Source organism: Gasterosteus aculeatus, chromosome 8 (assembly GCF_964276395.1).
Source record: "Gasterosteus aculeatus chromosome 8, fGasAcu3.hap1.1, whole genome shotgun sequence".
In the NCBI taxonomy this organism is placed as follows: Eukaryota; Metazoa; Chordata; class Actinopteri; order Perciformes; family Gasterosteidae; genus Gasterosteus; species Gasterosteus aculeatus.
Window position 1 is genome coordinate 19,854,960 of NC_135695.1, and position 70,544 is coordinate 19,925,503.

General features: G+C 50.9%; 2 protein-coding genes and 1 long non-coding RNA gene across 4 annotated transcripts; all 3 read left to right on the forward strand.

Moving 5' to 3' along the window:
- The first annotated feature begins 8,407 nt into the window (after window positions 1-8,407).
- On the forward strand, window positions 8,408-29,112 carry midn (midnolin). 2 transcript variants are annotated; one of them, XM_040184848.2, is made up of 8 exons: window positions 8,408-8,660; window positions 10,461-10,689; window positions 12,087-12,174; window positions 12,291-12,353; window positions 18,525-19,076; window positions 20,094-20,229; window positions 20,364-20,687; window positions 25,544-29,112. In XM_040184848.2, the coding sequence occupies exons 1-8, from the start codon at window positions 8,585-8,587 to the stop codon at window positions 25,804-25,806; spliced, it is 1,731 nt and encodes a 576-aa protein (XP_040040782.2). In that variant the 5' UTR covers window positions 8,408-8,584; the 3' UTR covers window positions 25,807-29,112. The 2 variants fall into 2 exon arrangements, with proteins under 2 accessions (XP_040040782.2, XP_077964763.1); XM_078108637.1 differs by lacking the exon at window positions 8,408-8,660 and adding an exon at window positions 9,724-10,343.
- A 373-nt stretch (window positions 29,113-29,485) lies between these two features.
- Window positions 29,486-31,651, forward strand: LOC144411487 (uncharacterized). The gene is made up of 2 exons (XR_013468667.1): window positions 29,486-29,663; window positions 31,099-31,651. It is a non-coding gene; the product is annotated as an uncharacterized LOC144411487 (long non-coding RNA).
- A 34,600-nt stretch (window positions 31,652-66,251) lies between these two features.
- LOC144411486 (uncharacterized) lies at window positions 66,252-68,730 on the forward strand. Its single transcript, XM_078108638.1, has 7 exons — window positions 66,252-66,391; window positions 66,549-66,682; window positions 66,814-66,907; window positions 67,136-67,465; window positions 67,671-67,830; window positions 67,904-68,031; window positions 68,160-68,730. The coding sequence occupies exons 1-7, from the start codon at window positions 66,368-66,370 to the stop codon at window positions 68,313-68,315; spliced, it is 1,026 nt and encodes a 341-aa protein (XP_077964764.1). The 5' UTR covers window positions 66,252-66,367; the 3' UTR covers window positions 68,316-68,730.
- The last annotated feature ends 1,814 nt before the right edge of the window (window positions 68,731-70,544 follow it).

A 70,544-nucleotide genomic window follows, 5' to 3' on the forward strand; every position in this document is an offset into this window, starting at 1 on the left:
GTATCGAGTAACATCAAACGGAAAGAAAAGAACATGACTAAACATAGACGAGGCCAGTCCCCGCTGGAGTGCGCGGATTGAAGTTAGTTAACATCTGTTTTTTCTTCAGAGCTTCAGGTGCGTTGATGAAGGTTGAGACCTAGCGGCCCGATGACGGACCGGAAAGGAGATGACAAATAACTGGAGTCAGTTGAATGTGAGCTGATGAGATCTGTCTGTTGTGGTGATTCTCTCTTGTGCTGAGCGGCTATTTTTAAACGCCCCTGGTTCCCGACATCAGTGTCAGAGGACCAAAAAAGAAATAAGTGACTAAAGATTACAGGCTCTCAATGGCAATGTCGATTGGAGATTATAAACCAAATTAATTGCATGTTAGCGTATTAGCATGCTAACATTTCCCACTTGGGATTAAAAGGTCCAGGTGGGCCTGACGGGAATGTCGTTAGTGAATTTGTACATCGCTTTACACGTCTTTAAAATGTTTATGTTCACATAGAACAACAAATATTATGGCAAAAAAGCACATAACAGCCTGGCTGTCGTTTTACACACATGAACCGCATAACTCGAGTGCTGCGCAAGAAGGTAATTCAATAAACTAGCTTGCAGTAGCTTAAGCTATACAACAATTTATCTTAAGTAGACGCTGCTCTGGATCAATAGGACCCCGGGAGTTGGTCCCTCTGCCTGCATTAATCCATCCAAACACCTTATTGAAAAGTGTTCCATTGAAATGATGGCAGCAAAGTATTTCACATTTAAATGCCATTTATTCGTCACGCCCTGGTGTGCGAAGGCCTTCAGAGTAACAAAGATGTCACTGCTTGTTAACATGTCAATGGAGTTTGGAATGAAGGATCGTAAAATCATAGTCATAGATCACAGTCTCACCTTCCTGGTTTGAAATATTCATGATTACGACAGATTCTGACTGACTGACTGAGAGCAACAGGATGTCGCTGGTGCCGGCAGAACAAACAAAACCTTTTAGGTTGGGTTGAAAATGAGGCCTCTCTTTTTATCATTAGTTATATAGATACAAAGGGTCAGCGTGGCCCGTGTGTGACGCACTTTGGCTTCAATTTATTCCGCCCAGACACGGTAAATATTTAACCACACGTAATTGGTGGCATTCTGTTTTTTTGGTATCCAAATGCACCTCTTCTCGAAAATGACTTAATGACATTTGAGTATTTTTTTTGTGCTGGGCAAGAGGGCGATTGCGCGGAAGGCCGCAGTCATTTGCATGTTATTGTTATCATTTTTCAGAAGAAGTCGCGAGTGGAGGTTTCCCTCGCTTGTTACGGGACGCGCTTTAAATTTCAGCCTTACGGTCACAGTGTAGTCGCCCGCCGGAGAGCAATCAGCATAAAGTACAACGAACTCTCTTTTATGGGACTGCTGCTGTTATCAAGAAACACAAACAGTGGGATGGCGAAGAGGAAGGAGAGGAAGAGGGTGGGCAGGAGGGAGTGGGAGGGGGGGGGGTTGGGACGATGCCTGGAAAGTTAAGAGGAGGAGGGGGGGGGGGGGCAGTGGTGGAAAAAAAAAACGAGAGTTAAAGGGTAGGGAGAGTAGCGGGAAGGAGACGCAGAGGAAGAGTGAGATAGCGATGGAGGGAAGGGTGGGGGAGGGGAGGGGGGAGGGTGGGGTTGGATGACGTTGTCGGCGGGGACGGAGGGCTATTTTAAGAACGTGATAGGGAGAAGGCCGCTGCGCCCTCCTCCGGGCCCACGTCACGGATCAGATCAACTCTGCGACCTGCCGGCCCCCGATCACGTGACCCGAAGTGACCTTGGATATCAGGGCGAACTTTGTGTCACGAGCAAAAAAAACAAAGGGAGGAAGGTGTAAAAGCAGAAACAGAGAGTAAAAAAAATAATTAAGCGGGAGTGTGGACGCAAGGACCAAGCCTGGAGAACGGAAGGACGATGGGAGAGCGATGTAAACTCAGCCAAGAATGAATTAGCCCGCAGCCTCGGCTGCCCCTAAGCCCAGGATGGAGGAGGATTAGTGGGCAGGGATTCTGGAGTGTGTGTGTGTGTGTGGAAGTATTCAACCGAGTGGGAGGAGAGCAGGGCGATTTGGCAAGTTTAAAAAAAAAAAAAAAAAGCTTTCTCCAACAAAGGAAATTCCTGCATCTGGCATTCATCGCTGCGTGCTGAACGCGCAGGTTCCCCCCGCCGCTATCTCCTATCGGCTCCGCTTCGGTGCAAAAGTGCCCGGGAGTACTGGCGCACATCGCAACGCGTTGCTCTGAAATTGATTTGGTGGTCCCCTCCACGAATCGCTGACCTCAAAGAACACCGATGCGGCTCAGTGAACGGGCGGTGCCCATATATATTCCTCTATTCTCTATTTCACCAGAAGTAATTTGCGAGAAGTCCATTCTGCATTGCCAAAAACACCTACCCAGCCACCCACACTCACTGCCCTCCGTCCTTTTTTTCTCCCTCTCTCTGGCTCTGTCACTAGCTCTGCTATTTCATACACTTCTGGCTGACACCCAACCTTTGTCGGACCACCAGTGTGCCTGTGGCACCGCACCGTACAGACGAATAAACAAACGGATAGAGCTGACACCCGCCTGGCTTGGCCGAGTTTCGCGGCTATAAAGGTTCGTATCGTGCCCGGCTTGTGTCTCGTGGGTGGATTTCATTAGCTTATTTAGCACATTCAGCCCAGTTCCAGGCCGAGTCCTATTGTGGGCCCCTGTAGTGTGAGCAGACCGGCTCCGTAAAAAGGCGGCAGTTATCAGGTCCGCTTTGTGGGGGTGTCGATTTTTTTTTTTTTTTTGTTGCACCATTTGGATTGAGCCGTGCAGTGAGCGGCTGACGGGGCCAGGATGGTGCGCCGCCACCACGAGCCGCGTGTGGCGTCACAACACAAGGGAGGCCCGCGAACGGGCCGAGCGGCTCGCCACACGCGGCGGACAGGGCGCCAGGCATCGCGTTACAACCGTGACAGGCGAAGCTGCAACGGTACATCGTATTCTCGCAGGAGTCCGCGTGGAGGCTACTACGGGCCGCACTACAAATGTTGCTTTAGAAGGGGATTCAGACCACATCTGTTGCCCCTCGGCGGCTTTTTAGACGTGGCCGATGCTGAGCCGGCAGCTAGCGGCTAACGTAGCGATTCTGCGAACACGTAAACAATAAACTGCAGCCATGCAGAAAAAGGCCGACCCCTGTTACTTAATTCAGTGGTTTTCTATGACCTGTGGTGACGTTTGTTGATCAACACACTGCTCGTGTCATACCATTCACATGAGGAGATAATTGCACAGCGATTACACACACAGACTCATCAACATTACTTGACACTTGGGAATGTGTTTGGCGAAGGCCGGAGTGACTAATGTGTTCTAAATGTTATATCGAAAACACACACAGCGCACCACGCTACTCATGACAATGGGTCCGCGCGCACACAATAACGCAGCCATACAATGATGTTCCGTCTGCAGAATGAGAGATGGATTGTGAAGCGGTTTGGACGCCATCCAGCTGGCCTCCTGAGCGCCCGCCGCTCCATCTACAGAGGCTGCAGCGTTGAGTCATCGCTCGCGGAAAGAACACAAACCTTACAGAACGTACCCGAGCTGATGTTGTGATTCACAAATCAGTCATTGACCGCCACGTATGGAATTTGGGAAACGTACGCGCCTTCTGAGAGTTTCAATATAAACTTTTTTGGGGGGGGGAAGAATGAAAGTCAGCGGGGGAGGTCATGACTCGCGTTACTGGAAATAATGTCCCTGTCGTGGATGTTCAGACGTTACTGTAAACTGTGACTGTGACACTTTTCTTTTCTTGTCCTCTTGTCCCGGCACGTTTGTGCACATTCTCTCCCACCCGGGCCGGCGCTCTGACACTCTCCCTCCCTCTCTCTCTGTCTCTGTCTCTTTCTCCGGCACGTCGTCTGCTTCGGTGTGTCGAGCCGCGGAGCTCGAGATGTGTCATCAATCATTGGAATCCTTCTGCAGTCGTGGTGACCAGAGGCCCTTCCCACCCCCACCCGACGACTCGCCCTAGAACTCTTCACCAGAACGCAACGTTGGTCCCACTGCACGGCCGGAACATGTAGCACGGCGCGGGGACGGAGGACATTAGAGGGTTTTTTTAAAAACACGGAAGCTCCTTGTAGCAAAGTCTGCGATTTTATTCACGTCATCGCGCGCGCTCTCACGCTGTCCCAACCACGTCCTGTCTGACGCGTCTTCTTTTTTTACAAATCAGTCTAATCCGTCGACATGCAGCGGCTCCCGCCAAGACGAGCGAATGTGGATTCCATCGAGTGTGCGATGTGTCATCACGTGTGCCGGTAGAAGTATGATTACATCATAGGCGTGATATGTAGTATGGGAGTTTCCAGTTTCAACTGTCTCTGCCCAACCGGCTAAGACTTTGTGGGAATGTAAAATAAAACCGTTGGAAATACAAACGTTACAAAAAAAACTGTTGCTGTGAAACAGTCAGTGGGATCAAATCTGTGTGACAGTTTCATTGTTGTATATTTTAAATGTATTTATTCAGTTATTTATTAGCTCATTATATATATATATAGTAAGAATTGTGTGTGACTTTCAGACAAAAGAAAAAGGTACATTCAAATATTGCAAGATTCATAGAAGTAACAAGACAAGACAGTTCTAAAAAATAGAAATGTACAATTAACATTTATGTTCACAGGTTGAGATGCACATTAAAATGAAATGATATCTTTTGAAAAAGGGTCTTTTCAGAGAGACGGTCCGCTGCGTTTCAGTGAATGGAGAAAATTCAATCTTGTCGAATACGAGCGAATGTTCCACTTAAAAAGACTTTGAAAAGTTTATGTTTAAGAAACTACTCACAAAAAAAGATTTCTCAGTGAGGAAAATACTACTGTTGTATTTATTTAAATATTTATTTCCAGATCTGGTTCAGCATCTTTCAGTTTGAAATGGACTCACAATTCAATCTCCTTCTCCAGTCTGCGGCTCGTTGGAAAAGGGCCGAACGTCCAACCTAATTCAGAAACTTTATCCACTTACACTAACGGGCACTTTAGGCTGCAGTCAATACCTGCTCACATGCAACTCTGCAATCAAATCAGAGACACGTAAAGATCCCGGGCCCAGTTTTAGTCAAAGATCAAGGGGCGAAGGCCGGGACAGGAGCCGGTCCGGCCGCATCGAGGTGTCAGACGGTGACGAGGCGCTGCAAAGGCCGGACTTGTGACCCCCCACTGTGTGTGTCGGCGCGCGTGCGGGGGTATGCGTGGGCTTCTCGTGGCGCGCGGTGTGGTGCTGCGAAGGCGGCGAGGTGTGTCCGTCCCACTCACAGCCGCTCGGCGTGAATCAGGGAGGAAACGGCGGCGGGCTGAGAACGTCGGGGCACGGTTCATTTCTCCTCCCCAGGCAGAGGGCGGCCCACTGGTGACTTTGATGGATAGGAATGCTGCTCACCCACCCACACACACACACACACACACACACGCGCCCACGCATGTCCCACACACCATGTCTCGCACACGGCACACAGGAATCACACGCAGGCTGCTCTGTCCCACCAGATCTGATATCCGATGAGAGATGTTTACGACCCGCCCCCACACGGCCTTCCTCCCCTGTCAATAAACTCTTCCCAGAAGTATGATGATGCATTATCCCGTAGCCGCTTATGGGCTTCGCTCTTGCATCCTCCATCACCGGCTCACCCATGTGCATCCTGCTGCAGCATGCAGCACACAAAGGGGTGGAGGGGGGGGGGGGGGGGTCATTTGCGTCCCGGCCTTCGCCCCTTGATCTTTGGTGATAAATCTGAGCATTAACGCCTTGGTTATTTGTCCCATTAGCGCGGACAGAATAAGGGGAGATGTTGTAAGAGCTGCTGTGGATTAAAACTAATGACGCGGTGAAATCAGGTCTGCATGAAACCGTTTGCCGGCCTGCTCTTTTCTAGAGATCTTTTTAAGGACTTTGTGGTGACGATTGGACAGCGATCGCACCAAACATGTTCCTTCCCGAGGAAGTCTGGTTGACACACATTTATGGAGTTTGATGGGTTTATTAACTGCCAATGACTCTTATCGGTGTGTGGGGGTTGTCAGCCTTCTGTAATTTAGGAGCCACCGGTATTAAAGTTCCTGAGAGCAGCTCACTAAAAAGAGATTCAACATGCGTGATAAGATGTAAATTTGTGTTCGGCCTCCGTGAGCCGTAATAACACAAATAAAGTCTCTACTAGCTCTCATCCATCATTGCCTGCGGTTATGAATCCAAAATGAAAATATAATCACTGTCAAATACAGAATATTCCATTTTGAACAATGCACTGTTTGCGTTCTTTTATGTAGGTGGATTCTCGAGCACATTTAGATAAGAAACACCCTTTGCTGGATGTTTCTTCACTTTAATGAAGCCGTCTTTAACCAGTTTGATAACACCCTGCGTGACCTCCCGCTGCAAAAGAAAAGCCTTTGAAGAGATGATGCTACCTAAGTATAAAATGCATCAATATCCAGCTCTCAACGCGCATTTAAAAACATTGCCTTTAGTTGAAGTTGAATTACAAACCTTGAGCGTTTGCAGCCAAAAGGAGTTAAACGTCATCCAACTGTTTAAAAACAGGTCGGCGTCCATGAGACGTGACGCATTTTCTCAATACTCTTTTTAATTCTAACGTAAAGATGGCCGCAACTGAGCCTTTTTACATATTTAGCCTGCTAGTTCATTCTGTGTTTAAGGGAGAATGTTGCAATCATTTCTTTTCTCCGGGAGGGAAACAGAGTTTTCAGGAAGTGAGAGTCGCCCCGACCGCACGGCCTCAGCTCAGCCAAACCAGGTCAGAGAGTTCTGAGCCCCGAAAGAAGAACCCGACTCTCTCACGGCCCGAGCGACAAACATCAGGGCGCATTAGCTTCCGCTCTGCTCTGCTCTGAAACCTCCATCAAACACACAACACACACACACACAGACAAAGCCGCTGCCAGTGCGACAAGCCTCAAAACAAGCTGCACGGAGCGAGATAATTCAAAAGCGGAGCGTTTTGACTCCTAACAAAGGGTCGTGTTGCAAGGAGGGAGTTTAACCGACTGCTTTCACTTTGTTCATCTGAGTCAGCATCTCCCCCCGAGAGAGACAGAGAGAGACAGATACGACTGTTGGTGGTGGGCAAAGATGGGAACCTTTGTCCGCTCGCTCGTGGAGTCTCTGGGAGATGTTTCTTTTCGAACACACTCTGCTTTCTGTCACGTACACACACACACACACACACACACACACACACACACACACACACAAGGAGGATTCAGTTCTCAGGCAGCCTGATAACACGCGTCCACTGCACATTGTGTGTCTCTGTAATCAAGACAGAGAGTGCTGGTCCTGGAGGTGGGAGGACGTTGGGGGGGGGGGGGAGTTCTCGCCCGGTGCCTGGTGACATGCGTTGCACAACATCCCTCTTGTCCTTGAGGTGAACCACACGGTGATGATTATCACACATCAGAGTTACATGGACGCGATGGCAACGCTGCCGGTGTGATGTCGGCGGCGTCAGCGACGCGCTCTGAAACGCGCAAGTAAAGCCGCATGACGGGCCAATGGCACTGATCGTAACGCCAAAATGAAATGATAATGAACTGCGCCAATAGTCATAACACATTGTATAATTACTTTTTAAGTCAAGTGTCACTTGTAACTCACTGACATTGCTGTTCGACATTTATGGGATAATTGCAACATTGTACTTTTTATTTTAATGCATCATGTTACAATGCAATATGTGATTATGCAGTTAGAGTGAATAAAACTAATTTAAATATTATGGATTATTTTCTTTATAAGTCATTATAACATGTTTTATAATTTACTGCAATAATAATAATTTTTGGTCATAATTAATAATAATAATAATAATAATAAAAAAATAATAATCTCTATAAACATTCCCGTTTGTTGTCAGAGGCGTTTTCAGAGTTTCCCCGAAAACACAAACTGCAACCAAACGTTTTGTTTACCGATCGGACGTTTCCGTCTCCATGGAGCCTGTTTACCTGCGCTGTTGCTCGGTGACGTTTCCCCCCCCCCCCCCCCCCCCCCCCTTTATGTCGTCAGGGATGGCCACGCCCCTCACACCGCACACCGTCTGTTAAGGTAGTAGAAAACAACACCGGCGGGTGCAGGGGGAGGGAGGGGGGGGGGTCGCCTTTTAGATTCCCCCCCCCCCCCCCCCTCCAACACCATCAGCAGGGCCCCCGCGCGGAGAGCCGGGGGCGCATTGGCACAGTTTCGGGAGTTCATCTGTATCTATTGCTTCTCGGAGGTGTCACCACCCCCCCCCCACCGTGATAGAAGCGTGGCCACCTTAAATGGAATGCTGACATAACGAGAGGCATTAGTCCCCGCCCCCATCCGAGAGGACTACATGAAAGAAGTGTCTCACCTTCCCGTGCGCAGCTCACAACCGAGACGCACACCGGCGCGCACACAGCGCACAGGACCGTAACCGCACGGTGGATATTCGAGTGTTTGGATTTATCGCAGAGATCTTTCTTCGGTTTTTTTGGTTTGTTTCTGTCACCGCTGGTTGTTTATGTTTACATGCCAAAGCTGGGGAAACACACCGCAACACGACACACTTTCGCGCGGAGCTTTAAAGTTATCGCCACGATAATTGGTAAGTGCGTTTAAATATGAAATCCAGTTCATTTTGTTTCATTTTGCTGTCATCGCGTGTGCGTGTGTGTATGTGTTCATTTGAACCGGTTAACCGCGTTACCCGTCCGCGGTATCGTGTCAGTGGGTTAGGAAATTGATTAGGAGACCAGCAGTCAATCGCGGATCGATAAAAGCGCGTTGTCGAGTGATTGGATGAGCCACCTTCCATGTAAATGTCGTGGACATGATTAGCTTAATAAGGCCCGGTATCGACGACGGGAGAATGTCACCGTTACTGTAAATTATCTTTAGTGTGTGTGACAGTAAGTCGTTGCTGATGTCCGCTGTTTTTAGCAGCGCAATAACGACCTTTATTACATGGAACCGCAGCGGGGACAACATGCCCAGAGTATAATATGCTCATTTTATGGCTTTGCTCGGAAGAAAAAATGAGTCATATTTCTGACGGGTGAAATGTTTGCTGTAATGTCCGAATTGCATTGTGCAAAAGTTGCAAAAACTTGCAAGTTGTTTTATTGTCGAAGTTCCTCATTTGGCCGCTGGGTGGCGACCGAGTATCTCCTTTACCACGTTAGAGCCCCTAGCACTCTTTTTAGACACAATTTGGGAACGATCACCAATCCGTCCCTTTGTACACGTCTATGTTCCTGTACAACGTTTTTATCCAGGATCAAGAGAAAAACATCTACGGTGCGTGTTTCATATGCACGCATATTATTTCCCCTTTTAAATGCCAACCTCTGTGTGTGCTTCTGGCCTGCTGTGCAGCCTACTATCAGTTTACAGGCATCCTGGTAATATATGGCATATAACCATAACCATAGCATTCACTGGTTAGTCATTACGCCGGACCTAATGGATCGACTTCCTTAGAAATAATAATTAACAGCGAGCGAGTTTTTTAAAGGACCGCGGGCCTCAGTTTAGGCGCCGCTGCTGCGCGCGGCTCATATTTTCGTCCTCCGCCGTAATTTATTATGAATGGCCTAAACTCGCCTGCCCTCCACGTGGGTGTGGATACCTCCTCGCCATTGGCTGAACCCGGCAGCGTTCTCACGGAGCTGTGCCGTGATTGGCCCGGGGGGGGCGCGGCCGTCGGCGCTGTGGGCGTGTTTCTATCGCCGGTGCGAGTGTGATACTTTGTGGACAACGTTCATCGTCGATATTTCACTGGAGCCGCCGCGGGGACGAGTGCGCAGTGGAGAGCCTCTCTCTCCCCCTATCTCTCTCTCTCTCTTTCTCTCCCCCCCCCTCTCTCTCCACTGACCGTATGAGGCGTCGCAGCTCGCGGACCGTCGAAAATAAAAGCTCACTAAACACCGAGAGGAATTTATATTCTTTTTTTTTTTCTTACATTTTTACGTGCCCGTTTTTTGGAAAGGAACCCGTGTGCGTAAATGAGCGTCCGTGGCGTGTTTGCTGACAACATACTCGCGTCTCCGCCGGGCATTTACCCGTTTATGTAGCATTCAGGAAGACTCTCGCTTGCAACAAAGAAGCAGCAGCAGCAGAAGAAGAAGAAGACGCAACCAAAGGGCCGAGCAGAGCGAGAAAGGGAGCCGCGTTTAGTCGAACCTTCCTGGGGGAATATTCTCATGGTATCGAGCGGACAGAAGACGGACCGGGTGTTATTCAGACTCTCGGAGACGGCTCTCTGAATGCTGCCTTTGAGCAACGACCGGTAGCCAGCCGTCCACCTCCCCAACCCCCCTCCTCCTCCTCCTCCTCCCCCAACACCCCAGCTCCATCTCCGGCTCTGCTCGTCTCCCCCCACCCACAACTTCCCTCTGAACCACAGGTTATCGGATGGACCAGCACCCCAGCGCCCGGAGCTGCACCAGTCGCGGGGCTTCGTCCTGTGAGGCCGTCCCGACGGAGCCCTCCATGAATCTGTACATCCACTCCACCACCGGCACACGCTTCGAGCTCTCCCTCCCCCAGGAGGAGACCGTGGACGGACTGAAGAGGAGGCTGTCGCAGAGGCTCAAAGTGCCGAGAGAGAGACTCGCGCTGCTGCACAAAGAGACGTGAGTTATTTGTTCCGCACATTTACCGTAATAACGAGACTGTTCCGCAGTAGGAAATAATAGATGCGCATAGATCCGCGTTGATGTGCGTATCCCCCCCCCCCCCCGGGCCTGCAGCGAGGTTCTTTAATCTGTGCTTTCGGATTCATGCGAGGCCGATCTCTCTCTCTCTCGGGGGGCTTCAGAGGGAACCTCGGCCGAACCGCTGGTCGATACGTTCAAGGAAAACTACCGAGCACCGGGAAGCGAGCGCGTGCGCGCGCGCGCTATTGGAATTACGCGCCGGTCACCGGCACCGCATCGACGAGGCGCATCGATTCACGTCCCCCATCCATCGTTATGAATACTGGAGCCTGACTGAATTAACTGATGCGGCGCGGACTCGGGTCGCCTACTGCCGTTTAATCCCCCGTGTTTCTGCAGCGCAGGCGTCCACGTTTCCCTTAACTTGTGCCTCGGGTGGTGGAAGGTGGAGGAGTCCTGCGGGTGGTGCAGATGGAAGTGTTGCACTCCTTCTCGCATAAAGACAGCGCGGCTTGGACAACTTCCCAAAAGCTTTTAATGACCCAACAACAGTGCAAGTGTTGTTATGCAAAAAAGAGAAAAACCGAAGTGGCTTTTAGCATATGCAAACAGTCAGTATTGTGCCCCCTCCCAAGCATTGTAATCACCCACTAAATCACATCATCCCTTAAAATCTGCCCCCCCTCCTCTCTTTAAAAAAAAGAAAAATCCCCTCCTGCTCCTCAAACAGGAGACCTGCAGAAGGTCGAGGGGCCTTTGTTTTCGGCTGCAGGGGAGTGTGTGTGTGTGTGTGTGTGTGTGGGGGGGGGGGGGGGGGGGTTGAGATTTGGGTCATGCCTGTGCAGGAACGCCCTCCACGGGGAGTCGGTGCATCGTGACCAGAGAGTAGAGAGAGAGAGAGAGAGAGAGACCTCCTCCTCCTCCTCCTGGAGCGGACGCTGCTGCTCTGCACCAAACGTTTCCTCCACCATCACAGTTGGGTTCTTGAGCGACCGGCGCGCCGTTCTCTCCACACTCGCAAAGGGGACTGTGGGACTTCTGCTCCTCGCTTTGTTGCGACTCCAAACAGGGAAAGAAGAAGACAAAAAAAAAAAACCCCGCTCTGCTCCACTTAGGCGAGTGGCAACGGCGGCAGATATATGCACCGCGAGCGCTCGTCAAGCTCCACTCCGCTCGGAATTGAAACGTGACAAGCCGATCAATACTTCTCTTTCATGGTGCTTTTCAGACGCGGCTCTTTTCCAAACTAGTTTTCAATTCTGTCTAGCCCCCCCCACCCCCCCCCCCTCCCTGGCTGCAGGCTGTTTGTGTGACTGAAGAGAGAAGCCGTTGTCAGCACAGTCTAATTATCTCCTTCTCTTCTAACCCTTCAGGCGACTAAGTTCAGGCAAACTCCAGGACCTCGGCATCTCCGATGGGAGCAAGTTAACGCTTGTACCAACAGTCGAAGCAGGTTTAATGGTAAGGCCCACCTGGCTGGGACAAAGTCCTGATCATGCACGCATTCATGTTTTTGCATGTTTAGAATATCACCATTTCTGCATATTATTTAATACGTTCTTTTCCCCTCCGTGCAGTCTCAAGCATCAAGACCCGAGCAGTCAGTGATGCAAGCCCTGGAGAGTCTCACGGAAACTCAGGTGAGCGGCCGTTTATGCAGCGGTGCAACGTGGTTGCAATGCAAACCGAGCGTATGGTCTGCGTGTTGCGTGGGCACATGGGAGGCCGTGGCGGCGTCGGCGTGGAGCAACAGCCACATGGAAACGGAAACGGAGGGGAAAGCGATTATCTGAGCCGGCGGGCAACACGCCTCTCTGTGCTGGTCTAACATGCGCCTCTCAAAGCAGCCGAGCCAGACATTGGGACATAATAAGCAGCAACACCCCTTGTATCCTAGTAACATCTGTGATGGTGCGTGTGCGAGAAACCAGGAGCTTAATAAGATTTGACGACCAGCAGCGCACATGACAGCCACTGCCACCTTCTGCTGATGCCTTTACTGTAACCTCCCCCCCCTCCTGCTCCCTTTAAAAATAATTCATGCTCTAACACACACACACACACACACACACACACGCACACAGGCACGCACAGGCAAGTTTCCAGGAAGTGTGCTGTGCCCGCAGTGTAGTCTCACTCACTCAGACAGATAGTGCCGGATCATCGGATGACAGCCGCCTCGCTCGCTATTAGCCCCGAGGTTCCTGGAAGCGGGGCCCTCTTGCGTCCCCCCCCCCCCCTCACAGGCCCGCTGAAGTAAAGGACGCGTTTGAGTCAGCGTGACGCGATTCGACCGAAAAATGATGATGAATAGCGAGAGTAAAGTATAGAGAAGCAAAGCGTTCACACAAGAGAACGCAGGCGTGACGTACGCCGCACGCTGCAGCTGATTGACTGACTCACAGCTACTTCCTTTTTGCGGCGTCGGGCCGACGCTGAGATGTGCGTTAGTGCGCCGCAGAGCCATGACAAAACCGGGGGGGGGGGGGGCGAGTCGGCCCGGAGAACGGCGGCGTGCTCCAAGGGTTAGATTAAGGGGTTATCAGGTGACTTGGTCGCTCGCCGCCGCAGCGGAGTTCGGTCCGCTCCTTCCTGGTGGGAATCCTGGCCTTGTGGAGTGAGTGTGTGTGTGTGTGAACTCAGCAGGCGCCTCGTGGCGCCGATGACTGCGTGTGTGTGTGTGTGTGTGTCCATCATGTGTTTTGCTGCGTCAGCCAATGAGCGAGGGACATTTGAATCCACCTCCTGACGTAGTTTGCTTTGGTGTGTTTTCATCTCGAGGAATTCATTCCTCTTCTTAATTGATGACGGGGGGAGGATATAGATCGCATAGAGATTAAGGATCTGAGTAAGATTAGAAAAATAGGAACCCGACCCCCCCGACCCCCCACCTTCCTCCTGCCTCTGGATCAAAAATCAATCAATGCACTTAGCTCTTAAAAGTCTCCGACATGATAACTGATACGCCGAAAAATAGCCTGGGGGGGAAGAGGGCGCGCTGCTCGCTGTGCTGGGCGTAGAAGGAGCGGGTGTCAACCCCTGGTTGTTTAACACCCCCCCCCCCACACACACACACACACACACACATACGTATTATTTTGGTCATGTGAAGTCTCATTTTCCAGATCGGGTGTTTTGCCAGGAAGCGTGTGTGTGTTCATGGAAGGAGGGGGGGGGGTAAACGGATCACCCTATGGCGTATATGTTTCAGCGGGAGCATGGGTGACCTTTAGCAGCTAGCAGCTAGCCGGCCGGCTGAGCAGAACACGTCTCTGGACGCGTTAGATTAAGAAAAAGGAGCCGTCATGTGTGTGACTGTTTTTCTCTTTTCTTTGCTCTCTCCTGCTCTCTTGTTCCTGCCGAGCAGCCCTCACAAGGGTTTGCGTGTCTCTCGTTTTTGACCGCCATGTCTGGCTTCGTCAGCGGGCACCACCCCGGGTCCTCCCATGGCACCACCCCGCCCTCCCGGGACCTTTTTCTTTTTCTTTAGCTCAACATCTAAGCTGCGTCGAGCCGCCGCCTCGCGACGGCCCGTCACAAATACAGTTGCCCGTCTCCTCCTGTCTGCTAAATAGAGGTTGTGTGTTACGCACGCACACACACACACACACACTCTCACCACACCAGAATTGTTAGGATATATTTAAGAGGATTGAGTTGAGAGAGTGTCTCGTACACTTGCAAGACAAGCGGCGAAGGGGAAATGAAAGCCCCCCCCCCCCGAGCGTGTGCAGACTGTGACATGTGACCATTGATCTCGCTGTTTGACAGAAAGGGAAGGATTATGTGTCCCTCCCAGCACACGGGGACTATTTGCTCATTGATGCACATTGATGTTAGAATAAAAGCCAACCAGGCATCGCGCACCCCCCCCCCCCCCCTCCTCCCCCCCACACCGATTTCCCCCCCCCCCTGAAGCAACCACTTCTTTGTTCCTGTCTTAAAGCATGAGCACCAAACCTGCCCTCAAAACACACAACAATGATGGCGGGTCCCTCTTTAAGGCCCCCCCACACACACACACGGCCATAACCGGTCACCACAGAGTGTGTGTGTGTGTGTGTGTGTGTGTGTGTGTTAAACAGCTCAATGCAGACGGTCAATACATTTTTTCTAACGCCTCATCTAGATTGTAGTTAATCAGCAGGATTGACACTACTGGAAATCATTGGAGAGTAATTGTACGCCGGCTTTGGGAGTGCGAGGAATAGAAAAATGACCCCGACTCAATCAATTGTTGCTCCATGTGAGAGGAAGCTCCTCCTCCTTTTTTTTTTCTTTTTTTTACAGCTCCTTGTGTCCTTCTCTGAAATGAAGGCTTTTTATATGCCGGCGGTGTAAGAGCGGGTCCGTGCTCTTTGGAATGCTAATTTGTTTTGTTTCCGGACACAAATGAACGCGAGAGAAATTCGTTTTGTTGCAGGACGTGTAAATCAAACGGAACAGAAGACAACGGCGGTCTGACGGCCTCTTTAGTCCGCGCTAATCCGGCGCCTTAAATTGCTTTAATAAGCTGATCACGCGGTATTCCTGCACCTGGATCACTGATGCTTAAAAGCACAGGCGGGGGGGGGGGGGGGGGAATCAAGGTGTAATGTGGGGCAATAAAGAGATGGCTGGATTTGCGGGGGATCACTATGGTCATCCCGTTGCCCCCCTCCCTCCCGTACCCAATCTACCCGGAACACGAGATGCTTCCTGAGTCGGTTGGCTTGGGGGGGGGGGGGGGCTTCATCATAGGAATCGTCCTGAAGTCTGAGATTCTGATCTCTCTCTTTTTCCCTCCCCCGGATCCAGGAGACTGGGCCATGGCCAGCTGGTCATCTGCCCCCCCACTCTGTTTCTTATCAGGTGGTATTACGAGAGCGGTATTTTTCTAATGGGGCCTTTGAAGAGCGCCCCGTGGCTTTTTTTCTTAGGGGGGGGGGGGGTTTAAATGCCCCAGGCTTTCTCTTTTGGGTCTCTTATTACATCTTTAGCCTGTGTTTGTTTGATTAACTATCAATAGTATCAAGTTGGTTAACTATCAAACTTCAAACCTGCGAGTCAACAGGTGAGCCGCCACGTTGCCCCCCCCCCCCCCCCCCCCCCCCCGACCCCTCCATCCTCTTTACTCCGGCACAAAGCTGCTCAGTTGCTCATGAATGTTGGCTCGGTGCTGCCGGCGCCCTCCGTCCCCTCCCTCTCCCCTCGCTTCCTGCCTCGCTCCTTATCTCCCTCCCTTAGTTCGCTTAGTGTGCAAAAGACGAGCGACTGCAAATGAGTTCCTTGAACCGCGGGGACCCCAATAAACAAAACTGTCAGCCAGAGACGTCGAAGGAGGAGGGGAAAAAAACGAGGCAGAGGCAAAGAGCCAGAGGCAACGCTCTCACTGAATATTTCATCACCCCACCACCACGCTGACACCCTGCCCCCATCGCCCGAGTCCTCCCCCATCTCCATCCCTTGCTCTCTCATGCCACCCCCCCCATCACCGCATAGCTACCAAAGCCGCCCGCTAGACACAAAACACCGCCTCCCGGGCCCCCGCGAACTGAAACAAAATGGCCGACGGCTGCAGGGTCACCGGCTTAAAGAGGAGACAATAAGTGGAGCGGCGCTTTATCAAGAGGCTCCGCCCCTCCAGCTTCTGATGAGCACACCTTGTTCTTCAGGCATGAGCTCCTCTGCTCCCTGCATGCCACCTCTGCTGCGTCAGAAAGGGAACAATGAACGGCCGCCGCCCCCCCCCCACCCTACCGGGTCGGCCTTAACACAACAAAAGCGGGGGGCCCTCCACACCCCCGTCTCCTGTAACAAACCGCCACGGACAGCCCGCTCCTCTCGAGTGGCTAATTTGTAGCCCGCCATGTGGTGTTTGGTGCATTTCATCTGGGCGGTTTTGAATAATCCACGGTGGTCATTATGAGGGTAATCAAGCCGTCCCTGTTTGTCCTGCTGCCACTCGCGCGCACACACAAAGGCCGAGTAAACAGCGGCGCCCTGTTTGGACTTGGCCCGGGATGCCATCTCGAATGATGTGGTCGTGTTTAGCCACCCGATTATCACACACATCATCTCCTGCCCGCGGCTAGCAGCTAACGGCGCTGAACAGCTGAAACCGCGCAAAAGGACGGCAACCGCGCTGAAAGAGCCGCAGGTTTTTAACACCGTGGCGTTCCTTGACGGCCGTCAGTCACAGATGCATTAGTCGTCTCTTTCTCCACCTACCCCGACGTCTCACACACACACACACCTGGTCCCTCAGGTGACCTTTTGTACACGGGAGTTTCCTCGGGTGATCTCAGGTAGCACCCTGCCCTCCTCCCCAGCTCGCACCGCGCCCTGCGGGGCTCATTGTCTGAGCATGGCGGTGTGATCACGGGGGTGTGGACCAGACTGTCAGCAGGAGGGGCGGAGCTTCTGTTAATCCGGCAGCAGCCTTTTTATTTTAATGCTGATTTCTGTTGATTTATTTAAGTGTTGAAATGCAGCCATGAGATAGTCGTCTCCCCCCCCCCCCCCTCACCCTTTCCCCTGCCTCTCATCCCCCCTCAATGTCAACACCAATGTGCAAAGGTCACCTTAGCAACAGAGGCAGCGGTCGATAGAGAAATAAATACGCAGAAGAAAGGAGGGCGGAGCCTTGGTGAACTACGGGGGCCCCCCATCTCACGAGCACACTCCAAAAAGGCTGCGGGGTCTTTGTGCGGGGGCCTGGGGGGGGGGGGGGCGTCTTTGTTTGTATCCCTCTATTACTAGTTTTCTCTGCTTTGTCGCCATCGCTCTTTCTCTCGTCCTCTTTCTGCCCCCTCCTCCCCTTGAGAAGCTTTTTTGGGTGTCGCTTGTGTCTTCCTGCCCTCCCCCCCCCCCCCCTCCCTTCCCTCCGGGCCTCTCTGGGGACCGAAAGCACACAGGGCGGTCCGGGTTGGCTGAAACCTCTCTTTTGGACGGCGGTGTCACTTCCTGTTTGCTTCTATCGGAGGTCGACTCGAGGTGTCAGGTTTGCGTGGGTTCTTTCTGACCGGTGAATGACCCCCCCCCCCCAAAAATCTCGCTGCAACGGAGCCGCAGGCATGTGGGGGGGGGGGGGGGGGGGGGCGGCGGCGGCGGCGGCGGCAAGTGGACTTTTGTTGTCGAGTGTGAATCCGCCGGCCTAGTCGACACTACTCGTCCGTCCGGGGCGGCGGGGGCCTCCGCACTCGGTCACTGCCAGAGCTCCAAAAAAGGGCAGCCCTTCCAGATCCGCCGCGGACAATCGGCCATTCTGTGGCGGCGAGGCGGGCGGGCGGGCTGCGTTTCCTGGGACGTGGGACTGATTTTTTCAGGCCCCGGGCCAGGCAGAGGGGCGGCCTCTGTCTCCGGGCGGAACGACACTGCTGACTAAGAACGTGTGTGTGTGTGTGTGTGTGTGTGTGTGTGTGTGTGTGTTCCAATAGGTCTCCCCATCCGCCGCTCCCCAGCAGATGTAAAGAGGCCAGTGTTACAGAAGGGTGATTGATTGCGCAATGGACTAATGTGCTGTGTGTCTGTGAGACGGGGAGCTCAAAGCTCTGTTGTGCGCATTTCAACCGCCATCCACGGTGCAGGCTGTTCATTTACAAAGGAGGAAGTCAATATGCGTGGGGGGGGAGTTTTTTTTTTTTTTTCCCTGTCTCTGAAAGGCTTTGGCAGTCTGTACGTAACGTGGATGCAGAGTTTCTAACACCTCTGTGCCAATAAATCATGCGAGATTTGCTCTTTTTTTTTGTTGTTAATGTGGCAAAGCTGCTGCCCTGGTGACGTTTTTTTGTGTTTCTCAAATGCTCCTTTTCGTCTGCCCCCCCTTTCAGGTCAGTGACTTCCTGTCCGGCCGCTCCCCCCTCACCCTGGCCCTGCGCGTTGGCGATCACATGATGTTCGTCCAGCTCCAGTTGGCGGCGCAGCAGTCCAGCGGCCCGCAGCTCCAGCACAGGCACCTCGTCACCCGGGGCAACGCGGAGCCCGCCGCCGGGCAGCCCGCCGCCGGGCAGCCCCGCGTTCCCCACCCTCACCCGCACTCCCACCGCCCCCATCACCCGCAGAGCCACCCCGCGCCCCACCTGCCCCAGCCCCACCTGGTCCCGGCCTCCCCGTCCTCCCCGGGCTCCCCTTCCTTCCCGCTGCCCTCCGCGCACCACCAGCCGCTCCCCCCCATGTACCACCAGTCGCCCTCCCCCGCGCACTGTAGCCCCCCGCCGCCGCCGCCGCACTCCCCTCGCCCGTCCAACGTCCCCGCAGGACTTTTCCGCTCTCCGGCCGCTCACCACCACCACCACCACCATCACTACCACCAGCCTTCCTCAAGCCAGCCGGGCCAGGACGGCGGCCAGGCCAGCCCCGTAGCCCCGGTCCTCTGCCCCGAGGTGAGTCTGCAAAAGGCCGTCAGCGATCCGCGGGGTTCCGTCGTATCTAACGTGCTGGACACTAGCGCTTAGCACTTAGCGCTCTCGCGAACGCACAATGGAGGCCGTTGTCACCATTAACGTGACTAAATTGATTAGTGGGATATCCCGGCAGCGTGAGGGCGATCCCGTGGTTCACTCGGGTCCGAAGAAGTTCTGTGTGTGTGTGTGTGTGTGTGCGCTTCCAGACTACAGTGCACGCACTTAGTCATCACTGCTTTCCAAACAAGTGCAAACAAGCCAACACACACATTAAAACCGGGCGTGCACGGCATCCCCATAACCTCATCCTTCTGAATGGGACGCGCTGGGGGAAAAGGAGACGAGGGGGACTTAAAGCGAGGCAGGTTTTATGAATCAGACTTTGTTTTTCTCGTCACGTGGAGACTTATCGTTAACTGCGGGGTTCTCGGGCATCCGCCATAAAGCTTTCACAGACGTTTGCTCTTGAGATCGCCACAGGGAACACATCCACCCGTCCCCGCCGACCCGAGAGACTTTCACTACCTCCTTGAGCGTGCGGCCCGTGGAAAGCGAACGAGAAGCAGATGTCAGTGGACCAATGAGGGGGGGGGGGGGGAGGGGGGATGGTTCATAACTACAATAACAGAAAGACGGGCCCGTTTGCTAGTGAGGAGGGAAAAAAACGGCCCTTCGTCATTAGGCTTCGACGCACACAAGCACGCTGGCCTTTGCCCGGGTTTTCGGTTTCACTTTCGGGTTTCAGCTGAGTGATCCGAGTTAAGCTGAGGTCAGGAAACGGGGGGGGGGGCGCCATGTTTGATCTCTCTCGGGTTTGAGGTAACAAGATGTAGGACGGCACAAAGCTCTGTTTCCCTCCTCCACTTAGTTCATACACTGCGTGTGCTTGTATAGGAACGTATATGTTAGCACTATGCTAACACAAAATGTGATGTGTTCTTTGCCCCAAAGACTCAATTCTAAGCCGTTCCATGCTTTTTTTTTTTCTTTCTCCAGGCCAGCTGCAGCCCCGGCAGCCCCAGCAGCCCCGGCGGCGGCAGCGGCAGTCCCTCATCACGCTCCCGTAAACCCGGCGCAATCATTGAGAGCTTCGTCAACCACGCTCCCGGAGTCTTCTCAGGGACCTTTTCAGGTGAGAGGACACTTAAATGTCCACTCGCAAAAGAACTGGGACATCCGACACGTCGTCCCGGCGCGGGTCCGTGTTGGAGCGGGCAGCTCGTGGACATCCGGCGTAACGCTTCCTCCGTCTTTCCTTCCCCGCAGGCACTTTGCACCCTAACTGCCAGGACAGCACCGGGCGTCCCAGACGCGACATCGGCACCATCCTGCAGATCCTCAACGACCTCCTGAGCGCCACGCGCCACTACCAGGGCATGCCGCCCTCCCTCACCCAGCTGCGCTACCAGACCCAGTGCGGCTCGCCCGCCTCCCCGTCCCCCTCGCCGCCGCCCTCGCCCCAGGTCGCTGGCGTGGCGGGCCTCTCCGCCAAAGCTACCTCCGCGCCCGCCGGCAGCCCGAGCGTCGCTGCGCCGACTCTCCACCCGCTGGTGCAGTGCCAGAGTCAGATCCGCATGTGCAAACCCCCCGGTGAGTGACCTCGAGCTGTGTGTGTGTGTGTGTGTGTGTGTGTGTGTGTGTGTGTGTGTGTGTGTGTGTGTGTGTGTGTGTGTGTGTGTGTGTGTGTGTGTGTGTGTGTGTGTGTGTGTGTGTGTGTGTGTGTGTGTGTGTGTGTGTGTGTGTGTGTGTGTGTGTGTACTGAAATCCACTCCTATAACTTGAATGAATGAATTGTCTTCTGTCTCTTGCACGTCCCGGTTCTGTTGGGATTATTTTGCACCATTTCCTTGTTCGAAAGTACGGTTGAAGTGAGATTAAGTTGTCAAGTTGTCTACATCTCCTGGGTTTTGATGGGCGGGGGGGGGTGTTGATAGAAGTTGCGTTACAAGATACAACCTGCTCAGTCAGGCGGAGGTGGCTTTGTGTTTACTCCCCCCTCCCTCCCCCCCAAGCCTGGGCCGGGTCATGTTTAGATTAGATGGTGCTTCGGGTGATTAAACCTTAAAGAAGAGTAGGGGGCATGTAGGCATGCACGGGCCGGACTTAAACCCCGACGGGCCCCTGATGCCCCTCGTGGGGGGGGGGACGGGCGTGCTGGAGTTCTGACGATCGCGTTAAAGAGTCTGGAGTTTTGAAACCTGGAGTTTTTAGGGCCCCGCGGAGACACAGGAAGTCGCGTGTCAGGCAGATGTCCAGAGGCGAGAACGCTCGGTCGGTGCTGTGAGGTCAGAAACTACATTGTCCTCCTGGATGTGTTTTGAAAAGTCCGCCGGTTTGTGTTTTAATATTGTCCTTTTTGGTTTGGTAAAGCGCACGAGCGCACCGTTGTCCCGCTCCGGCGCTGTCCCTTGTTTTCTGGCCCTCGGTGGCGAACAGAATGGAGATTTTCTTGGTCCCGGCGTGCCGTGGGAAGGTCCACCGTGCCTGTGCGTCACCCCGGGGGCCCTTGCTAGTGTCCGGTGAACAGTTGGAATAACACCGGCTTAATTTTCTTAACTCACCCCCGCTGTCCTCACCCCTCTCTCTTCGTCTCTGCCCTCTTTCCACTGGTCAATGCCTTCTAATAGATTTATTACAGCATTCGGCTCTGTAAAGAATTTGCTTTGTGAAGTAGAGGGCAGTTAAAAGAGGTGGGAGGAGGAGGTGAGGGGGGGGGGACGGGGGTGTAAACCACAACTCTAAGCCTCCATTCATCATACGGGTGTTTTGTATCCTGTCCATCGGCCCCACTGATTAACCAACGGCAAAGTCGCCTGCACGCGGTGCGCGGAGGGAAGCTGCTGACTGAGCGCCCTCAGGCGCCTCCTTATCAGCCCCAGACGTACTGGACTTACTGGCCGCGGCTTAACGCCGCCTTCAGAGGCGGGAACAACCGGCGCTTCTCACCTGCCCGAACGTGTGTGTGTGTGTGATGTTTTTAAACTGCATTAAAACAGCGTCTTGGAAGTGAAGTGAGGAGGTAGAACGCCGCTCTCGTGCGTCCTCCGGCTTTCCTCGCAGTTTTGCTGATTTTGGGGTTTGTCCCAACGCTGTGACTCGTTCAGGAGTTTCAGCAGGAGGTGGGAGTTTGGGGGGGGGGTGTTTAGCGTGGCCTGCCAGGCTGATTGTTAGCTAAATTCCTTCACTGAGTAGGTTGGACCTCCCCTCCCCCCTTTCTTTCCCTCTCGAGCCCCTTCAGCCCCCTGCCCGGCCAAGCCCATTGTGCAGGGGCCTGAGACGGCGGGCGGGGGGGGGCTGCATACAGGGCACCGGGCCGAGCCATTGTGGGGCACGAGGAGGGGAGGGCTACGGGATTATAAGGCGGCCTTTTAGTCCCACTCCCAATGCAGCTGCCTTAAACACGGGCCCGCAGGGAGATGTGTGGCTGGGGGGTGGGGGTGGAGGGGGGGGGGGTGTTAGTCTTCCCCTCTTTATTACATTACAGGTCATTAAGCTGACGCCTTTTCATCCAAAGCGACTTGCATTGCATTTTTGACCTGGGACATGGAGCAGCCGGGACTCGAACCGCCAACCTTGCGGTTCCCAGTACGGGCTAAAACCAGCCGAGCACATCAGGTGCCCTTTCATTGTCGACGGGGGGGGCATGCAGATGAAGTGGGCCGCCGGTGCCCTTTGCACCGACTGTCAGGCTGCTCAAACTCACTTGATTGGCTTTCTGCACTTTTCTCTGCGATTACTTGGTTGAATTCTTTATTTTCTTGATTGCCCTTTCTTTCTTTTCCCTGTCTCTCTTTAAAATACATAGGTCAGGTCTCTGAGTGCACCTGTCGACATTGAGCTACCGGCCCCGGCGCGCTTGACATTTGACCCCCCCCCCTCCCGGTTTTGAATACGATCCCGCGCTAACTACGCCGTTGTGATGTTTGAGCCCTTCAGCACGAACCCGTAGGATGGAGAGAGACGGCGATTCCCGGGGAGATTACGGGCCGACTTTACTGCAATGGGATTTTCGATTCCCCCCCCCCTCGTTCCCTTGATGCTGAGCAAACACAATGTTCTCTCAGCGAGACCACCGGACTCATCAAGGCAAACAAACAAACAACAGCACTAAGACGCCTGCAAATGAAGGCTGGTCTTTGTACAATCGATAAAAGGAGAAGCTACTTTAATCCCCCCTCCCTCTTCCATCCTCCGTCCTCCTGCCCCCACCCGTGTGGTAGTGGGGGCAGGGAGTGATAGGTGCTCCCTATCTCAACCCTTCACTGTGTTGCTGGGCTCAAAGGCAAGGAAGACCGACTGGCGCATCGATTATTCATAGATCGCCCCCTTCTTCCTCCGTCTGCTTTCCCTCTGCAGTATTTACCGCTTCAGGCGCTGCAGGGGCAGCTCGTTCCCTCTCTGGGTCCTTCAAGGTTCGGCTGCTCGCATCAGACCTCTGCACGCAGGCTTTGGGCCAGCCTGTGTGTGTGTGTGTGTGTGTGTGTGTGTGTGTGTGTATAGTCGGTCCTAATAATAGCCCTTCTGTCATAAACATAGTCTGGAGATCCTCGCGGCCAGCTGTGTCCGGCCCGGGCTCCGGTAATGACGCTGATGAGCGGCCACACACACACACACACACACACACAGACAGTTCGGTGTAGCTCCACATTCTTGGAGCTCTTGCCAGGACAAAGGCCAAAACCCACAGCCCCACCAAACGGCCCGTGTGTGTGTGTGTGTGTGTGTTTCCCTGTTCTTGAATATGTAGATTGAACTCTTGAGATAATTGCGTTTCGAGTGGACCACCGAGGTGAAACACAGAGATCATTTAGACTGAAACCTGCGTTTTGTGCATGTGGGCATTTGTTGGCGCCGCGCCTCGATGCATCGAGGGGTGTTGAGGCGGTGGGGAGGTGGGGGGGGGGGGGCAGAGAGGGAACAAAAGCCTCGGGCGGCCTATGTGGTTGTCACATGGAGCTGAGGCATCGGAACAATGGCTCTAATGTAGGAGAACCCCCCCCCCCCCCGTTCACTGGAGATGACGCGCTGCCCTCGCGCACAACGCACATGACACGTTTTGTACCGGGTGGGGGGGGCGGGGGCATCGCACACCAGCAGGAAGTGAAGAGAACAAACTGAATGACGTATTCTTCTTCTCCTTGTTGTGTCTCTGCATCGAGGCCGTCGGGTTCTCCGCTTTTCCGCGGCGAATATGCGTCTGTGGCGCCCGACGCGATGAGGGGAAGAAGGAGACGAAGCCCACACAGAGGCCGCCATTCATTCCGATGGAGCAGAGGAGGGAGGGGGGGGGGGCGCGATCGATTCGGGGGGGGGGTGGGGGGGGGGGGGCTGCTGCCACCGACGGCCGATCCTTTCACCCTCTGCCTCCATCACGTTTCGGTTTTTCTTCTGCTATCCCCCTCGCCCCTGGGGGGGAGGAATTCCGTAACCCATCACGCCAACCCAACCCCCCTCCCCCCCTCTCCCCCCCCCTCGCCTTCTCCTCTCTCGCATCCTGCTTTCTTCACGCTGCCCCACTCTCTGTCCCCGGGGAGACATGGGGGCAAGAACGGCGGGGTGGAAGTGTGTGTGTGTGTGTGTGTGTGTGTGTGTGTGTGTGTGTGTTGGGGGGGTTGGGGGATTAGAGGGAAGGGGTTGTTGGGTCAATGAGCTGAGAGAGGGGAGGGGGGGGGGGACGGACGCCGCAGCCATAATAAAGAATAGAAATAGCAAAGGAAAACCCAATCTCTCCCTCGCTCCCTCAGCTCACAATTTCCATTCGCTTGCATTTTCTATTGAAAGCCAATAGCGTCGTCCGGGGTCCCCGAGATGGATGGCTGCACTAGAGCTAAGGTTTAATCAATAGGTCTTTTTAATTTGCCATCGATCCGCGTTAAAAGCTACTGCGGTTGTTGCTGCCGGTGCTGTGTGTGTGTGTGTGTGTGTGTGTGTGTGCGTGTGCGCTCGATGTGTTCTGGTCGTGCATCAGAGGCAGAGACGGCTGCCGAGCTTTCGGGTTTATTGACGCGCTCGCCCATTATTTAATTATTTAATCCCCAGACAGATACTGATGGAGCCGGCTAATAGATTGCGGTTGCTTTCCAAGTCCTGCACCCGCTCCCCCACTCCCTCCCACCCCTTCCCCCCTCGAAATATGCGCATAAATGGAATTAGGGCCCGCTGTTGGGGAAAGCATCCGCGGCGGCGACGCCATCGGAGGGCCGGATGCCGCTATGAGCGCACTTAGTGTCGCCGAACCCTCCGGCTTGTTGACTCGCTCACGGGCCTCGCTGGTCGGTTCTCAAGGAGGTTGGGGTCCACGAAGGGGTTCGGCGTTTGTGTGTGTGTGTGTGTGTGTGTGTGTGTGTGTGTGTGTGCGCGTCGAGGTCGAGGCTCCGTTGCTTCACCACAACCTTCCAAACGAAATGTCGCTGAACGCCCGTCTCCCGCCCGTCTCTTTTCTGCAGGCGACCGCGTCCGGCAGACGGAGAACCGCGCCACCCGCTGCAAGGTGGAGCGCCTGCAGCTGCTGATGCAGCAGAAGCGCCTGCGCCGGAAGGCCCGGCGGGACCAGCGCGCGCCGTACCAGTGGCTGCCCAACCGCAAGGCCGGGCGCAGCAACAGCAACAGCAGCATGTCCAGCGACGGCTCCCTGGACCTGGACTTTGACGACTCGGTGTGGAAGCCCGACGTCAAGGCCGACTTGAAGTCCGAGTTCGTCATGGCCTGAGGAGAAGAAAAAAATAAAGGAGTGGAAGGAGCGAAAGCGTCCGACCCTGTGGGGGGGGAGGGAGGGAGAGAGAGAGAGGGGGCGGAGTCGACAGCGTGCGAAGCATCGCCGGGGGAAACTACTTAAAGAGATCTATTTGGAAGGAAACGGTAAATCAAAGCTGTCCATCGTGGCTCCGTCCCGGCAGACTTTATCCCCGTCCCTTCACACTCTCCGGCTTGGGGGGGGGAAAAGCGGCATCAGCCGACGCTCGGATTTGGACGGGCAACAACCGGACTCGACAGTGTACGCGACTTTTTAACGCTCGCAGAGACGACGCCTGAGCTCGAGCGGAGCAGGATTCAGTGGGCGGCGGCGGCGGCGGCGGTGGAGGTAGTTTTCTTTTCTAAGATACGTTTTTGTTTTTCCAAAGCGCACTCTGGACAGCAATGAAGAGACTCACACTGGACTTTTCACCGGAGGCCTCGGTGTTTCCTCTGGAAGGGAACCGCCGGACGATGGATTACTCCAGCGGGCGTTCTCATCGATCTCAAAGCTCACCGACCAGAGTCCAGTTTTTACGGGGTGGTTAAACTTTTCCTTTTTTTTTTTGTTTTCATTTTGAAACATATTATATTTTATAAACAAAAAAAAAAGAATATGTAGCATTGTTCACAAAGCATTCAGGTTTTCATATAACAGTTCAAAGTAGTTGATTTGCACATTTCCTTGATTTATAACAGCTGGTCAGAGTGCGAGGACGAGGAGGTGGGGCCTAAAACCGCATAAGAAATGAATATGGAACTATTGATATCAACCTCAGTGACATAGGGTATCGATAGGAATGATTAATAAGTAAACTAAATGAATTAATATTAACAGAAAGTGCTTTAGAGGATTTTTAAATCTTTAAAAATGTATATGGAAAAAAAAATAATCTATTTTTTATTTCTCTTCCTATCTGTTGTTTTCAAAAAACAACAAATACATCCATTCAATCATCGATTCATTCATCGGCTCATCCACGGATTAAACTGTAGTTGTTCCGCCCCAACGAGCGATACGGAAAGTCAAATTTCATCCAGCCCGCCTCATGTCTTACAGGCCTGAATGGATTCGAGTAGTTTGTGTACATACATGTGACAATTGGCAAAGGTTTATGAGGGTGTGTGTATGTTTGACTTTAAGTGTAAATTGATTTATAGACGGCCCCGCGTTTATGTCTCACGCCCCATCGTTTCTCAAATCATGCAGTGAATGCATGGGTCTCTACGTAATATCCCAACAGGATAAAGTTGCTTTATCACAAGTCCTCATAGTAACCATTGTTGTTTTTATCGGCAAGAGGTGGAGAAGAAGTGGGATCTGTATCCAGCATCATTATCTAGTGCCTCCATCTGTTGACATATCAGGTCAGGCCTTCCACAGTTCTGCTGCTGCACCCGGGGACTGGCAGTAAAAAAATAATATCAAACGAGAAATGGGGAGAGTGACTTTTTTTCTTTGCATGCAGAAGTGATAATTACACTGATCTTTTTTTCTATTGATGGAAGCAAAAAAAAGAACATGGTGCTGTGGAAATGAAGGTTAACAACATGCATGAATTTGAAGAAAATTAACAATGCTGCTTTTGTTTACTTTCTTTTTTCTTTTTTTTGTAATTTTGATTTCCTCCAAAAACGGTGTCCCGCTAAAAGTATTACAACGCAAAAAGAAACCAAAACAGATGAAGTTAAGTGTGGACACGCGTCTTGCTCAGCACTGGACATTCCTGTTGTGTGTCAACGAAGACGATGACGAGCAAAGACTCGCTCTCTTCCTCCACTCCCCCCCCTCTCCTCCCCCCCCTCTCCCCAAAGCGCTGGTTCCACCCCCACCGGGACCCTCAAAGGACCCAGAAGGCGTACAAACTTCCCCCCTTTTCTTCCTCCATCCGAGGCTCGCTGTACTGATGTACGGCGGAGGGGCGGCGGACCCTCGGTTCTGCCGTTGGACCTCAAGAGAAGCGCCTGGTTCCGTCTCTTCGTCCGTCTGTCCGTCCCGCCACAATCACACTCCCAGAGATTGCAGTGAGAGATTACCTTTTTTTTGGGGGGTGAACCTCATCTTTTTTTTTCTTCTTTTTTTTTTTTTAAGTGGCCTTACCTTTCACTATAAAAAAAAATGAGACAATGGGGGCGGGAATGTTTATTTTTTTTATTTTAAATTTTTTTTAAAACCTTCTGTGTGCATCGTTGTCATCAAGGCGCCATCTCCTGTCACTGAGGACACTGGGCATCTGTCGTTTAGTGCTTTTAGCTGGTGGAGTCTCTATTATGTCAAGGCTTCTGTGCCTTAAAAATGTCGCCCTCGCCGTGTCGGTGTCAGATTTAAGCTTGTTTTCATTGGTCGATACGCAGGACTGCGGCATTCGCAGCCACGAAAGTTTTTTTTTTTTTTAAAGGGGTGAAGCTTGTTCGAGCCTCTTGTCCCGTTTCTTCATTGTGTTGCCATGCTTGTTGGGTCTCCGTCGTCCGAAAAAGAAACCCCATCACGTCCCCCTTGACTCAAGTGCTCCCACCAACAAGCTGCAAGCGGCTACGAATCTGCGTGACGCATGTTAACTGGGGGGGGGGGTCACGCCGCAGTACTTAGACAGCGTCCTCTGAGGACTCCAGACTACACGCACTTCCTTTTTCCTTGGCTACAACATTATTAATGGACAATTTATCCCCCTGCCGCTCCCAAATTTTTATTTAATTTTGTTTTGTATATGTATGAACTATACTCTGTGTGTGCCTCACTTCTGTGTGAAACTCAAAAAGATGAAACTAAACAAAAAAGATGACAAAAGCATTACAGAGAGGATAAAAAAAAAAATAACAGTATGTTGGTGGAATTCTGATCACGTCATTTAAGTTGCCTGTTCTTTCTTGTAGCCAACTGTTGAAAATAACAGGATTCAAGAATACAATTTACAATGTTCTAGCTCTAGACCGGTGTAGCACATGTGTGACTGTATTAATTTATGAAACCAAAATGGTAACTGTGAATTATGTATTTCTTTGTACATTTTCTTTTTTAAAGCGGGGGAGAAGGACATAGCTGAGGCTCGTGTCTGGAAAAACCTTTCTTTTTATTTGTTTTTTATTTGGTGGAATATAACCGGAACAAAAACATGTTTCCGATAAAAAGGAGGAAAACAAATAAAAAAAAAAATGAGAAAATTGACACAAAAATGAAAAAATGTATGAATATATTTTTTTCTTAAGCAATACATTTCAGTGTGACTTGTGATAGAACATTTTTCTTTTTTAGGTAATAAATAAATAAAACAAAATGAATACATCCGGTCGTCTCCATGTTCATTACTGTTCAGTATATTTCATCTTGTATATTATTTCAACTTCATTATATACAGGAACGTAGCGGCGAGAAGATTGAGCGCAACTATGTGGGGGGGGGGGGACAACAGATTCACTTCACCGTCGCTATTGGCGGACGTGCTACGCGTGTATTTTGCGAAATGAAAGCGAGAACTGCTCGGGTTGATCTTTTTTTTTTTTTTTTAGACTCGCGTGACTGGAAACGCCTCTTTTGGCCTTTTCTCGTGCCCCCCCCCCCCCCCCCCCCCCTCTTTGTGCAGCCGTGGTTCTGGTAATGAAAGCCTCCCACACAGCGGCCTTCTGCACAGATGCAAACACGCCTCCTCCCGCGCGTCAGTGGCCTGTGGTGAACTCAGGGCGGGTAAAGTTTGATTAGGTTAGCCCGATCTTAGAGGACAAGAGCCCATTGATTAGCTCATGAATAGCCAACCGTTGCATTTCTCTGAAGCCACGCAGGTAGAGAGAGGACCCCACCAAATGTGGAGCGAAGATTTCGTCAGTTTCCCCGTCGTGGTGAGTCAAAGCCAAACCCGGCAGTCGCTTCGCTTCGCAGTCGACCACAATCACTGAAAGCTTTTTTTTGGGGCATTCGGCTCCCCACACGCACCTCTGGGAGCGGAATCTCAACACAGATATGCGAAGGTCAAACGTTAATAATGAAAAGAGGCAAACGCAGATTGGGACCTAGAAGGAAGCAGGACTTCAGATATTTGTGTCATGCAAAGAGAACCGTGCTCACGGTGATTTTTGTAATCGCCCAACAACAAAAAGTGGCTCGACTTGACATTTGTCAGTTGGCCGCGACTCAAACAAAACCAACCACAAGCATTCAGAGGCACTATCGCAGGTGCACCTAACCGACTTCTCTCAAACTGATTCCGCTTGCGGGAACGGCCTCGCGCGTCACTGGATGCGACGTGAGCAAGAGGCGCAGCCGGTGAGTTGCCTCGGCTCTCCAGTCATACTGCGACTACCGGGAGCCTCTTCTGAGAAGTCGCTGCCTATTTCTGACTGCAGCCTCAGCCTCCGCGCGGCCTTCTGCCGCGTTCTGCAAGCTCGCCGTCTGTGGATGTGACTGCCTGTAGAGACAGAAAAGTACTGAGAGTGAGAAGGGGGTGAGGCGGGGAGGATAGAGAGAGGGGGGGGGAGAGGGAGGCTCAGCTGCCACCGCAAACTGAAACCCTGCGGCTCTGGGATTGAGAGGAGTTCCGCAGAGTTGGGGTTTCACACGTCGTTGTGTGATCTAAGATAAGTCACACTCAGCTGTATCCTTCCTTCACTTAAAAATACTCACTCTCTCTCTAACACACACACACACGCACACACACATGCACACACACACACACGCGCGCACAAGCGTAACGGAAAATATTCCAGGATGCCGCGTAGCACGAAAGTAAGTATCATGTAGCCTTGTGCAGTTTGGAAAGTTCTCAGTATTCTGTGTGTGTGTGTGTGTGTGTGTGTTTGTGTGTGTTTGCCCTTTTCATACGTTGGTTCACGAGAAGGAATTTGCTGAAAGAAGCAGAGAAGAATATAAAGATGCAAACATCCCGCCGCACGCTGCAGGGATGGATGTGGGATTCCTAACCAATCTATTCACAATCAGACACACGTCAAAGGGAGATAGTTTGGCAAAATATTTGAGCACCCTTTGTATACAAATCACACACGAGTCGAGTGGCGACATAAACGTGAAGCTACTAGCGGTTAGCGCAGCGTAGCACACAGAATGGTAACTACTGGAAAACGGCTATACAGGATATTATTAAACTCTCAAAGTATCTGGGTTCCATCTCTGGGATCATCACAAAACGTATTTTGATTGGTTTTGGGATAATTTGTGTATTTCATACAAAGGCGGAGGAGTCTAAGGATGAAGCTAACCATCTTAAAAGCATCTTTCTCCTCAATCTTCTTATGGAACTCGTGTTTTCCTAAATTTCAGACTTTAACATCTTCTGCACCGTGTTGTCATCCGGGGAGAAACGTCGTTTGTCGCCGTAGCCGCTCACGCAATCGATCCCTTTGACATGAGGACAGCGGCTATCGTCTTTGCTCTGACGGAAAGCCCCGTCTGCCCCAGAGGGTCCTGCAGCGGAGAAGGTCGGGGCAGAACCTCGGCCTGCGCCGCCCCGCAGGGACCTTGTTGTCTTTGGTCCACTTTCTGTTCATTCCCCGCACAGCTGAAAGGGAAGAACGGATCTCTGTTTGAGACGCTACCTGCTGGATATTTAGGCAGCTGTGAGGCTGAAGAGGACCTTTGATATCTTATTCAGGCTTCACACACAAACACACTGAGTCCTCTGTGGAACCAGAACCATCAGCGAAAAACACACACACACTGCTCGCCGGTCCGTCCACCATCGGCGTGGGGACCTCGGAGCTCGACCCCGAGGCCCCGAGGGTGGAAGTGGTCTCGAGGTCACAGTAAGATAAATCCATGAAAACGGGTGAACAGGATGTGTGAACCCACCCAGACGAGTTCAACAATGAAACGAGAGAGAAGGAACGCACACTATTAGAACTGTAATGTATAAATGGATCAAGCTGCTTAGCAACAAGACAGCGTTCTCTCCTCACATGTACGGACATTTATTTAAAGACGCTTTTCAGACGGATTTGTATTCGTCTCACAGGCACAAGCACATCGTGCAGTGACCGTGAAACCCACTGTACATTGTGCGTGTTTGCAACTATTGTTAAACCTGTAAGGGTTTATAGCAAGGGGCTACTTGGTAACAGCTACTATCCAATGGAACTGGCCCAGCTGTTATGGTATTGCCAGTTTAAGCATCTAATAAAAGAAATGCATTGATTTTTATTACTCTACTGGACCGTACTGTGATGACGACGCCTCTTTGCACTTTGAGTGTTGCTGACACTCACAGATTTAGCACTTGGGTGGTTTCTGGCAACTGTCATATGTCAAATGATATTTTTCTTGGTCTCTCTCTCTCTCTCTCTCCTCTGAGAAGAAGATCAGGTACCTTTCCACTGTTGCTCCAGTGACCTTTAGCAGCTGTGTGGGGGGGTGAAATTGGCTGAGCTTCCTTTTACCTCACCCGAGTTCTCTTTGTCTCCCGCACTTTCTGCATCTCTCTCATCCGTCGCACATAGGAAGACGCCGCCCTCCCTCCCCTCGACGTGCAGAGCTGCCATGTTGCAAACTTCGCCGGCGACCGAGCTCGTCGCACAAACGGCGGGACTCCTTTCGCTCGCTAAAGACTCAGAGTGCAGCGGTTTGGTCGCCCTGTAACAGGTACGCAGCCACAGAACGAAGGGCGCCAGGGCCGCAGATAAGTGCACGTCTCTTTCTCCCCTCCACCCCACCCCCCCCCCCCCCCCCCCCAGGGCCCCACTTATTCAGCGACCCGACCATCCATCCCTCCACCCTCACCCGCCCCCACCTAAGTGAATGTGGCGCTGTGACTTATGGAGAGGCTTAACGGTGTGCTGAAACAGCTGAGGTCATGGATACAGGCGGAGCGCACGAATGCGCTGAATGTAAATGAGTTGGCCTTTCTCCAGCCTGGAGCGACCCCCCCTCACCCCCCCGCCTCCTCCCTCCCAGCTCCCCCAAGACCCCGGGCAGGGCAGGGATCCTACTTATCACCCCAAAGTATGTGGCACATAGGGACAGAGACTTATGGCTCCTCAACACAAAATAGAAAACGTGTTTCTCTCGTCAGTGCCGGGCCTCTCACCCCCTCCCTCCCTCCCTCCCCCCCCGCCCCTTCTTGTTTTAGCGCACGGCGAGGAAACACCCGTTGAACGCGTGGGTTCAACATAGTTTCCACTGAGCAAAGGTGAAATTCAAACCTCCTGCAAAAGGGAGTCAAAGTGAGCTGCGAGAGGGACGGAGCCGATTGGGTGTTGGTGGATCGCAGAGGAACCAGGCGTTCTCAGGGCGGCGTGTAAAAAAAGATTCACGTTAAGATCAACTAACAGACTCCAACCAAACCCGCTTCATCCTTTTTGTGCAAAAATCCCGCGTCACGCAGCATCGCACCACATTTACATCCCATTCAACAGTAAGCGGAGGTAATTGTGGGCCAACGGGTGGAGTTACGAGTGCCTGGCGGGAGTGTCGGTGTGTGAACGCCGCTGATGGTGTCTGTTTGACGTTGGGGGAAGCCCTGCGCCCATTGTTCACGAAACCCCATATATGGTAATGTAAACACGCCGCGTGACTCCTCTGGAGGGAGAATGAATGAACACAGGAAGAGCCGCTCCGGCAGGAAGTGGCAGCTGCTGCCATGGTAACAAACTGAAACCTGAAGCAGCTACGGGAGAAAGAGACGCACTGGCGTGACGTCATTTCTAGCACGCCGGGGCTAAAAAGGCAGCGGCGGCAGCAGCAGCAGCTGGGGAGCACACGCAGAGCAAACAAAAGATACAGGGGAGTTTCGAGTGCTTGCAGAAAAAAAAGAAAAATGGAGGGAGATAAGTCAATTTGTCCTTTCAAGGAAATCATTGCACTGGAAAATCCCCACATGTTCGACCACCGTCAAAGCAGCGACTACAACAATAGCGTATTGTGGAAAAGTGTGACTGATGAACGTGCAAACGTCCTCGCCGGTGGAGCGAAGCTGCGGCCCCGCGGTTCTGGCTTTTTTTTTGGGACGCCAAACCGAATACGGGAAGCAATCAGATCATTCCGCGAAAATTACGCTTCGGCTTCGGAGGGCAAAATGCGAACGGAACAAAAGCAATTATCACCACCAGCTGGAAGATGGCGCAAAACGGGGGGGGGGGGGGAAACAAACAAGGGCTTGCCGGCGTGCACGCACGCACGCACGCATTAGGGATGGAGCAAGAGATGCGAAGCCAGAAGCCAGAAGCCCGCATCTCATGCTGTCAATTTTTTTTTAGGTCATGGCTCATGTCGTAGCTCTCGCTGCCTGGAGCGCTGAAGCAGTCAAACTTGTTCCTTTATCTCTGCAGCGAAGACTTGATTAGAAAGTTGCTCTGCTTCCCTCGACTCAATATGTTCTGCTTCTATTAGTCACTCCGCTGACCCATTTAGTGCAAACAGTCCTTGTTGTCATTTCCGTGTACAAAACGGGGGGTGGGGGGGGGGGGGGGGGCATCAGCGACTCCCTCAGCTGCTGATTTGTTGTCAGGCAAAGAGCAAAGTGTCCTGGGCCGAGGAAAGGACTCCCCCCCCTGGACTCCCCCCCCGTGGCCTCCCGCCCCTCGCCTTTCACCCCCCCCCTCGCCGCCTAATTAAAAACCCTGCATGCATACAGATTTCTCCAGCCCCGTCTCCTCAGCGCCCCCCCCCCCCCTCCTCATTAGCCTCATCCTTTGCAATTAGACGTTGTTGCTTCACGCTGCTGCTGAAAAACCCAGAATGGTGGTTTTAAGAAAAGGGGGTCAGGTTTCTTTTTGGCCCTCGAGGCTTAAATCCATAGACAACAAACCTCTTAGAAACTGGGGAAGGAAAAGGGGGAATAATACAAGTGTGCGTCTACGGGGAGGGTGTTCGGGGGAGGGGGGGGGGGGGTAGCTTTTAGGGAATGAGGCACGTGCAAGGGGATGGGGGGGCTTAAGAGGAGGCGTGTTTGCATGCAGATGGGGAAGGCTGGGCAAATCCACTACTCCCCCCCCCCCCACCCCCCCACCCCCCCGCCCTCGATGGGATTCCGATCGCCGGCCCTATAACCATCCAGACAGCCCCCCATCTTGCGACAATTCTCCAAAAAGGTGCTTGTGCCTCGTGGGGTTTAAGCTCCTCAGAAATGTTCTTCCAGTAATTGTTCCCCCCCCCCCCCCCCCCACACACACACACACACACGCACACGCACACGCACACGCGGGGATGGAAGCGTGAGATTGTTCCATGTCTGTCAGCGGTTATGATTTATGAAGCCGAGTCTCTCAGAAGAGCCACACGTTGAAACATCTGCGTCGGTGTCACTGAGCGGCGTTCTGGGCCGTCAGCAGTTGCCGCGCGCAGAAGAATTTTTGCTTTTGTTGAAATCGTTTCGTTCCGATTTGTCGGGTCAGTGGCAGATGAAGCGAGCGCACGGCTGTGCGTGTGTGTCGTCGTCCTCGCTGATGCTCCTGGATTTTAACAGGTTGCCTTACACTCTAACTAGAGGATTAGAGGTTCTTTAGGTCTGTAAAGGTGCTCAATGCAAAATCGAGACACGGATCTTAATATGGAAACGACTGAGCTAGAGGCTCGCAGCTAACAGCGCTAACAGCGCTAATCGGGTTTTCCACAGGGGTATTCATATATATTGGCTGCTATATTTAATGCTATAAACTATTCATAGATAGAACAGAACTGTGATTCATTGTATGAGATGTTATCTCTCAGGAGACAGACTATAAATGAACAGCAACAACCATGAATCTGGGCCTGGATATCAACACTGAGAGCAAAGGAGCACACTGAACAGCGACGCACAACGACAAATCTAAATAATACAATGTTGTTGATCCTCAGCAGTCTAATTTGCCATATTTCCTGCAAAACATGATCACGCATTGCTCATTTCCTGTGACTAAATATGCTCGGGAGTAATTCCATGTAGATTACATTTAATTTTTCCCCCCATCCAGGAAATTTGTCTCATTTCTTTACTTTGCTCTTCCTCAGTTCAGCAGTAAATTGTATCTGTGTGTTTAGCGCTGCCATCTTCTCTTAAACAAGCGCCTACCTGCTCACACAGGACACGTATCGAACCGCGATCTTCTGCTAACCGTCACCTTTAGGTTTGAGTCGCCTGAACTAACCCGTAACTATGCATGAAGAAGAAAAGATATGGAGTCATTTAGTGGTTTGTGTGAGTGACGCATCGCCGGCCCTCCGCTAGATACCGCTGACTGTGATCCAATTGTCCACGGTGGGATCAGTGGATCATCCGGGACCCCCCCTGCTGGGCGGCCGTCCCTCCCGCCCTCCCCCCAAACAGTGAGGGGCCGCTGGTACAACAGGAGGGGGGCGATGATCAATAGGGATTTTGTGTGTCTGCGTGTATCTGTATGTGTGTCCGCCCCGTTTGCCGGTCTACATGTGTCTGTGTGTTTAGGAGAGGGGGGTGAGGGAGGGGCAGGGGGTGAGGGTGTCTTTTACTCCAGTGCTACGCTTGTGGGGGACGGGGGCAGGGGGCAGGGGGAGGGTCGCCCTGAGGCCGTCTGTAGAGAGGCTCTCTGTTCCTTCATCGATCCCAACATGTCAATTAGACGGATTCAAATAAATGTGCCCTCGGCCTCCGTGTGCGGAGCCTCCCCGTGTAAACGACACCCAACCCCCCCCCCCCCCCCCCCCCCCCCCGTGTCACCGGAGCCGGGCCGATACCAAAAGGGCCTTCTGGGTTACAATTGACTAAGAGAGCCCCCCGGGCCTTCGCTCGCCAGCGGCGGGGCGGCGTGTGACGCTGCAGCGAGGAGCTGAAACCCCGTTCGACGGAGCCGACTTCCCCTTTGCTTTCTTTAGAAAAACCTCGGCGATGCACCGAAGAACGAAAGCGAAATGTTTTTGTTTTGCGGTAAAAAAAGGAACGCACAGACGTATTTCTTTTGGTTGCACCTGTGAAAATCGGTTGCGATAGCGTCTCTGTGCAAAGTGCACAGAAGTGTTGCTGCTGCCCAAGAGGGTCCTTTAACCAGTATGTGTAAATAACACATAATGGGAGAAAGCAGAAAATTACCTCTTATTAGAGGAGTTTTATCACGTCAGATTAGTTAATAGCAGAAACTCGTAGAAGAGAGAGATGGAGAGTGCGGCTTTCAAAAATATAAAAAATTGGCGAATCCTTAATCAGCCATTAGTGGCAAACTACTTTTCAACATAAAAAAATAGGAACACCAAAAACTCTGCTCCCGAAAATGTGTTTTTTTAATAATTGCCGCAATCAGAGATGCTTTGTTTGACAAAGTTTGACAAACCCCGACAACATCACAAACAAATGGCATCCTTGGTCCATTACATATACATTTAAACCGTTGTGCCTGAACACCGGATGAGACTCCAAACAGTTTTGGAGACAGATCGGGGGTGAAGCCTCCAGCCGATAATGACAGGGATAAGTGAGTGCCCCCCCCCCCCCCGACCAGTGCGATAAACCGACACTACCTCCGTCTCTTCCCCTTCACTCCATCACTCCTCCCGCTCAATATTCACCCCTACCCGTCAGCCCCTCCCAACCCCCCCCCGCCCGGCGAGAGGACGCCCCTCCCTCGCCGAGCACCCGTCCGCGGCTCTCAGCGGGTCACACACGCCCTCTGGGTCGATCCAGGTCGAATTTAATTTGTAAGATATTATGTATTGATCCCCCCCCCCCTCCCTCTGTGGGGCCCTGGCAGACCCTCATTGACCCAAATGCACGACTCCTCGGATCATCACCGTCGCCACAGAGGCGCGAGGGTCGGAGGGTCGGCGGGTCGGCGGCCTCGGGCCTTTGGCGGCGAGTCTGCGCGGCGTCCGATGCTTCCACTCAACAGCGGCGAGGTGCGTTATGACCGCTCTGCCTCTTTGGGAAACTGGGAGCTTTTCAGCGTGAAAGGTTTGCTGGAATTAGTCTTAACCAGACCCCCCCCCCCCCCCACACACATCCCCCCCAATGTCTCCCGTAACCACTAGCTGCTGTTTAGCTTAGCCAACGGGCTCTAAATCTCACCGATCAATAGCTGCTCCCTGGTCTCTCCATCAAACCCACGGGTTAATAATTCAAATGAGATAGTTAAGCCCCTCGGAATATAAATTGCGGAATGAAAAAAAATCCTCATTGCGGTTTTGATGTGCGATTTACGGGCATAACGTTCGCCAACGGGAGCGGTCCGTTCATAAATGTGCAGCTTAAATCGATGACTTTGACTGGAATGAATTGAGATCTGAAAAGCTTTTATGACTTTCCTATTACATTAACATCAAATATTCAGGAGGCTCCGGATCACTTTCCCATTAGGCGGATCGCGGCATTACACTGTTGTCAAAACAAAGCAGCAGCAACCACACACACACACACACACACACACACACGCAGACGTCAGCGTTATAAAGATTCTTGCAGAGGCACAGATGACTGCCACACAAACAGAGGAGCGGAGGTCCCGCATGGCCGCCGCAGATAAGAGAAATAAGGTCACATGCTAACAGGGGAGAAAGCGCTACGCCAAGGTGAGCAATGGCTGTGACATTTCACCAACCGGGCTGGTTTCCGCTGGAAATTTAGAAAAGGCCACGTTGCACGTCGTCGCTTGGCGACCCGGCCCGGCAACGTTCCGCGTGTCCGAGAGACAACGAGGCGCGGCGACGAGACGCACGTTTGCCCCGCTTCAAAACAAAGCTGTTCACAGAAGTCACTGAGCAACAAGGTAACGACAAAAGAACAAAATGTGGTTCGAATCCTCCTCCAGTGTCTCAAACCGAGGACCTGCTGGGCCTGTGTGTGTGTGTGTGTGTGTGTGTGTGTGTGTGTGTGTGTCCCAGCGCGGCGAGTGTAGGACGGCGTCGTGGAGTTCCCTCGTCGGCGGGTGGGATTCCCTTCTGTTTACCCCCCCACTTCCGGTCCCAGCGAGGAAGCATGAAAACACTCTGCGACTCCCCTGGCAGGAAACATGAGTCACATCGCGACCTTCTGCCAAACCCTCTGCACGGGGGGGCGAGGGGAGGGGGGGCATATAAATGCTCCAAGAACAACACCAACGCGCATTCAATAGTTCAGACATTTCACCTAAAAACATGCATTTACAGCAATGTGGTGTAAATTTACAGCAATGTGGTGTAAATTTACACTAATATAGTGTAAATGTTCTGGAGATAAACTTATTTAAGGTGAAATAACTTCACGAGTACTAAATCAGTAATGGAATAGTTTTGATGTCGATCCATCTCATAGGTATTAAGAGGCTTCTGTTTGGATCAGATCGCTGCTAAAAAGACTTCAGACGAAAAGGAGGATTTGTTTCTACGTTTGTAAATCCATTTCTGTCTCTACTCTGCTCTCGACTTTGCCACAGTGTATAAAGCTCCGACTGAGTGACGACTGGCTCTTGTTTTCTCTGGAAGTGCTCTTCCTTCCTTCCGGACCTCCACATTTCTGTCGGGGTTTGGTGTCGTGGGGGTGGGGGTGATGGGGGTGGGTGGGGGGCTGAGCCTGGACTACATCAAACGCACACCAGCCGCTGCAGCCGGAAGGCAGGCAGGAACCGTGGAGCTCTGCTCGGGTCTGTCACTGTCTCCCATCAGAAGATGACCTAGAATCTAGAGTCTGAGGGAGGGGGGGGGGGCAGGTGTGGAGGGACGTGACCCAACATCCAGCTTGTTTTTTCTGTCTGCGTGTTCTTCTGCCGAGGCCCGTTTGGGGGGGGGGGTGTAATATTAGCGCTGATGTCAAGTGGCAGCTGTATCCTGATTCACGCGCTCATCTTTGTGAGGGAAAAAAGGTTATTTTCAGACTTTCCACTTGACCCGCGTGTTGTCACACAGCGTCACGAGGAAGGCAGGTTCTCGCTGTGGTCCCCCCCCCCCCCCCCGAAGCTTTTTGACATTTAGCAGGGCCGTCTTTTCACTTAATGACTTGTGAACGGAGAGAAAAGGTGACGTGTTGCTGCCTCCATCGGCTCCTTGTGGTCCTTTCGTTCCCGTGTTTTGGAACAGACACGCGTGCAGAATACATTATCCAAAAAGCAGGGAAAGACATCATCAAGGACGACAAGAAAACAATATTTGTTATGTTCCATAAACAACGTGTGAAAAGTCCCAAAGGTCAGTTCTTTTGACCTGATTTGTTCACAGACCGTCAGACGGGAACGAGACCAGACGGGACTCAAAAAGCCGACCTGAGCTAAACTAAGCCGATCCGCGAGCAGAGGAAGCTAGCCCAGACTGGACCGGATCAGAGCCGTCAGATACCCCCCCGCCCACCCCCCACCCCCTCCGCACAGTATTGATCTCCCCCATTGATCGGGGGCTCTGTCCATCTGCCTGATCCAGACCTTTAATGCCAGAGAGCACACAGGACGAAGAGGGCGGGGTGGGTGCAAATGGATCGGAACGATAAACAGATAAGAACAAAGATGGGGGGGGGGGGGGGGGGTATGGGGGCAGGGGGGCTTTAGAGAGTCTAGTCTGTCTGGTCTGGACAGCTGGTGTTGATAACCAATCTGCCCATTGCCGCTGCGGGTTTTTTTCTTCTTTTTTTTTTTTTGCAAAAGACGAAACCCATGCAACCTGATAACATGAATTAATAAATGAACAATTTCTCCTGCACTGCCCCCCCCCCCCCGGTTCCACAGGGGGTTTCTTTACACGGACACAATAGGTGCTTAAAGGGGCCCACAGGGGTGTTCATTCCCTGAAGTGCCAACTACACACACCGCCGCATGACTGAGAACCACTTGATCAAATAATGACACGGGGGGGGCCGATATCCTCGCCCCCCGTGGAGCATTGAGCAGTGTGTGAATAGCGCTGGGGGCGGGGAGACGATTTGGAGCCGGGCCCCGATGAGCAGTGTGGGTGGTGGACGAAGGAACCATTGGCTCAGTAGCTCGTGCAGAGGGGAGCTCTGCCTCCGCTGCGCTTCTTCGCTTTTCTTCCCCCCCCCCCACCCGCGGCAAAAGGGGAACACCTGCGCTGGGACACCAGCGCAGTTGGGGGGGGGGGAAACTAAGGTGTGCAGAGAGGCTCTCGTGTCTTCAACGATGCGGCTGGTTAGCCTCGCTTAGCACGCCACCTGTCCACAGGTAGCAACATCTGAAGCTCACTCCTAAAAATCCGTTATGTTTGGTTCATACGTGTTCTTTACTTTTTGGACTTAATAGCCGGGCTGCGGTACCCCCCCCCCCCCCCCCCACGAAATGTGAAACACGTCAATTCCTGCAAAGAACACTCACAGCAGACGCCTGTTTTCGCCGCTTTGACAGCTGCAATTGATGAAACCGATGACGAAAGGTGAAAAGAATGAGACGGAGGCATTGTGGGTCCTGAGCGAGCCTGTCAGAAGGCTGATGTATGGCAGGGCAGATGCAGCGAGGGGTTGGGTGGGGGAGGTGTGTGCATGCGTGTGTGTGCGTGTGTGTGTGGGTGTGTGTGTGTGGGTGGGGGGGGTTTATAGGCTTGGCTGAGGTAAAGTGGCAGGCGGGGCGCAGAGAGAGAGAGAAGAGGAGCAGGCATGCAAGCTATGTGATGATTATCAGAGAACACAGGGGCCGTCTGTTCTCCACCCTGCCCGGGCAGGGTCCCTGAGCAGGTGGGGAAGGGGGGGGTGGAGGCACTGAGGGGAGATGGAAAAATAAAGTAGGAGTGGGACGAACTAGAAAAGAAAAAATGTAAGAAGAAGACAAAGGTGGGTATTGATGAAGAAAGAGGAAGAAAAAACCCCTGGGAGACAGAGACAAGAACTTGATGACATGGCGGGTGGAGAACCGAGGTCAGAGACGGGCGGAGGAGAGAGCGGTCCCGCTCGTTAGAGGCCCTCGCGCGGCGGCTCAATAAAAAAAAAAAAAGCGCTCAGAAGCTTCGCGCCTCCCGGCCTCCGTCTGAGCGGCGAGACGTCGATACGGGACCAGCAGAGCGCCCCGAGGAAAGCGGGAGGGATCAATGAGGCGAGAAAAGGGTGAACGTAACCGGATCGCCTGTGACCCCCGGCTGACCCTTCGTAGCGCCGGGACGCACGCACAGTGTCACCCGCCTGTTCCCCTCGCCCCGTCGCCCGTGCGCACGGCCCAATCGACCTCTCCATCGCCACGCCGGCGCCTTCTTTCGTGCGTCGGGTGGCGTCGCGCTGGTGAGAAGAGGGCGAAGGGGCGAAGGGGCGTGTCATTTCCGGTGCAATCGTTGACTGAGCTCGTGTACTTTTGCACCTGTCGCGCTTCTGAAATCACAGCCATGAATGAGAAAGTTCACTCGCGGCGTGTTTGTGTTCGCCGTCTCATCTGTGCACTTTAGCTACTCCAAAAATAGACCTTGTACTCTTTCTGAGAGTGCATGCTTTGAAAAGGGCAGATAATTGCCTTGTGACTCCGCAGCGCAACATAATTAAGCACAGATAAAACAGCGGAGTGCACGTGCACACACACACACACACACACACACACACACACACAGGAGGACGATGTGCCAAGAGTGAAAAATAAAGGGTTGGACCCCACTTCCCCCACTCTGATCCTCCCCTTGCACACACACACACACACACACACACACACACACACACACGTATGTGTTTGCATTTATCAGTCTCGCCATGTAATGAAAATGTTGCACTGGGATGAATGGATTCGCCAATAACGTCGCAAAACGCTCAAAATGTCCCCGGGCCCCAGGAAGCGCTCTTATTGTTCTCCGTGGTTTTTGCTCCATCGAAAAAGAAAGATCGATATCCGGAGACAATAGATGACCAGCGACGTCACATGAAAACGCTGTAATTGGCGGAGAGTCGCCATTAATCCGTGTGTGTGCCCCCCCTCACCCCCACTCCTCGTGCTTATGATTATTTTCCTTCTCTTCTTCTTCTTCTTCCCCTCTCGGCGACGGGGCGCCGCATCTTTTCGCCGGGTTGGGGAGGACGTTGACAAATGGCCCGCGAGGCGAGACCGGAGGAGCACAATTAAAATTCCATCAGGATAAAAGTAAAGGCAGATTATTTACCCCCAACCGAAAGGAAAAGGAAAAGGAAAAGGAGGCCCCCCCCCCCCACCTCTGGCTTTGTTTGTGATTTTAATTAATGAGCCGGGCTGATGTTTGCTGCACGTGTGTGTTGGGATGGGGGGACGAGGGGGGGACGAGGGGGGGACAATGTGGTGGGCGGCAGCAGAAGGAATTTGCTCGTTAAAATGGCCGACGAGGCCCAGATCGTCTTCTCCTTTTTGAGGTTTTTGTGTCCGACTTCAACCTGTGATTCAAAATCACAAATGGAAAAGTTCATTATCTGAGGAAAAGTGTTACTTTTAGAAACGGGGGTCTCCACGTCAACAAAGGATACCTTTCTGTCAGCTGAATAATACAAGTATTTTAGGCCGAATTTGGTCATTATTTGCATTTAACAATTATCATAAAATATATTTACAAATTGATTGTTTCGAGAAATATCAAAGCAGTATAGTTTTGGTCCGTAAAAACCTGCATTTGCTGCAAAAAGAGCGAAAGGAACATGGAATGAATCAGAAACACAAACACGTCGGCAAAATGTCAGCGTGGAAAATCAATCTGAACGTGAAACATTGATGTTGGACTGCGTTTGTTTGGCAAGTTTCCAAACCAAACACCCCCCCCCACGTGACGCTTGGATAATATTTCTAAACTGACAAACCGCATAACAATTAACTTTGCTGGAAACGTCCACGCTGCAAACGTTTATGTGCTTCCTCAAATTTCTAACGCGGCGCCGCCTCCTCAGATCGAGGGGTTTGTTGGCAGAGTTCAGATCTCCGTGCAAACGGAACGTCAAGAAGTTCAGCCTGAGTTGATGCTCCAAAAACCTCAGCAAATATGTACAGACCCGCTGCCCCAAAACTATCTGTCCGATGGTGAGTAACAAGAAAAAGCTGTTGTCCAAATAGTAATTATTACGGCACATGCGTGTGTGGGACATTCTTCTGACCACAAAGGACTACAGGCTACACACTATGCATGTGTGCATACTTACATGCGTGCACAAATGCATTGAGTGGTCTTACCTGGGAGGGTAAATCAATTAATAATTCTTCAGATAGGCAAGAACCAAAGCAGCATTTGCACACTTTCATCACTAAGAAAGAAGTTTTTATAGTGTGAGGTCAGAGGTCTTTGAACATGAGCCATAACAGAAAGAATGAGGCTGGTGGGTCAAGCAGTAGACTTTACGCACACCCACAAACAAAACATATCATCTGTTCAGGAGGAAATGATAATAATAGATTCACAAGGGATGTTTTTAATACTTGCTCTTCTTTTGTCATGCGGGATTTTGAATGAAGGGACGTTACTCGTAATGGAGTATTTTTACAGTTACTCGAGTAAAAGGCCCGTCCTTCCAAAACTGCCGCATCATATCCTGCAGCAGGTCCACCGCATCTACGTCCCAGATGTTGCAGTGCGAAGCTCCCGTGGCGTCTTTAAGATGCTGTCAGGCCCTCGGTGCAGAACGACTCCTCACAGGCAGGGATGCCCTTCACTTGATGGGATCAATCAAAGGACGTGCCTCAGAAGTTCAAGTCGCCCGCGTGTGTGTGTGTGTGCAGGCGTGTGTGTGAGTAGGCGTGTGTGTGTGCAGGCCTGTGTGTGAGTAGGCCTGTGTGTGAGTAGGCGTGTGTGTGTGTGCAGGCCTGTGTGTGAGTAGGCGTGTGTGTGAGTAGGCGTGTGTGTGTGCAGGCCTGTGTGTGAGTAGGCCTGTGTGTGAGTAGGCGTGTGTGTGTGTGCAGGCCTGTGTGTGTGCAGGCCTGTGTGTGAGTAGGCGTGTGTGTGTGCAGGCCTGTGTGTGAGTAGGCATGTGTGTGAGTAGGCGTGTGTGTGTGCAGGCCTGTGTGTGAGTAGGTGTGTGTGCGAGCGCATGCACGTCTGTGTACTAGCGTGCGTTTCGCAGATTTGCACAGCTGTGTATGTTTACGTATGCCAATGCATGTGTGAGCCCACGCCTGCTCAACGTGAAAGTTCAAAGTGTGTGTGTGTGTGTGTGTGAGAAAGCGCCGGGGGAGGGACACGTTCTGACAAAGTTCCCTCATTTTCCAGAAATAATCACTCGTGGCTTCCGGAGAAGCCAGAGTGAAACCTCTCCGTCTCCCCCCCCACCCTCATCCTCGTGGCTGCTAACGAGGGGGCGTGGCCACCACTGGGGGCGTCGGGGCTAAATTACCATATTAATTAGCGCATCCTTTGACCGACAAACACAGAGCTGAAATGTCACCTCACTCACATTGGCCACAGGAAACACAATTAGTAAGAGTCATTATTGCTTCAGCGATGCCAAGTGCTCCGAAACGTCCCGCAGGTAAACGTAGAAATACCACAGCCTCAAATACTCCATCACAAAAGTACTGAATCCAAGACGTTGCTTGAAAATACAGCGAGAAGTAAGAATATATGTCTTTGCCTTCTCGCCGGTCAGCGGCCGGCGGAGGACGGAGTTGGCGGCGCTCCGTGTCTGACGTGAAGCCGCCGCTGGGCCCTGAAGTAGTATCCTTCACTCACGAGTCTGAAGAACAGCAGCGAGGTTTCACTTCCACACGCTAACGGCGTGAGGCCGATTTCTGCAGATTTATTTGAGATGACTCGATGCTCGAGATCGACTTATTTTTTAGCTGTGAGTGTTGAACCGACGGGAAAAATGACACGTCGCCGACGGCAGCTCGTGTCCCCGAGAACTGAAGTGTGGCTTTCAAAAAAGGCACATCTGATCAGACAAACTATTTCAGTGCTTAACCCCTATTAACCCGTTCATACCTCATCTGAGGGCTTTCACCGTCTACAAACGAAGCCAGAACAACCTGGGGACTTTATTAAACTGGGTTGCACCATTAAAACTTAAAAATGTGTCTGTAGCATTCGTTCCAAAGAAAACAGTCAAGGGGACCTAAATATATAAATAGTCGGCAGCTATACTAGTTTAATTGTTCAATAGGGAACTGTCTCTTTCAGTCTTCTTAAGGGTGAGTGGGGAAAAAACTAATGTGGCTTTATATTAGGAGAATGCTCCGTAATATGAAATTAATTTGTAATCCTTTTTAAATTTAGTGTGACGTTTACCGTTGAGACGGAATAACTCCACCATGTGCATTCCACATGCGCATCCCCTTTGATCCAACAATCGTCCCTCACAACACCATCCCTCTCACGAACCACTGTCCAGTGTCTCCGTGAACTGCCTGGTGCAGGCATGAATAAGTTAAACCAGAGGAGGCCATACGGCTCAGATGTCCTCCTGCGTAGATCTGACCCGGCACCGCTGCCTTTGTGCTCTCCTATGCTCTCAGAACGCCCTCGTCATTTTGACATCAAAGACGCTGTCCAGAGCTGTCTCCTCACACGTATCATAGCTGGAGGTAACCTTGGAGCTCCTAGTGCATGCCTGCAGGCCAGAGTGCACGTGTGTGTGTGTGTGTGTGTGTGCGTGAGCCCACATTCCTTTGGTCTTTGCATGGGAGTAGGAGATCATGTGATAGATGGTGGACAGGGCATAGTTTGACCCTGGGTCCTGTCCTAATCTCCTGCAGCCAGACGTTTGGTCTCGTTGAGCTTAATGGACGAGTGGAGAGATTCAAACACAAAAGTTGGTTAGAAAAGGGTGGAGCCGGAAGAAGTCGCCATACTTTTAACCAGGCAAACAGGAAACCTGTGCAGGTTTAAGCGCCTTAAACCTGCATGCCCCCTAATGGCCATCAGGGGGCGACTCATCTGGTTCCAAAACGCAGTCTGATTGTAAAGAAATCTACGAGAAAAGGGCCGCGCTTCTCAGTCGATTTATTCCCTCAGCAAACATTGTAAACATGACTTTACGGTCTCAAATGCTAGTTTAAAGTATTCTTCAACACAGCATGACGTTCATTTTTTAAATGAAAAACGAGAGGTGGTGGTAGCGACTTGGCTCAACAAGTCGCTACCACCACCTCTCGTTTTCGATTCATAACTTTGGCCCTTTCTCAGTGTGCTTTGAGTTCATGGAAGGTTGTTGTAACCAGTTTTTGACCTCTCAGTCGGTACGCAGCACGAACATGTGCCATAAAAGCAGCACATTTCCTCCTTTTTCGTGCTCGAATGCTTCCAGCGTACATGTTAACACTGACAGAAAGCGGCGCGGTGAGTCCTCGACCAGTGTTATCGCGCCTCGCGTGGACGGTGCACACGCGCTTCTGTCTGCCTTTAGCTCCGCCTCTCCCTGTGCCCCTGTGGGCTCATGGGTAAAGCTGCCTCAAAGCCCCGTCTGAGGGCCCCCTCCCTCTAAGCGGAGGCGTTTTGAGGCTGCTGTCTCCGAGCATTACCCACCGCCCGGCTGTAATTGGCTTAATTGAAAGGCACTTATTTTTAAGGATACTATTGTTGTGCAGTGTTCTTGTTTTACATTTAGTGTTCTTTTAGTTGAATTAGAAGCATTTCTTAGCTGTGTTTTGTATATGAGCTTATTCAAATACAAAAGAATGAAAGTGTTTGCCTAATGAACAAATCATTCATCTGTTTACTTGTGCATCATTGTATGCGTTCATACATGTGCATCATTGTATGTGAGTTTATATGTACGTCACAGTCCAGTACATGTGTTTCTATGTGCATCATTGTATGTGTTTACATGTGGATCATTGTATGTGAGTTTATATGTACATCACAGTACAGTACATGTGTTTCTATGTGCATCATTGTATGTGTTTACATGTGGATCATTGTATGTGAGTTTATATGTACATCACAGTACAGTACATGTGTTTCTATGTGTATCATTGTATGTGTTTATACATGTGCATCATTGTACGTGAGTTTATATGTACATCACAGTACATGTGCTTCTATGTGCATGATTGTATGTGTTCATACATGTGCATCATTGTATGTGTTCATACATGTGGATCATTGTATGCGTTCAGACATGTGCATCATTGTATGTGAGTTTATATGTACATCACAGTCCAGTACATGTGTTTCTATGTGCATCATTGTATGTGTTTACATGTGGATCATTGTATGTGTTTACATGTGCATGATTGTATGTGAGTTTATATGTACATCACAGTACAGTACATGTGTTTCTATGTGCATGATTGTATGTTCATACATGTGGATCATTGTATGTGTTTACATGTGCATGATTATGTGTTCATACATGTGGATCATTGTATGTGTTTACATGTGCATGATTGTATGTGTTCATACATGTGCATCAGGTTAAGTCTTCCAGAGCAGCTGCAGATGCTGATCTTCATTTACATCATTATAAGGTATCCACAATTATATGTTTTATTCGTCAGCTTATGTCATCGTATGTACGCAGTCATGCGTAACGTGTTTGTGCACCGGCTCCCCCGGGGGCCGGGGGGGGGGGGGGGGGGGGCCTCGCTTGGGCCCACCGGTGCAAGAAGTGGGTCAATCCCACGGCGGCGAGAGTCAAGCGGCAACGGGTCCACGAGGAGCTGAGAGAGGGGAGGAGGAGCCCCCCCCCCGTGAGTCAGAGGAGGCATGTAGCATGTAGCAGTCAAAGCCTTTGCTGGAAGCATGCAGCGCCTTCGTGGGCGTACCGAGCGGCGAGCTAATCAGATGTGTTATTTGTATGGGGTGAGAAGCGAGGCTGCTCACGGAATGTGTGAGAAATCCACGTCTTTGACCTCGAATCCGGCTTTCGCGCCCGCCGCGCATCGACGGCCCGTCACAGGCGCCGCAATCCAGACACGTTTTGAAGGGCGCGCCGAGGGGCCGAGGGAGAGCGAAGCCTTCGGAGCAACATTTCATGTCTTCTAATAGGATCACGTTGCAGCCAACGCCGATTCACTGTTTTTGCCAAGATGTTTTCTTTAAAGATTCCGAACGTGTGTTTCACAAATACCCAACAAATGGGATGCGACGGCGCCGTTCTGAGTGGCGGCTCTCGCTTTGATTCCGCTCGCACGTGGTTTTTTTTTTCCCCTCATATCTTCCCCCTCTTCTCCTCTCCATCCCGAACGCAACACGGCGTCAGAAGTTCTCTCCCATGGGGAGGATGCGACTGATCCCACTTTGTTCATTGTTGTTTGTCTCTTCTTGCAGAGAAAGAGAAAAAAGGACGGGCGGGGGAGTGGGGGAGGGGGGGGGGGGGGGAGGACATGGAATTACAAAGATCACATTTTCATCCTCTTTGATGTGATGTGTTAAGAGAGGGTTTCGGTTGAGCTCATGTGTGCGACTATCTGTGTATGTGGGGGGGGGGGGTTGGGGGGGTTTGACGATGTTTGCATGAGTGTGTCGTGACAGAGGAGGGAGGTGTGAAGAAAAAAAAGTGAGAGGGGCAGTGAAAGCGAGAACTTAAGGGGGGGGTGCACAGTGATGCGAAACTGTCCTCGAGGGTTCGAGGTGCATAGAGGGAGGAGATGCTCCACGCAGCGGGGGAGGAGGGGGGGGGGGGTATTTACTGCTAAGCAGCGCCCTCCCCGCGGGGCTTTCCAGGTGAGCCGGTCCCCATCACTACCTCCCCCCTCTGGCCAAAACCTCCCCGGTTAAGACCCCCAGTCTGCAGTTGAACGTGGGGGACAAGAGTGCCACGTGAAAACCAGCGACGGCAAAGTCTAAATAACACATTGTTTGCTGTTGGTTTCCTTGCGCCGCCTCCCTGGTCCCACATGCCTCCTTAACCTCCTCCGAACCAGCCCGGACGCCCGGTTCTCTCGGCTCGCTCGCCTCCCTCCCTCCCTCCTCTCACTTTTTCCCTCCTTTCATCTCGCTGTTTGTGAGGGATGGCGTGTGGCTGAGGCAAAAAACATTGGGACATGACAGCCAAGCGGCAAAAACACATGCAGATGTGACAGTATGAGAGGGGCCACTGGAGGGCAGGGGGAAGGAGGGGGGTGGGGGGGAGTATTAGGGAGAGAAAATGACAGCAACAAACAGAAAATCGGAGAAAACCGAGGCGAGACGTGGTGGGAGAGAAGGAATAAATCCTGCAGGAAGGAACAGAGAGGGAGAGAGCCTGAGGGAGGACATATTTGGAATAGTGAAGGAGATTGTTAGTGTGTGTGGGGGGAGGGAGGGGGGGGGTACACTGTGAACAGCAGATTGTGGGGGCGCATGTTGTCGAGGTGGCCCGGGTCCCCGGTGCCCTCCTGTTTCATGGCTCTCACAGCCTGTCGGTGAAAACAGTCCAGCCATGTAGACAGCTGTGCTCAGGAGGCTGCGGGGGCGAGAGGACGAGGACGAGGACGAGGAGACAGCAGGAAGGAGGACGAGGCAGAGGAGAGGCTATGACAGGGAAAGAAAAACAAAAGAGGGGGAAGACAAGACGAAGAGATCCTTCCTTTGCTCTTCATCTCCCTCAATGCCCCCGACGTCTTCTCCACCCAAACATTTCTGCGCTCTGCCGCATTTGTCTGCAAAAAGTCCCACAAAGGAAACAAAAGCCTCGTTATTATTCACCCGTCTGCTTGGTGCGCGATTGTTTTTTGCCGCTGTCAGTCACCTCTAACCGTGTCGACCAACTCCCCCCCCCCTTTGTTATCTGTGCCCCGTGTTAACCCACTTCCTCCAGGCTACGGTGGATTTTTTGCATGTGTGTGTGTGTGTGTGTGTGGGGCAGAAGCCCGAGATGGAAGCGTTGCACTCAGCGATAGACGGGCCGGACTGCCGCGCTGCCACTTCCACTCGCAGGAAATCAATCACAGGTTCCATTGGCCCCCAAAAAGACCTAGCCAACGGGCTAATAGGACGGATTCATCTTCCCTCATACAAACAATACATCCCCCGACGGCGGAGGCTTAAAGGAATACGACAGCCTGTCATCTGCAGCGTCTCTGTGCGTTAGTCCCTTTTTTGTGTTTGTGTCCTCAACATCAGAGGGATCACACAGATCAATGGTCTCTCCTCTTCCTTTTGAAGAGGACGAGCGCTGTCCCTGAGGCACCCCCCCCACCCCCCGACCCTCCAACCCTTATGAAGGCCTGTGCTTATCTCCCCCCGGCTCCCCCGGCCCCTCCCTGCCATGCCGGCCTTGTTTACGAGCCTCTCCCCTGGAAGGACAGGTTAATAGAGGGCCTGGCTCAGCTCAGGCCCGCCTGCTTCTCCTAATAAGACATTTCATCTCCTGCCTTACTGCCTGCCAGCAGCACAGCTTTCCCCCAAACAATGCATACATTGCAAAATATATATATATATATTGTTGCACTGTGGCTTCAGCCGTATGGTGGCCTTCAGGTGCCAAACAGAGGAAATCACATTGCATCAAAAAACCTATTCTATACACACACAAACTTTTCGGAAACCCCTTCTCACTCACAGTGTTTACATTGTTTCCTGTGTAATCTTTTACAGGTGTGTGTTTTAGGCAGGATCCTTGAATAAACGCAGTCATAAACACCAAATCCACTCAGAGTGAATGCGATGGTAGATGGTGAGTAGCTCCCTCTTCCTGGTTTCAGTGTTCTCTGTATTTTCTGACATTGCTGCATATCCCTCCCGACAGACCCACTTGACTGATGCTTGTACAGTGCATTTTAAATCCCACAAACAACGTGTGTATAAAGCACAAAAACAACCATCACGTGTTAGCATCTCCTTGCCGCTAGCAGCACTGAAGTAGCTTTTAGCTAGCCATTACTAATGCTGTTTAAAACCATATACACGGTTATTAAAGTTGTTAATTCCTATATTTATTAAAGCATTAACAAACGTAAGCATTTATTTTCTCCCTAAACCGTCATATTCTCCGTACCTTTTTCTCTCGACATCTTCGCGCGCACCTTTCTATTTCCGTTTTAACCCCGAGCGCCGCCTTCAGAATAAAAGCATTTAACTCAAAACAGGAAATGCATAACGAAACTAAGAAAACAAGCATAAAACATGTAACGAAGGCAATTCATTCATTGATACACACAAATTGTGTTAGTTACAGACATGTTTTTTTTCTCACTTTCTCTCTTGCTCACGTGTTTTCTTAAATGTTGCGTTTGGCTCCTCAGGGCTGCCGTACCACAGCGCAATCAAACAACAGACCCCTGAAAGTCATCACCAGCACATGAGGTTACTGTGTAAATCAGCCCTCAAGGACACAGTAACAGCCTCCTGAAAACACTGAAACACGAGGACTGTGATCTTTTTACTGGGAGGGGAGAGGCGGGGGGGCGTGGGGGGGATGAAAGACAGGAAGTGGAGAAATGGGGGAGCCAGGCCCGGTCCGTAACGCCGGGGCTTTGGGTGGTTTAAATCACCTTGACTAGCCGAGCACTAAAAGCACGCCAACCTCCTCCCGGCCAGTGGGAGGCCAGTGGGAGGCTCGCTGTGGGTTAGACAATGTCCGCCTCGCCCCATGGAACCCTGGGAGGAAGAGGAAACGCCACGTCCTTGGGGCTTCAACTTTGACCCCTCCCGCCTGATGAAATATGGGCCCTGCCCTGTGGTGCCGACTTGTTTGAACTCAGGTCCCTAATGGGTAAGGGTGTGTGTGCTCTTTTTCACCGCGGCCTTTGTGTCCAAGCTTTTTAAGTTGAGCTTTAGAGTGTAATGGAGCAGACTTGACTGGGACATAAATGCAGATTTTAGTTTAGATGAAAAGATGGAGACGTTATTAGCTTCCTATTGTGTTTATTTGAAAACCAAAGCAATCTAATTATATTTCAAAGAACTAATGCCACTATCATTGTTCCTTCTGTGCAAACGTTCGGGGCCATGTCATGCTGCATATGCAATCTTCCCCAGCGTTGTGTTTTTGCAAAACTCGAGTGTTTACACAGGCCAACTTAATACTTTGATAGATGTGCGGGGAAATGACCTGTGTGTCGTACTAGTTGCGGTGTTCATTCACATTCGATATGATACTTGGCACATGATCCATCAGCAAAGCACAATGACCTTTTACCGTTCTGGCGAGCGGTGGTTCAGATAAGGGAGGATTTATGCCTTCTGAAGCGGCTCTACGTGGAGGTGAACTGTGACATTTGGTGAGGATTTAAGGGCTATTCGCCCCGGCAAAATTCAGGCGTATATTTCAGTCCTTATTGCACCTCGTGTAGTCTGTTCCTGCAGAATGTTCTTATCCAGCGTTCGCAGCAAAAAGCTACCCAAAAAATATACGGGGTAATTTGCACAAAATTACCTTGTATGTCATCCACAGAATGAGCAAGTATAAACACACGGGGGACAGACGGGAGCTTGTACTTTCTTGGAAAACGCACAAAAAAGGGTCAGGGTACCATACTAAGCTCCGTTCTTTGGTCTTTGTCTAAGTTACATTACTGCAGGTGACCATTGTGCAGAAAATACAACACGGCGGTACATTGTGGCACAAATGCAAAACACCCACCTGGCGACAAGGCGTTTAGAAAGAACTCCATGTAACATGAGATTCGCTGTTGCCTCACTGATGGGCGACGGGCTCAAATTGACGTTGATGTTCGCTATGAATAACAGATGCACATGAACAAACAAGCAGCATTTGAGATTTTCCACTTCCCTTCAAATCCTCCTGCTGCGGCTGTTAGCCGAGGTAATTAAGAGTCGTCTCTGTTTCCATGGTACATCTGAAATACAAGCCGCCTTTGTACAGATTGATCCGTAGGACGTCCCCCGCGCCGCGCCTGGTCTTCCCCTAATTGACAATGCACGTGTTTCCATTATTTCTTTTTTGTTTTGGGGGGGGGGGGGGGGGGGCTGTTTTACATTTCAAATGACGGATGACAAAAAAGAAAAGGCTGCCTTCTGCCGACGCAAAAGAGCACCTTCAGACTGTGGATGTGGTGTCGTAACCTAGCAACCAGGGAGTTGCTGTGCCAGGGAGACAGCGGAGGGGCTTCCTCTTGAAGAGAAACTCATTCTAGTTTATTCATGCCTTTTGTTTCCATGTTTCTACAATCTCTGCATGTTTCCTTTTTGCATTTTGCTTTCCTTTGATAGACGCCAGTGTCTGAATCTTGGGAGGGGGTGAGGGGGGAGACTGAAGGACACGCCACAAAGGTCCAAATTGAACCCGGGACGTTGCGGTTACACGACGGCGTGTGCGCTGCAACCACTCAGCTACCGAAGCGCTGCTTGACGCCTTTGTTTGACCAGCTATTTCAGGATCTCGGAGTATTTCTCTCATGCACGAGGAGCCACTTATTTTTAGGCCCGGGCTCGCGTTTCCTGCCTTTCCCTTTGTGCCCGCTTTCGTTCGTGAACAGCGCATTTCGCCCCTTTTCTATTTCTGCTGTGCTGCCTGCATCTGTTGCACAGAACCGCATGGGAGGATGGATTTGTGAGGAAAGGGGGAAAGGGAGGATGGTGGCGTGTGTGTGTGTGTGTGTGTGTGTGTGTGTGTGTGTGTGTGTGTGTGAGAGAGGGCTCAGGAAGCGGGGAGGAGGGACAGAGGGAGTGTTTTCCATCTGCTTTCTGGCTGAATGTATTCTTTTTGTTTGAGGCCGTCATGCTGGGCAACATGTTTGTTTGTGAATATGGCTGTTTCACCATCTGGACCAGAATCACAGAACACAGTCTTTGTCGTCGTTTGCGTTACATCCCTCGCTGGCCGCGCGCACAAACTCGATTTGAGACCTAACGACGCGATGTTGTGTTACGCGTCGTCCTCTGTAGTCCACGGCGACGCCGCAGCAACACAGGCGGGTCGAGGGCATCAGCGCGTATTCATGTTACATGCTGCTGCTGTCCTGAGGAAAACCACAGTGTTTGTCACAGTCAATAATAACATTGTCCACGGAGAGAAGCAAAACCAAAAATGCATTGGTTTGTTCCTCGATACCTCGTGTGTGATGCAGACAAACATCTTTGAAAGAAAACAGACGTATTTACACTTCCAACCTTTTCAAAATGTTTCTAAACTGACGCAGCAGAACCAGATGTGTCATCATTCTTATGGCAGTGCATTGTCCTTCCCCGTGAAAAGCAGGCGCCGAGGGGGGGGCTTCGTACTCGGCTAAACATTGCTCCACTATGGAGACAATTTCTGAGGCAGAGAGAGTATAATCTATTTTTTTTTTTTTTTTTCATTGAATATGTTCCCAATGAGACAAAATATTGTAAAGAAGATTTTGAGATCAGATCCACACAAATCCAACAATGAAAGCGCGGCCTCAATCCAGTGAGGAGCGTACGAACAAAAAACTCCTCCAAGGGTTAAAATCTGAATTGGAGATGCGAGAGGGTTCTCGCACCAAAGACACGTCGACTTGTGTCTGGATGATTAAACGTCACGCATCCGCATGCGCGCCGAAGATGCTCACCGCCTGAATGTGAGTCGATTTCTCCTCTTAATCGCCCTCCTCTTCGGCCCGGCGTCTCATTGTCTCCGCCCCCGAATTTGCATAGTCAGAGCAGCGATCATTTACATAATGTTATAGGTACAATTCATCTCAGTCTGAAATAGGGGAACAATAAATGAGGAGATCATGGGAGGGAGGTGAGGGAGGTGAGGGGGAGGGTCTCAGTGGCTGATGTGTGAATCTGCAGTGGCGATGTGATTTTACCGTCATTGGCTGCAGAAAGGTCACATTGAAATGGGGGAATAAATAGGCCAGCATACTGCGCAGCTCGGGGGGAGAGTCTGCTCGCCAATGAAGTCCCGGATCTATTCCCCTCACGCTCCCATTACAGACCTCATCAGCTTCAAATCCCCACCAGCAGCGGCGGCGGCCCGCCCTCCCCCACAAAGAGGACGCCGCCTCCTTCTCAGGGACGCACAAACAAAACACACACACACACACACACGCGCGCGCCTCATTTGCAGGCCTCGCAAAAGGAGGAGGCTATTTGTTTAAATCATGCGTCTGCCTGAGAGGACTTGGCATCGTGGCGTGCGCGTGTTTTTCGGTTTGTCTACGTGGTCGTTATCTACAGGATTATTAATGCGTCTCCATGGAACACGTTACGGGTCAGAGGTGAAAGCTTTTTGGGGCGTACGAAATGTAGGACAAAGTGTTTGTGGTGAGTTTGGGCTTCGTATTGGCGTTTGTTTTATGATGGAAGCGTGACGTCACACGTGTTGTGTTCAAGGAGGGTCGGAAAGAGGAAAATGTGACAATGGGGGGGGGGGGGGGGGTTGGTTTTTAACACCTTCTGCCGCCAAACGGTGTAGCTCCGGAGATTGTGTGAAGAAAAATCTGCTTCTCAATCTGATGTTACTGGTTTTAATGCAAAAGATATGATGACGGTCATTTGCTTTGTGATGAAGTCATATGCTCCATCACTGGGCTCCTCCGTCCTCTCCACCTTCTCACACCTCCCCAGTCCCACGGGCCGGGGCAGTGGACCGATACCTCTGCTACATCCAGACGGGACACACCACCTCCTGCTGCACCACCTCCACCAGCCCTGCTCCCCTATCCGTCCACCGCGGCTCGGCTAACGTGACAGGCCGGGCAGATGATGATAAATGCGGAGGAGGAAAAAGCAATTACTGCATCAGTTAGGTGTAGTAGGGAGCGCTAAGGGCACTCATTACCAACAGACTGTGGAGTTCGGGGTGGGCAAAGACACACACACACACACACACACACACACACACACACACACACCTCCACTGGATTCGATGCGTCGACAACCAGCGGCGCTCTAAAAGTTTGCGACTGACAAAGTTATGATGTCGTTGTCCTTGTTTGTTATCACGCTCTCGATCGGGCCGAGTGCGTTGAACCTTCGAATCGTTTTCCGCTCGGCGCGCAGACAAACGAAAGACACTAATGGCAACGGGAGTTACACCGGTAAGTGTCGAGCGGGCGACGCGAAGACGCCGAGACGTGAATCAGCGCGGCAGTAGCGCAGGCGTGCAGTTGCCGACGCGGACTGCAGAGCTGTGCGGCGAGCCGACCGACCGCACACCTGTCAGATTGACGGAGGTTGTCATGGGGACAGCTGCAGTCCTGGCCGTCCCCCGGAGGAGGATGTGAGGAAACGTTAATAACAGCAACAACGGGAGAGACACACACACAAGCGCACAGAGAGGGGAAGAGAGAGACGGAGGGAAGGGATGATTTGTATTTACCCTGCAAACACACACACACACACACACACACACACACACGCACAGAAAGTCTTTCTTGCAGGCCAAAACAGAGGCAGTTGCCCGCGCGGCGCGTCTCTGCGAGTGGTGGGCGGTGAGATCGCAGGTCAGGCCCACGCAATCCCCGTTCAGCCGTACCGCGGCGCAGCACACATGGGCTGCGCCGCGGCCCGAACGGCAGACGGTAACAAGAAAAGGAGCTCATGCATGCAGAGATGCAAAGGCCCGCAGCAGAGACACGCACACACGCCACAAGGACCAACCCGTTTGCACTCTTTGCACTTTTGCATTTCTTTCCCCCCTCAGAGCCAAAGACGAGTATTGCTTCATCAAAAGGCTAGCCACGGTTTCAGTCAATGAAAAATACAACGCGATGATGCGTTTCGATGGGAGAAGGGTTCCAGAGACGAAAAGGAGGCCGCGTGGCCGTGGACGGAATGACGAGTGGCGTCCGAAGACCGTTTGCCGCCCTGAAAAAACTTTCCCCTTTCTCCACAAATTGCTCCTGCAGAGTCCGTGGGTTTTCCTTCACCGCGACGCACGCCAAAACGTGTGATTACAGAAACGGCCCGTTTCTGTCTAATCGCTGGTTTGCGTTGCGGTTTCGCCCCGGGTGTCACTTTTCCTCGACCTCGAGGGTCAGAGGAGGTGTGCGTTTGACCCCCGCGTCCGGCGAGCGTTCGCCGGGGGTCACTCGGACAGATGGACACAGCTGGGAGGGGATGGTGTAGCGGCGCCGTAGGCGGCGGAGATACACACAAGTCTCCAAAGTGTGTCTTTGCGTTGCATCCGTTGGTGTGTGTGTGTGTGTTGTGCAGGCAGCGGCGGAGTGAATGTTTGTGTATACGGGCGAGTGGGGGTGGCAGGGCTATAATCTGCTCCGAACTGCTTGCGGGCAAAGGCGAGGTGGGCGAGACAGTGATACAGAAAGAGAGAGAGAGCGAGGGGGGGGGGGGGGGGCGGTGGAGAGACAAGTGAGGAAGAAATTAGTTGGCAAGAGAGAGCAAATACAGAAAGAAAGAAAAAAAAAAGCTGGGAGGGAGGAAGGAGGAGGAGGAGGTGAGCGGCGGGTGTTCTCTGGGACGCTTCCTCTCCCCCCCCCGACGCCACGCCGGGCTCCGGGGGGGGGGGGGGGCGCCGGCCAGAGGCCCGCTAATACCCCTCTTCCTCAGTCCTCCGGTGCACTCGGGCCTTCGGCGGCCCCCCGGGGGCGGTGGTACTGCAGCCACAACTAACCGACGCCGCCCCCCCCCCCCCCCCCCCCCCGAAAAAGAGCCGAGCCAAGGTCCTGCACATTGTGATGTGTTGCACAGCATGTCTTGAATAAAACAAGGATTAGTGTGGGTGGGAGAGTAAGGCAGCAGAGCAGTGCGGAGGAGACGAGCGGGAGGACTTGAAGGAGAGGAAGAGGAGACAAAGAAGAAAAGAAAAGTGGGAAATTGAAAGGCCAAGGAATTTAGAATTTTTCCGATCTTCCATGCCAAAGCACTCACTTGGGTTTTAAATTAACAATATGAAATAAAACTTAGAAACTTTTCACAAGTTTGTCTGTGAGCATTTCACCATTTCACGGGTCAAACTGACTGCTGGGTCAAAGGAATATAAATACACGTCTCTTCACAAGAACACAACGGCAACTATCATCAGCCGCGTGGGTTCGGCCCTCGGGTCGCGATTATCGCGATGACACGGAATGCGAATAAAAGGTTCAGAGTAACGTTAGCCTGAGGCGCCAGATGGTCTGGCGCGCAGAAAACCATCTCAAAAGTTCTCTTTGGCACTTTCAAAAATGAGAAATACCTGGCAGCCGATTGGATGAACCGCCTGTCAATCAAACCCTGGCCGAGGCCGGTGCGGGGAGCGACGTGCTTTGTTCTTCTATCAAATGGAAAACGAAACACTGATGCAGCGGATGCCATTAGAGCATCCACGCTCCACGGAAATGCTTAAAAAGTAGAAATCCATAAACTACAGTGTTCCACGTGGGTTTAGTAGTGAGTTTTTGATGGAGGAGCAATGAGGCCGTTTGTGCGTCAGTTTCTGACCCGGCGCTTCCTCGTGTGCCTAAACGTCATGCGTGTTTTGCGGCCAGCGTTCAGGCTGAACTGGTCCGTTGTCAGTTGAGTGAATTTGCACTCGCGTTTGTTTGTGGTGTCGACGGGTGAGTCAAACCTTTCACTCCACATTCAAACAGCTTCATTTGCTTCGCCATTGTCGAGACTGCGCAAGTAAAACGCACACCACAAAGTGGTAACAAATACGTTGAATCCAATTTCTTTGGATTCTCAATTCTCAATTACAGGTTACATTCTTGTCAAACACCTAAAATATTGAAACGTCATTGTGTTGCACATTTCGGGCTTGTCGTTGTGCGAACATTGTAACGTCACACGTGAGTCTTTTTGGACCCAGACTCCAGGCTGGAAACCGCAGGCTCAAAGTGTCAACATGCAAATGTGTGTCATTATCTCCCTCTCTCATAGGTGGGGGGGAGGAACTCATTGGCAGGTGCACCTTTTCAACTGCTTGTGTGCGTCTCCAGCGGCGTCTAAACAAAAGCGCCCCTGGCCTGGAGCGTCCTGTGTGCAGCACGGGCCTCGGGTGGGGCGGCGCCGCTCCATAACCAGAGGAACCCGACCCGAAAAAAAAATGATCGCCCTGACTTGTACTTTACGTTGAGACGCTCGATCGGCGGCGACGAGGCGGCAGATCAGTCGACCGGGAACCAGGAACTTTATTTTGACAGCTTTCGTCTCGGCACGCACAAGGACGCCTGTGTAGTTTCTTTCCCTCTGATGTCGCCACCTGTGCGCGTGCAAAGGCCTCGGGTCGAGCAGAGTTCACGGTTGGAATGGAGACGGTCTGGAGGGATGTTATCTCGCCTCGCGCGAGGGCAGCGTGGCGCGGACCACTCGGAGATGAAACCATCCTTCAGTCACCGGGGGGGAATCAAGAAGACGAGAAATGTAACCGGCCAAACGGCATAAAACATCCTCCGCGGTGCCGAGGAGGAATCGTAATGACGCGTAGCAAATATCTCGTATTATTAGACCACATTAGCTCAGTTAAAGCTCGAAGTGAAGTACCAGAAAACCAACCGCACGTCCAGCTTGCCCACGCAGATATTAATTCTTTTTAAGACGTAAACGCTTTTCGTTTGACTGCTTGACGTTTAGACTTTTAAAAGGAATCGAGTGGCCGGTACACACACGTACCGCACAAACGCACACTCGCATGCCGACGTGGGAATGAAGATGGAAGACAAAGTGATTGAGCTGCAGTGTGTGCCCCCCCCCCTGTCCCTGAAAGCCCCCCGCTGCTCACCCGGACAGATCTAAATGATATTGACAGTTGAATAAATTTTCTGCATGAAATCACGTCAGCTCGAGCATACCGCCCCCCCCCCCCCCCCCGTAACCCTCCACGCCGCGCTCGACAAGCCACTGAAGTGCTAAATAATCACATTAGTTTCCAGAGGCTAATTTGACTGAGAGGAATCATTCTAGCGAGCAAGACATAGGAATGGTAAATGAAAAAGAACAACAGCTCGGTACCGTTATATCCTGCTTTTTATGTCGAGGCGCGATAATAAAAACTTGTAGAATGTGATGCATTCAGCAGAGATTATTTCTGTACCTCAGCATTCCGCTGTGAGATTCGCCATAGCAACCCCATTGATGAATAATCAGCAAAGGCACATAACAATGTAGCCTGAAGAAAAGGGAAGAAAAATAATGGCCCGGCGCAATGCAAGAATTAGATAATTGAGCAAGGCACTAATTAACAGCCACTCATCGGGGCAAACGCGCGCACGACGGCACCGAGTGAGGATACGAGGATACAGCTCCCATGGAAAGCATTGCGAAATAACCCCCATCCCGCACAGGGGGGGAAGAAACTAAATCCACACATCAAAGTACGGAAATAGTTCAGTATCAATGAAAGACTTTCACGAAGCGTTGGTGTCCAATGTGAAACGTGTGTCAACACTCTGGATGTAACCTACGTCTGTGGGTTGAATAAAGTAACGTGTTTCAGGTCAAATTCCAACAACAACAGCAGTTTTTCTAGATTTTCTTCTGCTTCACGATTCAAACCGTTTAAAAACTTACGCTAAAAGAGCATAAATCAATGTATAAAAGCAGTGAGGGATTCAACATAACAACATGAATACATATTCAGAGCACTAAAGGTAAAGCCATTAATGTGTAATGTCGTATTTTACTCCAACAGTGCTTATGAACTTTCATGCCTATTTAATAGCCCCTGTTTACTCCTTCGAACCCGTTTCCCACGGACCTACAATAACATTGTAATTTATGACTTTGTAAGATCTTTTTACTGCTGTTTAATGACACTGCAATTACAGAAATAACACAGTATCAACATCCCGTACAATGGTGTTTTTTTAACGCCGACGAACGCTTTGACCTTTTCGCGTCAGCGGCCTGCAGCACAAGGAGACGGTTTGGCTGCAGCTTCCTGACACGAGTTGTGTGTGTTTATGGTGGAGGACTGTGTGCGAGGGACGTTACGTAAGTGTGTGTGTTTGGCCCGACTCGTCTTTCCACTGCTGGAGTTTCTGCCCCCCTGGTATTTGGAGCAGCCAGCGTCTGAATCCTGTGCTGTGTGTGTGTGTGTGTGTGTGTGTGTGTGTGTGTGTGTGGAGGGGGTTGATCTAACTGCGTTAGAAAGAGCGGTTACATCATCAAAGAAAAAGAAAGAATCACCTCTTTTCCTGCAGACTCTCAGACAAAACAAGACCCATCGGGACGACACTTTTTTTTTTTAAGTGTGTTTCCAACGTCGGGTCGTTTTCTCATCAATTTCCGAGCACATTGTCGTGTTTTCTGAGAAAAGTTAACTTGTGTGAAACAGGAAGTGGATGGTTTTAGAGAACGGACAAAGGTCATTGGCTGCGGGGTTAAGGCAACACGGCTTAAGTCTCCTCTCACTGAACATCGTGAATGAGGGTAAACAATTCCCTGACACACACACACACACACACACACACACACATAGACAAAGAGTTTGCTGATGAGAGGAGGGGAGAGGGGGGAGGGGGGGGTCACCCTGGAGGATTAATGCTGATAATGATAAAAACAGTCCTTCCTCAACAGAATTCCAGATAAACACACACACACACACACACACAGACGCACAAAGCTCGCACGGATACACAAAGACGGCGACGAAAGTTTGTGGCTTTTGGTGTTTCCAAGGAACCAAAAACCACCGTCCCCGAGGGTCGAGCGCGTCCCCCCCGTTTGAAGCGTCAGACGCACACATGTCCGCTTGCCCCCTCGGCGCGGCCCGCCGCCGTGACCTCTGACCCCCCGGCTCTCAAAGTAGCTTTTTACCCCAAACGCGTCCGTCTCCCTCGTCTCATCTGCGCTCCCGCGGCAGCTGTGTCAACACCCGAAAAGGGCCCCCCCCCCCCCCCCGGGGGCCTTAAGCGAACCGACCGCGCGGCCATTGTGGAGCACGCCGACGGCTCCGTGAACCACGTCGATTCTGTTCCAATCAATCCGGGAGAGAGGGGGGAGGAGGGGGGAGGAGGGGAGGAGGAGGGGGGGCAGCCTGGTTTTGAGAGACCGGGCGTCAGTCAGAACGGATCCTCTAATCGCGTCTTTGGAAGAAGCGTTTCCTTCTCCGCCTCGTGAGCTTTTTTGATTGCGAGCGGGAGGAGAGCGCGCGGACGGCCAAGGAGCCGCGGCGTGGATGTTATTCTAGCGGTCAGGCTCTGTTTACCTTTCATTTGAACATTTCCCTGCGTCCCATTCCTGAGTTTTGTATGTTTTCCCTTCGCCCGGCCTGTTGTTTTGTGTCATAACAAAGTGAGTTATATTCCCTCCTCCCGATAAGTTTCCTCACCCCCTCTCTCTCTCTCACCCTCTCTCTCCCTGAGGCTCATTTCGCTGTTCACGTTTCCTCTGCTGGTCTGCGCCGTGTGAAATGTTTTCGGTCAAAGGGCTCGTCTCCCCAGGTACGTCAGCAGAGGCGTGAGCTCGCCGCGTGACGTCTGTAACATACCTCCGCCGATGCATCCGCGAGTTTGCGTCGCACACAAGCTGCTTCATGCTGCATTTCATCTCTTTCATCGGAGGGGGGGCGGCGGCGTGGCAGCTTTCTGTATGCTGCCTGCGTCCTCCTCTCGCTCCCTGTCAGTCCACGTCTGCGAGGGACTTGAGTTACATGAGGGGGTTCTGCTGCCGGACCCGCCGCGGGCTTGGCTTCCGGCCCCCTGACAGGGATCAGAGCGGAGGGGGTCACACGCACACACACAGTGAATCATGTGTTCCCTCCTTGACCTCCTGTGACTGAACTGTGCCACTGGCTAAACAGGGAGATTGTGCCCATTGGTGACAACACACACACACACACACACACACGCACACGCACACGCAAGTATGTTAAGACCAAGTACAGACAAGATGGTGACACCCTGGAGGGCCTCGGGCCGGTGGACCCGGTGTGACGTACTGGTGACTGGTGCCGCTTCAAGGGGAGGACGTCCCGGATTAGAAAGATGAACATTTTATTATGTTATTTTCCGGGGCCCGGCTCGCTAAATATGGACGTGGTGACAGACGGCGACCCGGAGCCGTGTCCCATCGGCCCTGACCTTTTCTCTCCCCCTCTCTCTCTGTGGCAGCGGTGATCACCTGCCGCGCTCAGACCGCACGCCAACACATGTGGGGGGAAAAAAAAACGCGAGGGCATACCGAACGACGCGAGTGCGGCGTGGAAGCAGCTTCGGGGGGGGGGAAGCGTGGCAGGCAGCGCGGCGCCGGACGGGGCTCAACGGCCCCGCGTTGTGAAAGCAGCAGAGCGGAAAGAGAGAGAGAGGGAGGTACCGCCCCCGTTGGTAAAGAGCGCTCGCTGCCCTTTGTGTGAGGTTTAGAGGAGGAGGAGGCGGGGGGGGAGACTGCTGACCACATCGACCACAGGCCTTTAACTCACGGCGCAAGCACTTTCTGCATGACCTTCACATTAGAGTGATCTAAAGTTCAGTCTTCAGACAAAAAGAAAAAAAGAAAGAAAAAGGCAAACCAGACGTGATGCTTCAGGGGGACAAAAGCCCGACACGGGGAGCAGCGCCTGATTAACGTAGCATTAGCTTTAGCTTCTTTGTACATTTCTACTTGAGATGAACTCTTAAGCATCTTCAGAGAATCCCCCCTGAAAAAAACGGGGGATTGCTTTTTTTTTCTTCTTTTAGGTTGCTTTTCATGTTTGCAGCGACGCAGCGCTCCCATTGCAAGGAATTCAAGAAAACAGGTTCCAGGCAGTTTGTTGCCACCTCCAGCATTCGGCTTGTTGACGGCCGCCGTTAAGACGATTCAAAAAAACAAATAAAAACAGGTTACCAGCGCTGCTCTGAATGTTCCCAGCGGGCCGTCTGGCCCGTCGCAGGCGTCTCTTCACCAAACATCGGCCCGGGCACTGATTACCTCCCCCGCCTCCCTCCCTCCCTCCTCTCCGGCTGTCTCTGAACACGTCTGCTGATGTCGTTTGCGCGTCGCTATTTCTTTATTTCGTAAAAAATAAATAAATGAATAAAAAGCGGCTCTCTTGGTCTCTGTCTCGGCGCGGGAGTTTGCAGTGTGGGCAGCGGGTGATGAACACAATGGAGAGAATGTAGAGGAGAGCAGCGAGGGGGAGTGGGGATGGAGTACAGCGCGTGGGTGAGCAGATAGGACTGCTGATGAGGGGGGGGAGGTTGGGTGGGGGGGGGGGGGGGGGGGGGCAGGTTAAGTCGGTGCCTACACAGGGCTCTATCCCACAGGCGCTCTCCTGTCTCCCACGCCTGGCCCCTCTAACCTGGCCTGGCTTCTGTTTAATGTCTGGCTCCGTCACACCTCGGCCCACTCCCTCGTGGTCTGCACGTCTGTGGAGCAAAGTACATTTCAAACTAGTTCTCTGAAGAAAAAAAAAACACACACACACACTGGAGAAGGCTTGAGTGTGGATATTCTTTTTTTTGGGGGGGGGGGGGGGGGGGGAGATTCTCATCTCTCAGGCAGCTTCTGCTCGTCTCCATCTTTGTCTCGGGTTTCTCCTGCTCTTCACTGTTTTCACCTCTGGCTCTATCCAATGCCAACGCTCCTTTAATTGCCGTTAGCTGAAACAGCAAATTGAGCAGAGTTAAATTTCTGGTGTTGATAAAGATAGAGTCAATCGAACTCTATTTGGAATTGATCTAAATCTCTATGTTGTTAAATCTGTTTGATTTCACACTGCACCACAAAAGAGTTGGTGTCAAAATGGAGTGTTATTACTGTTATTGTGAAACCAACTCTATGGGTCGTCAGTCTCTCAGCTCGGGTGTAAGGAGTGACTACTCTCTGGCATCGCGCGAACAATAATCTCGTGAGAGCAACAATCTGGCGGGATTCAAGTAATTTACCTGCACAACTCAACTGGAGCAACGAGCAGCACAACGTTTTCGAGGACAGTTTGTTCAAAATTGAAGAAAACGTGTTGCATTGTGTCGGTAAGTAACAGTTAATTAGATAACCTAATGAGTGCTATTATTATATACAGATGGACATATATTTAGACATTAGTAATATATTTATAGCCGCTCTAATGTAGGTTAACTGTTATGCTGCCACCTTTACTGCAGCCAGGCTAATGTCAGCTAGCTAGCAACCGTAACCTACGCTCAGAGCGGACAAACTACTGTACGGTAACTGGCAAGCTAACGTTGGCAAGCTAATTTTGCCAAGCTAACGTTAGCAAGAGTTTGTTTCTTCTACTTTCACACGTTTTCTGTTTACTGGTCTATTGAGTCTGACTGTGAGCAAAATAGAATTCCTGTTGAGTGTTTCAAGTTTGTTAATGTAACGTTAAGTTACGTGACGGTACTTTAGTAATGCCAACATTCTTTCAAATAAATAAATGCTAGTTAGCTGGCTAGCTAAGAGCCAGAACCGGTTCCCACGTCTTAGCTGCATGGAAGCAAATATTCTCATACGAGGACTGGGTATATGTATATCTAAATTACATTTTGATTATCAGAAGTGTCGGTAGTTAATATGAAGTTACTATCGGAAAGTTAATCGGAAGGACTCCTTTCTCAAATACGTTTTACTGTGCTTATAGTTACTCAACGCGCAGGGCTCAAGTTTTGAAGAATGGGAGGCTGAACGCTACGGCTGACCGGGCGTGGACACTACGTGCAGCGGTTACGGTTACAGACACCGTCTGGAAGGTTGGAGGGGAGCCAGCGCGGACTTTTTTTTCAGCGTGAGAAATACGATGTGTGGCGTAACACTTGACAATCATTGTCTTAAATACATATGATCTATCACTGGGTAGTAATTAAGGAAGAATATAATATGCTTAGTACTTTTTAAATGCATTATTTAAGATTGAGATTGTTTTGTTACTGATAGGTACATTTAAATTGTCTTTGTTCTGTCTGCCATTTTGTAGATCTGGATGTTGAGCTGGTTGCAGATCAAGCATCCTCCTCTGTATTGACATCGCTGTCCCCAACTTCATCCCATTCATCCTTGGTAGTGGCACAGACTGCACTATCCCCAGCTTTATCCCATTCATCTGATTCCACCGTTATTCTGGAGTCCACAAGAAAAAGGAAAAAAAAGAAAGAACCCAACAGGGTTAATGGACCAGAATGAAGCAAAACAGGTAGAGCTTTGAATAAATACATTTGAAATCCAAAATTAATTATTTTTTGTAAATGTATTCGCAGTATAAAGTAATGTCATTAGAAAAGTTAAATTCTTTAAAAAAAAAACTAATTTTTACCGTAAGCATGCCATAACAATGTAATATTTCTTGGCAGATGGTTGAGGGTGTTCTGAGGGCCAATCCAAAGGGTGAAGAAGTCTTCAATGAGTATGATAAGACTAAAACACTAATAAACACTAGTAAACAAATGGTGAACATCCTGGTTGCAGATATGATAGAGCTACATGGGTAAGAATTGCAGGTCACTTGGTTATGTCATGTGTTGTAGCTAAATAATGCTGTTCTGTATAAGTGGTAAGGGTGTATTTATTCTTACAAAACATACATGCTTAAAAGTAAACTATGACTTATTTTTAAAGGAGGGTTCCACCGTCAAGTGTAAGGACCAATTATGCACTGGGAATTGTGACTCTTTTTCCATACCTCCGTGATCCATTCTCCAAACTTGGATATGTAAGTTCTATCTGAAAACCAAATCAGTGTGATTTCAATATCTTCTTCACTTTTCTAGTTTGTACTCATCTTGTTTCAGATGAGTTTTTGTAGGTTGCTCACCCTTGCATTTTCAACCTGTTTTTTAAAATGTTTTGCAGTCTATTCACTGTCTACAATTTTTGTGTTGAGTAACTTATTCTTAAATTGAAGCATGAGATGCCTCTGTTTGGGTCTTTCTTTAAAAAGGAACACTACTATGATCCTGAGGGTAATACTGGCTTCATTTCACGGAGGATCAAGACGGTTCAACGCAACACCTTTGCTGGCTTGCGGGGTCGTTCCAAGACCGTTCTTCAGGATGGTCCAAAAACCAGGCGAGAATCTCTATCAACCTGCCAACAGCTATTTGGTGAGGAGTGCAAGGAGGCGATATCTACAATAAGACATTCCAGCGATGAATCTGTGGTCAAAGAGAAGATGAGAGCGACTTTCCAGTATCGACAGAAGATGGTTGGGGATGATGCATCATCTTCATTCCTGGATGTGTTCCCTCGTTTTCTTGATGTACCTGGATTGGTAAGAAAACTCTTTTGCTTTGGTTGTAGTTGTCCAGTGTAGAACAGTAATATAGTCCAGTGCAGAACAATATAATATTTTTCGGCACTATACTATAATCTCTTTAATCTTCTTTTCAATCTTCCATTTCAGTATTTGACCTTTCATTCATTTTGTGATGTATGCTTGAACCTGTATATTAAAATATTGTTTTCCTTGTTTATAGATCGACCAGGATTTCTCAATGATGTTTGGTGACGAAGTGTCTCAGAAGTTCCTGTCCAAGTGGTCAACTTTCTTCAAGCCAAACATCACAGACTGCAAGACTGCAAAGAATATGGATGAGTTGCTGTCAGCAACTGAATCTGAGTCTGAAGATAACAATGGTCAGTATAAAACGTTTTCTTGAAATATATATTTCAGTGTTGTACTAAATAAATACATTTTTTATGCCTTTAGGATGGGACAGTGATCTGTCTTCAATCCTTTTGCTGCTGCATCTACTCCCTCCAACTTCAAGGGGCCAGAAAAAAACTACCAAGATCAGTTCAGCTCAAGCAACCAGCCGTCTTGTTAGATATCTTACGGTATGCAAAAGTTCCTACACCAAGAATCCCTTAATAGATGTTGGGATTCTGAGACAGTTTTGCTCTGTATATCTGCAGAAATGTGATCAAGATGTTATAGTAATTTATGTCTCTTAACTGACCTACAGGAAGGAGCCAGTATTCCTACCTTCCTTGAGAGTGTCGACGCAAACAACCGTTCCTCCTTTGCATCGGTGAGCAAAAGAAGAATATCCAAAGGTTCTACCTTATTATCGACCGAAAACCACCCCCGTGCAAGGCACACACATCAGTGGCAGCTTTAGACATTACATTTGGACGCCTGTTCAAATGTTACAAGTACAAGGTGGGTCAGATATTACGGTACTGAGTACCAGGTTGGGTTGTACTTATGCACTGGATGTACCGATGATCTTCCTGTGTTCAAAAAGATCTGTGATATTATAATACATGAACAGCACGCTTTCATAATATCCTGTAATGTACAAACAATGTACTATGATGACCACTTTAGTGCATACTGTATAGAAGACCAAATGAATGTGTTTTCTGTCATATCTGTGAAGGCACTGACTTATTTTAGACCATTTGACAAGCAATGCTCTAATGACAATAGTCAAAGATACATAGTGCCTTATTGTTACATTTAGATAAATGTACAGCAATGAAAAAAGATTTGGTAATGTTGATGCATTTGAAGAAATAAAAATGTTAAAGTAGTGAACTTGTCATTCGTATTTCTAATTATTCACATTTCATTTAAAGATTTTTTTTTTGTGTGGGGGGGCGGGGCAGCAATAACACTTTATAGTGTTAATGGGGCAACTCCTTTTATAGTATGCACATCACACTATAAGAGTTAATTAATGACTCCGATGAGTATTAATTTCTAACACTACCCACTGGTGTTGAGAAACTAACGCTTGAGTATTGTTAAATTTCAACTATATAAGTGTTAAAATTAACTCTATAACAGTGTTAAAATGGCAACACTTTAAAAAGTGTTACATTGACACTGCGTAGTGTGGACCCCATGGGACACTTTAAAAGTGTTGAAATTAACTCCAATAGTGTTAATTTGAGTCTGTCCATTTTGCTGTGTGAATGCAAATTAATAATAAGTGGTATTTACGAGCGGTGGAAGGAATCTCCCATTGTTTCATTTCTGAATATGCGCACGTTAACTGATATTAAAACCCTATTTACATCCCTTCTGTGCGCGGCCACGGAAGGGCGTGATCGCTGTAGATGCCGGTGGCGAGTTCCCGCCGTCACGAGAGCCCGAACAGGATGTTCCGTCGGAGCGGCGGGTTCCCTCCTCGTTGCTCATCGTTTCCTTCGCGTTGGCCGGGAAGCAGGTAACACTTTTATCAACCGACGGTCTGCATAATCACTGCGATATTCAAATCCACATGAGAGCTGCATGAGGAGATTAATAGTATTGACAAATCCTAATTAGCGTCATGCTGAATCAAATGATTAATGCGAACAGTTGTTAGGGAGGTAGTGTGTGTCTAAATAGACCCAGAGGCTAGATAATACGCTAATAGACTATGACTCACACTAGCACTGTTTTAATGAGAAATAGACAGAAACAGGGAGTGATGAAGGGAGAATGACAGCAGAACAGAGAAGGTAAGAAAATGGAGGGTGAGAGAAAAAGAGGGTGTTTTGCGTTGCTGCTGTTGTCTGCCTGCCTTCCTGCCACCTCGCCTGGCTCCCCGCAATGTTTTTACACCTCGAGTTTTAAGCAGCGATGGGATTAGTTTTGTAGGATTGTTGGCTTGCATTGTGCGCTGAGAGGATAGGCGGCGAAATCCCTTTTTCAGCCACCGCTACTTATCCATGTCCCTGTGTTGTCTCTTTCAAACAGAAGCGCCTCGCTCTACACGCATGTAATCTAGGTGACAAGACGGGATGAAAAGAGAATTGAATGCGTATGAAGGGAGTGAAAATGGGACGGCTGACAGACGGGAAGGAGGCAGCGAGGTGAGAGGAACGGAGTCGGGAGGAAAAGAGGTGGGGAGTGTGTGTGACTCCGCGGTGCTCAGGTAGCCCACTTTCCTTTGCCTTTAAAAAGCCGGTGCAGGCCCCATAACACAGGCGCGGTGCAGTTATGTCTGACATCGCCGTGTGAATAATTCATCCTCAACTCTGTGCGTGAATTATTGATGACTGAAAGAATACAGATGGGGGGAGGTGGGGGCAGGAAAAACAGCAGTCTCGGGGGATGGAGCATGATGCAAGAAGGAGAAAATAATTATGATTTCATCATTATTTACAATTTCTTTCCCAATATGAAAAATGTGACAATTAGAATTATTTCTATTACTGTGCATTTAAACTTACAGTGTTATTCCTATCTCGCATTTTAACACATATATACATATTTATTGAACGGTTGGTTGGATGTTTTGTTGGGTGTTTGGTTCAAAGGATGGATGGGTGGATGTTTGTTTGGATGGATGAATGGTTGGATGGACGGGTGGATGAATGGTTGGATAAATAGATGGGTGTTTGGTTGGATGGGCAGA

What these genes read in the sequence shown, in the direction of transcription:
- midn (XM_040184848.2), top strand. Translation starts at nt 8,585, where the DNA reads ATGCCAAAGCTGGGGAAACACACCGCAACACGACACACTTTCGCGCGG. An exon ending in GCGCTGCTGCACAAAGAGAC is followed by an intron (nt 10,690 to 12,086) that starts GTGAGTTATTTG and finishes CTAACCCTTCAG; the next exon opens with GCGACTAAGTTCAGGCAAAC. An exon ending in CCCCGGTCCTCTGCCCCGAG is followed by an intron (nt 19,077 to 20,093) that starts GTGAGTCTGCAA and finishes TTCTTTCTCCAG; the next exon opens with GCCAGCTGCAGCCCCGGCAG.
- LOC144411486 (XM_078108638.1), top strand. Translation starts at nt 66,368, where the DNA reads ATGGACCAGAATGAAGCAAAACAG. An exon ending in CATTCTCCAAACTTGGATAT is followed by an intron (nt 66,908 to 67,135) that starts GTAAGTTCTATC and finishes TTCTTTAAAAAG; the next exon opens with GAACACTACTATGATCCTGA. An exon ending in TTCTTGATGTACCTGGATTG is followed by an intron (nt 67,466 to 67,670) that starts GTAAGAAAACTC and finishes CCTTGTTTATAG; the next exon opens with ATCGACCAGGATTTCTCAAT.